Raw genomic sequence first — 72,089 nt, forward strand, 5'->3', positions numbered from 1 at the left:
TGGACAGGAAGGTTTATTCCTAATCAGAAGAATATTTATTGTATTGTATAGTGTATTTATTTACTTCAGTTTCAGAAGGACTGCTCTAAATATTCTCCTCCTGATCCGAATGGTTTCCATTTGGAGCCACGATTGCAGTGTTTTCAAACCAATCATTTTATCTCTGCTTGCTCTCTTGCCATCACAGTTTAGCTTGTGACTCATGAACATGGTTAGGTAGCAGGCTGATATTGAAACAAATAAATGACAGGAAATGCTTGTTTTAAATTACATTTCATGGAACTTAAGCGTTTCTTTTTAAATGTTGTAGTGTTTTGATAGTATTATATTTATTTAGTAATTAATGTTTCCTTTTGTTATTTAGGTATCACCAGAGAGAGCTTGACCACAGTTTTAAAACCAGTGAACTAGATGAAAGATCACTGACATCTTAAAGTCATGTTTAGTCCTCCCTGGTAACCCTCCAACAACGCAGCTCCTGTTCCATTGCGCATGTGCCATACCCTAAAGTGCAGACTTTTTTTGTGAGTGTGTCCCAGCCTCCTTCCATTATCCTTGTGGTTCAGTCAGAGGGAGAGAGAGGAGCGAGAGGGGGGAAGCACCAGAATGGCGACCGTGCAGTGCTCCAAATGCACGGCCGAAAGGAAGGGGTTTCGGCGGGAACTTGATTCTTGGAGACACAAACTGATACACTGCGTTGGTATGATCCATTTGCAGTTTCATATTTTGTATTTTTTCTTTTAAAAAAAGGGCTTCAGGGTGATGTCGCCCGGTAGCTGACCCCCCGTTAGCTGCGTTAGCTAACGCTCAGCACCATAGATGAAGTGAAGCTGGCATGCTAATATTCACCAGCTGGCTCCTTTTTCTTTGTCCTTCTGAGCTAGCTCGCTACCCGCCGGTGCTAGCTCTGTCAGTTTGTGCTACATGACTGAGATGACATATCGTTCTTGAATCATTAAAGGCGTATCATATGCTGTGTTGCTAACCGAGAGTTACGACGTTAACTAAATGAGTTTATTGACGAGTATGTCGGCTATGCTAATTCGCTGCTAATATGCTATGTTAACACGAACGCCGTTGTTGTTTGGGGGAGGGGGTTGTTGCTACGTTATGGCAGCTAATGTCAGTGCAACGTGAGAAAAGCATACATCCAGTAGTGTTGAGTGACGTTAATGGGCTTTCCTCGGTACCGTTTGCTGTTTTGAATACAGTTATTAATGCTACAGAAGCCGGTAACCGATTAGGCTAACGCTAGCTCAACCTAAGCCAACTGGATTTCCTGCTTTGTAACGTTAAATCTTAGTGACATTAAAACCAGAGTGCACAAAAACAAATTCAAGTATCACTAATGTTACTCGTCGCGAACCACATTCATTGTCTGCTGTTGTTTACCAAGTGATTATATAAACTCTGTATTAAACAGTTGTTGGTGACAGCTGGCAGTGCGGTTACCTGCCAGAATCCCTTGTTGCCATCCCAACTGGTTTCATTAGTTATATAACGTTACATGCATATACCAGGGTTGATCATAGCCTACCTCACCCAAATGTCAAGCTCGTCAAACAATGCATATCTTGTTCACATCAGTACTGAAAGATTGTTTCTGTTTGTTTTTCTTGCAGGCTTTGAAAGCATTTTGAAGGGAATCTATGGCCCACTCCTGGCGAGGGACCTCGATTTATTTGATGGTGGGTTTTGTGTATACATAAAAAAAAATGTCAATCACTTTATTTAATGGGGTGCGTTTTTTATATTTTTTTCAACAAAATATGGGGCACTGAAATGGGCGCTGAAGTGTTTGGGAAATATTACTCAGGACAGGAGTAAATTTGGTGTTTGTTGTGACATATAAATTTGGTTCTCTAGTGAGTATTTATGGCAGCAGGGTAGCATATGTGGGATTGAGTCACTGTGAACATGTATTCAATATTGGGTGTGACATTTACTTGTTTCCTGTTTGACATGTATATAATATTACCCTTGTTATTTTTTTTACATATATTCTTATGTACAGTGATTTTTTTATCTATAACATCTATAGAATCATTGATCGATACCCCCACACCAGCCACCCCCGTCCCTTGTGTGCCTCTCTAAGTGAAAACAAATAACATGGATTATTATATTACAAAGCAGCCGTTATTACATAGATGATGACCTCACAGTCCACCTGACTCTATGGCAATAACAGAAACTACTGGTTAAAAAATGGTTATCTGGCATGTAGCTGAAAATCTATTTTGGATCAAAGATATGCCTGCATATCCTCTAATCTAGTCTCCTGTGCATGTGTCTCTGTGTCACCCACTCCTCACCTGCTAAGTCCTGTAGTCACATATCAACTTCACATAACCCCCACAGTAGAAAATGTCAGACTCTACTCTGTACAATGTGCTGCTAGCCAACCTGATGTCCAATCTTCTAAGTACTTAAGGGCGCATTCACACGGTCCACTCGTACAGTGCCCAAGCACGCTTCAACTAAACTCAAAAGTTGAACAACAAAGGAAATCTTTATAATGCACCTGCAGTATACAAAACATGCAGTCATATCATGAAATATATAAAATACACCAGTGGCATCACTCATTTAAGAAGGCAGCATGGTATCAAACTTATGGCAAACTCTAACACTAGCGGCACACTGGCCCCTAATTGCTACTGGTTAAAAATAATATAAGGTATTTTATTTGCAAGGATATAAGCCTGCATAGCCTTGATAAAAAATACTTGATTTAGATGGATAAAACTGACCAGAGGTGCACACCGAGTCAACCGTTTTGGAGAGCCCAAAATGTTGCCATAATTGCCCACACAGAAAACATGAATTGGGGTTTGGAGTCATTCTTCTTGTTACTCCTTATTACCATGATGGAGCTGGACCACTCTCGCTCAGGTGCAGATAATGTTAATTAGTTGTAATGAATATAAAATCAGAAATGAACTTCCAATTAAATCATAAATCATTTGGTTTTTGTGAAGTCCACTTTGAAATGTAATAAATGGATTATTGTGTCTTTATTACACCTTGAATATTAATCACTATTAACTCATGGTAGCCACTTGCACTAGCAGCCAAAAGACACAGCTTGCTTGATACAGTCTGTTGTCTCAGTGCAGCTAGCAGTGCCATCTGGAGTTTGAGTGAGGCTAGACAGAAACATAAGCACATGATGTGAGATAGGGACCTGGCAGCCATGATGCCTGATGGTAAAATCAAAACGTTTTAGTGACTTTCATTTATTTGCCTGTATTTTTCTGATTTTCGAAATTTAGTAAATATAAGCCAGTTTCCCTTGTGTGTTTGTAACTGTTAATTGATGACAGCTTGGTGTGGGCATTATACATCAAATCATATATTTATTTGTCATTGTTTAGGCATTTTTTATATCTCAATAAGGATGTGTGTTTATATCATAATACATTTTATGACATTTTATTTATTGTCATAACACACTCCTGCAAGTTTAAGAGCTTTGTAGTGTGTAGTGTTACCTGCTCGCAATAGTATCATCAAATCTTGGCTGAAATGTATCTGTTGTCATATATGGCTGGGCATAGAAGCATGTATTTTTTCTTGGCATAAAATGTGTGTGATGATACAGTTGATTCCGAAACCACTACTACCTCATGTCATTTTCTGTAGTGTGACCACAGTAGACATCTGTTTGTTCATTGATGTACCCTTATTTGTTAAAAGCCTGGTTATGTGTTATTGTGTCTTTCAGACTGTGAACCTGAAGAGGTGGATGACTGGTCCCCAGAGACAAGTTGCGCTCAATGTTCATTCTGCAATCTTTCCCTGGACAAACTCAGCAGTGTAAGGATTGGTCCAGTCAAGATAATCCACAAATAGTGTTTGTATTTTGCCTTTAGACAAGCCAAATTAAGTTATCCTAAGGTGTTGACAGTTTTAATATTGATATTGTTTGATAAAACATATACAAAACCGTATGTGTGTGATAACAGTAAGTAAAGTAACTTTTCTCTGTTTTTCTTGTAGGATCAAGTACCTGCAGCCACGCCGCCCCTCTCCTCCCCCTCTGATTACTCTCCCTGTCAGGCTCCAACCATCTCTGAGAGCAACCAATCAGCACACAGGTTCCTCCAAGCTGTGTTTCACAAGAAAGGTGAGTCATGTGTCTTTTCACCTTGTAGGGCATGGCACGAATATGTCAACTTATGATACACTGAAGCTCCTGTCAAAGGCACACAGCTATCAGCTTTTGTCTTGTAGTTATTGATTTGCCATCTAAACAGAAGAATTAGCAAGAATTAACACAACTCAAAATCACTGTGATTGAAAAACACTTCGACTTTTTTGCCTTGGAAGGCTCCAGATTGCTTTGGTATTATGGCATATGGACTTGACCAGTAGCGTTTTTTTGTACTGTCAATAGCTGTCTACAGACTTAAACAGGCATCAGGTCAGTGCTAACTTCCATATTTGCAACTTGTAGTTTACAAAGCTGTAGGTAGGAATGGATAATATGGACGAAGTCCTGTATCACGGTGCATGTATTGTATATCACTGTAGAGTGATTCAATAATATTATTTGGTACTATAATAATGAATGGAAAACTAGACAGGAACGTGGCTTTTGTAGAACAATGCCTTCTTAAAAAATCAAAGTACACCCACAAATCATTGGAGAACATATCCGAAAAACTTGTATTGACATAAACAGTCCTGATCATTAAATTACATCATTGCCATCATAGTGACCTAATCCAAGGTTCTGTTACCATGGTGAAAATGTTATGGCAAAATCTCTGCCCGTAAATAAAACCAATACATATGTGATCAATCGTCATATTGCCGATTGCTACCAGGGAGTAAAGGAAAACATTTTAAAGTTTGAAAGATGGATATTTCCCAACTATTGATACTTTACCTTCTAATAAATTTCCCAAAATCCTCTACCTTATGATAGATTTGAGACACTTGTTAGTTTTACTGCTAACGTGTTGGAACCAGGATATTTTTGTCACAGTGCATTTATATCAGAAAAACCTCTTTTTTTTTATTCTATGAGAATAACAGAAATCCTGCTTGTTAAGTCAAATCTAGTTTTTTTCTAACTTCCATTTCTACCTGTGCCTTCTTCATCAGATGTGCCTCTGGGCTGTGATACCAACATTCCTCTGATTGCCCAGGAGCTAATGAAGAAGATGATACATCAGTTTGCCTTGGAGTATGCATCTAAGTGCCTACTCCACACCAGTACAAATGGTGTTACAACAAGGACCTCATCACCTTTATCACAAACATCAGATGCCCCCCTGGACCTCACAGTGAGCCGCACTGGGGAGGAGAAAGAAAGTGAAAGTGACCCAGGTAGGGAAACCATCAAACATATTGTGAATCTATAGCCAGTAAATACATATTTCAGGCTTCCAAAGTGTTAAGAATATGATATTGCTGCTGGCTGAAGGTACCAACTCGCTGTAACTCAAACCCTAACCAGTTTAACTTCTTGTAACAGATGGCGTGCTCGACCTCTCCAACAGGAACTTTGCCTGCTCAGCAACTTCATCAACATCATCTAATCACAAAACATCAGGGTAAGAGTTTTTTCATGGATTATATATGCATTTTAGTGCTAATCAGCCCTGTGGCAATAATGCTCCTCTAGTAAGTCATATCATCACTATTAGTTGAAACTGGGGTTTGTCCTAAATGCAATAGTAGTTTTACATGACCTAGGCATTTATGTTCAAACAAGTATGATGAAAACATTACTTCTGCATGTGAGGAAATCCCAATTTTTAACCGAGTTCAGCACTATTGTCCACGGCATTATCTTTTAGGTATATAGCATTGCTAAGATTGGAAGGTTAACATCAATTTTGTGTTAACTGTTGATTTCACCAGCGCTGCTAAATTTAAATCAACTAATTAATTCCTCTCTGGCCTAAATGATATGCATTCTCCTTTGTCTGGTAGTGTGTTGGGTCAGTTCAGGGTTGGTCATTATCGAGAGCTAGCTTGTTTGGTGTTTTGGTTCTATGGGGTTGACTCTTTTATCTCTTGAGCGGTAACGTCACAGCAATCGCACCGTATTATATAACATTTGCCAACAGCTCAGGATTGTACAGTGAGAACACTGCAGTACCTCATAATGATTTTACTTTCCTTTTTACTGATCCACTTATGAGTTTGATTATTCAACCTTCAAGGATGTAGGGCTCTCACTGAAGGATATCACAAAACTACAGGGGTTGCGTGTGAATGCCAAAGTAACTCCAGCCATTCACAAACTGTCCCACCTGGACGTGAAGAGGCTTTGTGTGTGTGTGTGTGTGTGTAAGAGAGAGACACACACAACAGCAGTGTGTGAGAACAGACAGACATGAAACATAACAGTCGCAGTGATGTTACCAACACAAGGCATAAAGGAGTGGACCCCTCGCTCTGCACCCCCCCCTGTCCCCTGTCCCCTATGCCAAAATCAAACCCCCTCCATCACCTCCATCCTGACCCTGCTGTTTGGTCCTCCCATCCTTAGGAGGCAGCACAGGCAGAAGGAGGAGTTCATAAAGAGGAGCTTGGAGCTGTCTGAGGGGTTGCTGTCCAAGGCCTTGAAGGATATACGTTCAGGGAGGCTGCAGGAGCAGCGGGCTGCGTTGCTTTATGGAATACCCCTTCATACCCTGAGGCAAGGTCTGGACTGCTGGGCTGAAGGAAGACTTGGGATGCTTCATCAACTTGCACCAGGAAGCAGAGATTTCAGGGATGAAGGGACATCATACAATGTGATGTCTTCAATGTTGGGCGGTGAAGCCCGTCTCGTTCTTCAGAAGGTGGCGGCGTGGGCAGAGCGGGCAGAAATTGGAGGAGCTGCAGAGGAGAATGGAGACTTGAGTTTCCCTTCTTCCTCTCTTACCTTTTTTCAGCCAAGTGGTTTGCAGAAAACCCTCCCCCACTCTTTTCCCCAGCTCAGGGATGCTCTCCAGCCCCCACCAAGCCCAACTCCAAGTCTGGAGCCACCCACGTCCCTGCGTATTCCTCAGGTCCGTTCCATGTCAGACCATAACAGGTCGATCCCAGCTGAGAATGGCAGCATGGCAGAAAACTTACATCAACGTACCTCATCAACAGAGGGTACTGCTAGTTCGACAGCTACTGTGAGACCTTCGTCTCTCTTCAAACTCAGATCTCCTTTCTTATCACATGCCTGTCCAGGCAGTGCCAACCAGTCACCTCATCGCCTGGGACCACGCGGGTCTTCACTGGATGATTCAGAAGACGGGGCAGGTGGTAGAGATAAAGACAAGCAACCGAGAAAGAAACGTGGGAGATACCGCCAATACGACCACGATCTGTTGGAGGAGGCCATTACTATGGTGATGGCAGGTCGCATGAGTGTGTCCAAGGCCCAGGGGGTTTATGGAGTGCCCCATAGCACACTGGAATACAAAGTAAAAGAGCGTACTGGAACACTCAAGAATCCGCCCAAGAAGAAATCTGCCAACTTTTGTTCATCCAATTCCAACTCGTCTGGTTCTGGTACCATGACCAGTTCCACTAACTCAGGGACTCGTGCCTCAGCTGCTGACGCAAAGATGTTCTAGACCACAAAAGGCCTCTAGAACTCCTCAACACTTGAACTCATCACCTCTGACAAGATACATGTTTTCTGGAGACACTTGTTTAAACACAACACATGCCTTTAAAAAATATATGGATATTGATATTCAGGTCTTTTAATGATGTGTCTATAATGTGATAGTCATACTTTTAGCTGTAATTCTATAGCTTAGTCCTGGGCTGATTAAAGCAGCTACGAGGTACAGCATTTTTCAGGAGGCAGTGGTGCTCATTGCAGCTTTTGTTCACAGGGGCTGCAAAACTCAACAAACTCCTTGTAGCTTCAGTTTTTATTGCTACAGCTAAAATATCTTAAAGGATATGGCTTGCGTTATATTATCTGTTGATGGTTATCAACAAATCCCACAGAAAGACCAAAACTAAAACTGGATTTTTTTTCCTACTAACATGTACGTCTGTGTAGCCAACGCCTGATATATTAAAACTCTTTTTTTTTTTTACTGTTGTATGATGGAAAAGTGGCAGATGTGAACATTGTGTTGTTATGGTCTTAAACTTAACTTTCATCAGGTATGACTGGAACTTTGCTGCTTTTGTCCACTACATTTTCAATTGATCCTATTCTCCTGTGCCCCTGGTTTACAGGTGTGCATTTGATTGTACCTACATACAGTAATTTTTGGATTACAGTGGAGTCCTATAGCACAGAGGCATACGTTGTATCAGTCTGTGGCTACAAAGACAACACTTTTAAGGATTAATAGGTTGGTTTTGGTCTCGTAAGGGGATTTGTTGATAATAACAGGAGATGATACCTTCAGGAAGTTCCTAACTTTGTTTTCTTGCCTAAATGATTTGGGTTTTCTTTGAGAAGAAAACCTGACATTGATTGTTGTCTATTGCCCAGGATCAAGTATGAGAAACAGTTGTGGACCTCTTGGAGTTAAGACAGAAAGTGTGACTCTCATGTTTGCTAGCTATTAGTATATTAGGTTATTCAGGTTTGATTCAATTTTTAAAGCTCCTTCTTAACGGAGCGTTGATGATTGTCATTTGCAGCTTTCTATCTCTCTCTGGGTATTTCACCTAGGCTACTGAAGTGACTTAGAGCCATTATAACAGATTAAACTCATTGCTATTGTTAGACAGCTCTACAAACAGGGAGATTGTACAGTATAAACTGCTGTGGTGGCTACATCTTTATTATGAGTTTTTGTTGATGAGATTAGCTTAAAAAAGCCATTTTGTGTCCTCATAGTTCTCCTCTCTATTTGTTCAAGCTAGTCTGAACATTGTATTGAGTGTAGTTGGAATGCAACTGTGCAGCATGTTTTAAAATGTGCACTGATAAGCTTGGGAAATGTATGTTATTGTGTATGTGTACTGTTTGTAAAAGATTTTAAGACTTTTATTATCAAAGATATTTACTAATTCTGCTACTGTAGCTGTATTACTGTAAACCTCAAACATGACTGCTGCTTGAACCTTTACTTTACTGGATTGTTTCCCTGGCACAGCTACAACAAAGAAGCCTATTTCAACCTGCATTGTAATGTGTGAAGCTTACATGACCGATTAGGGTTTAGTGCATGAAATGGATACATGTTATTGAAGGTTGATTGTGTAGGCTACTGAAGGTTACAGTGTAAGGTTTACATGCTTCTTTGTTTGTGTCTGGGGGAAATGCTTAATATTTCATCTGCCTCTGAGATGGGCCTATTTCCATTAACAGTGCTACTACCAAATCAGCAGTTCAGGGTTTGAAGCTGCTTTGATTTGATTTGATTTGTTTTGCTGTGATGTCAGCCTGCCTGTCTTTCTCTCTCTCTAACCTCGTTGCCACATATACCTCTGAACGTTATCTGCCTATAGTGTCAGGTTTCACATTAAGGCCTCTTATGATACACACTTTTGAGTCGTTTGTCACTCAAGGAACAACACACAGGTATAAATGTATTGCCATCCACAACACTTAAGATACCGTTTTCAGGCTTCGATAACGCCGGCTGCATGTGGATGTTCGGCCAAAACGATACTAAAGTTGTGCGGTCACAAGAAATGGAGTCTTCGTGTGGATGGGCCCTTACACTTCTACAAGTAAATTATTATACAGTCAGTCAGCCGTTTGTTGTGAAATAATTTTTTTCTAAATAGTTTAAATTCTGCCCTGTGGCATTCATAGATCTGCCATGTTCTTATTTGTCCTTGTTGGTTATTTTTGTATGTGTTGTTTGTAATTTTTAATCTAATTGTAAAAGTATTTAATTTTTAAAAGCTTTTTTGGTCCGATTGTTTGGCATTACAACCTTTTGTAACTTTGGCAACATACAAATATTGATGTCTCCGCTCCTGAATGTCTCCGCTCTTAACAGTACACAGTGCCTGTGTCTGGGGCCACAGCATAGTGCATCAAGGTGTCTACTCTGGGAATGGTCTGTTATTTATATCAAAGGGCCAGTTTGTAAACAGGCCCTAACAAACACCTCATTAGAAATAGAAAAAGATAAGTTTTTAATTGTATAAGTATATTGCATCATATTCTGGGAACACACTGGAGCTTGTTTTTTGTTTTTTGGACTGAACTACTGGCAAATATTTGAAATTATTTCACAGAAACCTGCTGTTTATGCATAAATCAATGATTGCACTATGATTTGTAAGAAGCATTTTTATTGTAGAAACATTTTGTGTTGTTGCTGCATACTTATTTATTGATTGTGCTTCGGAACTGTGATTTTACTAGTTTGATTGTTGTATTTCTTGATTTGTAACGGGCACTTTGATTCAATCTGAAATGTGTATTTCTGCATGAAAGCTTTTAAATGTTGGCCCATATAATTTATGTAGTCCTAAAAAGACACCCTTGACTATTGTGGTTGTTTAGTGCTTATGTTAAGATAAAACTATGATTAAAAAAAAAAAAAAATGGTTATAACAAACACAACAGTAACACTACAGAATGTAACACTCTCAGGGTTTCCCCCAGAAAAGTTGATAGGTCTAGTGGCAAGTGTCCTTTTTGACAACGGCCCGGCACAAGCCATTGACAGACTGATGGCAGTATTAAGATGCGGCCCTGTAGTTTCTGTCATAGCAGAATCACAGACAAACACATACATTTGAGAATTGAGAAAAGCAATTAACAGATTCCACAGGGCCCTACGTTAAGTCAGTGCTTAAAACTGACTGAAGATTTGAAAATATGACCAAACGAGCCGTCCTACTGAGGCCCAATGGGCCACCGGGCTTACAATACACTGGGGGAAAACCCTGACCCTTATACTGCATCCAGTCCAGTTGAACTCTGACAAGGGCTGGACATGAACAGTTCATTATATTCATTATCAGATACGTAAGCAAATTAGTGATATTAAAATCTATTACTTGAATCACTCACATGACTTGATTTTACTGTTGGTTGATTTACACATTAGAGGGTTTTTTGAGCTGTTAGTGGTGGAAGTGCTGTTGGAAAAAAAACATTGGTTTAAGCGTTTTACAATCGTTCCTTCTGCTTTGAGCAGAATGTTATCGTTTGCCTTCAAACATCAACTCATCAATAAAACGGTTCTCTAATCAGTTGCCTGTCATAATTTTACTAACCTGATGGTCTTTTTCAGGGTCAGTTTACTAGGACAAATGCATTTTAAATTTTTTTTAAAAATCTTGCGGTTTTTAAAGGAATGTTTTTAATGCTGCTTTGACAGGAGCTGTCTTGACAAAACCTGACAATTGCATTCCTGCTAAAAAAGATAATTATCTTGTTCTGTCCACCCCAAACCTGTCTAGTCCACTTTAGACCAGACTTACATTAAAGTTGCTGTGAATGCAGCAAACGGCAATCACAATGTGTGGGTTTCAAAATATCTATTTCTTGTTTTCATTAATATATTATTTTAATGATGTTAGCAAATGCAGACAATGCAGTGGGCGGCAGTTGGCCAATGCCCACACAACTTTTATAAAAAAGCAATAATACAAACATGGACAATTATTTGATAGAAGGGTATTAACATTGTTCAACAGAGAATAGAGAAATGTGGGGTGATGTGAATGGCTGCCACAGTGTCTTTTTGGTTCTGCTGCTAAAATCTGAAAGTTAAAACACATTAAACAGGCCGTAGGATTAAAGACTATTCACATACAGGTTAAGTGGCAATTTTTTTATACCAGACCATAATGGAATAACCACAATATAACATGTATAATAGTGTTGCTTAAAACAATCAGACCTGTTAGTTAGTCTGTGAGTAGAATATGTATTTGTTGTTTTGCATTTTAAGCCAGGCTCAGCTATGAGTAAAACTCCAATCTTTTTATTTCTGCCTCTAGCTCCCTGCTGCAGTCATTTATGGAAGGACTGGGTGATCTGGGACTGCGAGGGACTAAGTGTCATCAAAGTTCTGCATTGGGTACTGTTCTCAGCTTGCTTTGCTCAGCACACCGTTCCTTACTCTACCAGATCCTGAAGCTGGCCCACCAGGAAAAATTGCTGTTGTTCCTTAATCACAGACCTGTAGGTCAAACTGAATCTCACTGCTGTCACTGTCGCGTAACGCCACAGGATATAGTGACCCCTAATGCAGTCCCATTTAGTGAATGTAAAGCCCATAATAGCAGCCTGTGCTGCCCTTTAATTGATTGTGATCATCAAGGTCATGGCAACACAATGTATCATCCAGGAGATACCAAGTCCAATTGTAGTATCAATCATTACCCTTTAACAGACTGTAAAATTGACGCTCCTCTGGGCTCAAGAGACTGTTATGTGCAGAGGTGCAGGATGGAAACCTACTCTGTTATGTGCCCCAAGAAGCTGCACTGCATTTCCTGCCAAAGCCTGGCTGTAGGTCGTATCAACAACATAGTATCTTCATTTGCATCCTCTCCGTCATTATCCAAATCCCCTTCACTGTGCACTCCCTCCGCTAGTTTATGTCCCTCCTCATCGATCTGCTGTAACCAACACAACCCCCACTCATTTCCCTATTATTCCAATCATGCGGCTCTGATGCAGGTCTGTAACACAATAGAAAGAGGGGTTGGAGATTGGGATCCTCCTTGTCCTGTCCTGAAGATAGAGCAGAGCCCCTCTCCCCCTCCTCTGTCCCCTATCCCCTCAGACATCAGTAAGAAAAATGATGAAAAGCCACCCTCCCTTCTACACCACAGACAAGAGGAGAAAGCTGACCTAATGGATAAAAATGGTCTTACGAATGCTAGTTACCAGGAAGCAGATGTGGACACAACTGCAGAGGAGGAACAATACTGTTGGACCCCAACAAGTAACCAGGCTGAGCAAAACCCAAGTGGGACTTCACTGCAAGATGTTGTGACTCGCTTCAGTGAGAAACTGGAGACAATCAGACCTACAGAGAAAGACCCACCTTCGGTTTCAACAACTGTTAATGTCTCTGAAAAAGAGCAGCCGCATTGTCCCTCAGCCAGTCAGAACCTGCAGTTTCAAGCGGATGCCCATTTAACTGAAATCATCACCACAGTGCTTCACACAGGCAGTGCTAGTGACTACAATCTCAGTGAGCTGTTCAATCGCCATGATAGCAAAGAGCCCAAGTCACCTAACACTCGCTCCCGACGTCGCCAAGAAGTCCTTGCTGCTATAGCAACACCTGCTGATGATGCTTCAACCAGAAGGCAAACCTTACAAATTAAACGAGAGCTTGCCATGTTTGACCCATCTTACAGTAGAAGAAAGGTACCCCTAGCAAAGAGGGCAAGATTAAAAGATGGAAAGTTTGCTGCATCACCTACTTCATCAGATTCAAACCTGGTTAAAGGGGAGCCTAAAAGAGAATTGGAGTTAGGTGTTGAACCTGTAGAGAATCATAGAGTTAGGGAGGGACCACTGATTATTCTCACTGCAGCAACTGACAGGGATGAAGCAAAAGAGGAGATACAGAGAGTAATAGTAACAGAAGAAGTTTGGGTTATTAAAGAAGAGGAGAAAGAAAGGGAAATATCCAGTAAGGAAAAATATCTTACCCTTTCAGGCACTCAAACACTGACCCCTGAGCTGCAGAACAAGTTAGGCAAACAAGGCTCAAAGTGTGATAGTGTACAAACAAAGATAACAGTAGCTGCAGCCTCAGCAAGTCAGTGTAGCAGGCCCTGTAAAGAAGATGGTATGGGTAGTAGTGATGGTAGTGATAGGAACCATGAAGAAGCCCCATCAGGTCAAAGCTCTGACAGTGACAATAGATCAGGTAAAGATTGCCATAGTCCTATTAGAGATGGGCAAAAATATCAATCATGCCACTCTAACGACACAAGGAGATCTAAGCGAAATATAGTGCGTCCACAGCGGTTCTCCTCCTTTGTCACAGAGCCCAGGAAGATGTTCTATGTTGCATGTTTCTCTGAAAGCATCTTTAACCAGGAAACACAAAACCACAAGGTTTTGACATCTAGCACCCTGGATGCCTTACCCAAAAATACAAATGCTGAGGAAACCCAGCTTGAATCGAGTAGTGAAGCTCCTCTGTCCTCACCTGAGCACACATGGAAGCTCGACTTCAAATCAACGCATGGAGAACAATGTGAACCATCCCACACAGAGTCAAAAATTATTTCTACAAACCAGGTCTTTCCACAAACTGTGGCTGCCAAAGAGAAGAGTCCTACAAAACACAGCTTGGACAACGGAACAGATGGCAACGACTGTGCTGCAGAGCCATTTAGAAGATTGCGATCATCTCCAAAAAGACTACAGTACTCAAAGACAGCTTCAGGTACTCTCCAGAACCCATTAAATGTGGATGTCACCATGAAGTCTCCTACCTGTGTCGAAAGCTCACAAGTCCAGTACACTAGCCCAATAAAGCTCATGTTTGTGTCAGCAGTACAGGATAAGGAAGGGGTCAGATATAGTCTCAAATCAGCATATTCTGGTTCTAGTGTAGAGGAATCATTTGACCCATGTGTAGAGTCTTCATGGTCAGGGACACTTAAGAAACACAAAAGCCCAAGAACTGAGTCTGCTACTGCACAAGTAAAATCAGTTTCCTCACCACTAAAGTCTGCTACCTCACCTGCAAGATCTGCTTCTTCACTGCCCAAGTCAGCCTCTTCACCAGTCAAGTCAGCCTCTTCACCAGTCAAGTCAGCCTCTTCACCAGTCAAGTCAGCCTCTTCACCAGTCAAGTCAGCCTCTTCACCAGTCAAGTCAGCCTCTTCCCCAGTCAAGTCAGCCTCTTCCCCAGTCAAGTCAGCCTCTTCACCAGTCAAGTCTGCTTCTTCATCACCCAAGTCTGCTTCTTCATCACCCAAGTCAGTGTCTTCCCCAGCTAGGTCTCCTTCTTCACCCAAGTCATTTTCATCACCTAAACTAGGTTCCAGAAGATCAGTTGAAGGTACTCCAACTAAGCGTGTAGCTGGAGCTGAGAGCCAGAGATCACCAGGCGACTCAATATTTTTCCATGAAACCACTCCAAAAAGGCGTCCGGGCCGGCCCAAGAAGCTGGGACCACAGCTTGAACAGAAGGCAAAGCGGCCAATTGGTCGACCACGCAAGGAGAAGGTTATGGATTCAGCAATTGGGTCAAAAACAGTAAATGGAAAATCTGTTATAGCATCAGATGTTGAGGAGAATGTTAACAAGAACCTTAAAATAACAGTTGTGTATGGCCGTTCTAGGAGAAACAAACGAATGGTGTCTGAGGGCTTTGACCAGCTGCAGACAGAATTCCATGATGCTTGTCAAGCAGTGGGCCTTAAAAGTGACTTGGGCATCTTAATGCACAACTCTACGATCAGCTCTGGTAGTATCAAAACTGCCTCAACAGAATTGTCAGAGGATTTAAATTTTGTTAGCCCTGTAAAAGAGTCTGCCCCTCAATCTAGTAGTAACATCAAATGTCAGAAGAGGGATGATTCTGCACCCTCAAGGAAACCAGGTAGACCTGCAAAAGTTAAAATATCTGGGATCTCAGTTACAGTCACCACAGTGTCACCTCGGCAACGTAAAATTCAGATAAATAAGGATACTCGGCAGTCTCCTGGAGCACTGATTCGTAAAAAGGTACTCCTACAAGAATTCAAATCTGCCAAAGAGCCCCGGACAATCAGTTGTCAGTCAACAAGCAAAAGCAGTCAAAGGGAAGAAGTGGTGGAAACAAAGGATGAAGGCGAAGTGCCAAATCAGTCTGTAGCGGTGCGTCACTCAATGCGAGTGAGAAAGCCCTCGATCCACTTTCTGCACGCTGTGGCCACCTCCACCGCTAGATCATACAGCCACAGTAATGCTCTGCTCCGGCGCTCCAAACAACTTCTTCTTAACAAGGCCAGCAATGAAAGGAGACTGGAGGAGAGACAGAGTAGTGTAGAAACTACGAGGGAGAAAAGACGGCTCTGTGGACAAGAGAACATCTCTCAAGACCTAAGCAGAGTGGCAGAGGTGTCTGTAGACTCAATCTTTACCCCTAAAGAGACGCTAAGGTGGTGGGCAGCATCAGCTGAGGAACAGACTTTGAATCAGGAGCTTGCCAGGCGTATACGACTCATCTCTGACACTTGGGTCTCAAACACTGTGGAGAACCAAGAAAAAGAAACTTCCTCTAATTCAAAACTAGGCACTAAAAATGACAGTTCATTTACCAGGAAGCCAAAGAATGTGTCTGTGGTCCGAACGCTTTTCGACTGTCCTTCGAACAAACCAGGGTCTTGTAGCACACAGCAGCTCGGCTCCTGGTTTATGCAAACCACAGAGACACAGTCTCTGGCTATTGTCAAGAAGGCAAGCTCCCGTAATCCTTACGAACTTATGCACTTCCCTCGTACTGTCAATAAAAAGGGTTTTTGCCACAGTCCTCAGGCAGAGCGACTGCGCAAACACGTCAAGAAATTTGCCACAACTGTGCCAAAAAGTCCATTGCAACATCAACAGGCTCAAAGAAGGTTGAGAAAGAGAAAGCAAGCACCTTTATCAACACAAATGATTAGACGACAACTTTTTACTCCCAGGTTCACAACGGACAGGCTCAATCAAGGGCACGCATGGAGGTGGAGAAGCAGAGCATTTGGCAAATATCTGACTACTCTATTCAGAGCAAGGACAAGGTTCCTAACACGAAAAGAAAGGGAGAGGTGGCTAAAGAGGCAGAGGAATAAGAACAAAGTAAAAGTAGCTACAAGTTGTTCAAATGGACATGTAGTGACTGGACTACAACCAAAATGTAAAGCACTACGCAGATCAGCGGAAGTTCAGTTATCTGACTGTTTGGAGAACAGCTCTGCCACTAGTTCTGTTGACCAAACTCAGGAGCCTGTGGATGTACCCAAAGAGCAGAACCTCTGCTCTAAAGCCTGGAGTCCTGAGAAACTGAAGGAATGTCGGGTGTTTCTGAGGAAGATAAACTCTCCAGACAATGAATCAACTGAGGAAGAGTGGGACTCATGTACTGTGACACTGGATGATGGGTCACCTTCTGCATACCTCTTTGCAGGAAGGGAGAGAGAACTAGTAGGAGTTGTTAAAGCTGTGAAAACTGAAAGAAAAAGGAGCACTGCCTCAAGAGAGCTAGAAAGTTCTGTGCCTAAATCAGTCCAGGAGCAGGATGAGATGCCAGTCGGGAGGCAGAAAGTCAAATACAAAAGTCCTGGGGTTGTGTCTACTGAAGAATCGCAGCCGCCACCAGCAAAGATGTTGAGACAATCGCGAATGAGGGGCTTAACCGGGCCAAGATGGTGCGACTTTGTGTTTGGTAACTACCTTTTGCTTTTAAAAAAATTGAATATCACCTTTTATCAAACCTCAATTTCAAATCCTCACATAATCCATTTGTGCTCTTTTTCTTTTCTGACAGAAACCTAGATGAAGCACGAAACATCCACCTATACCTTGGAAAGGGACTGTGGTTTAACGTGGTGCCTTTGGACATTGAGCTGACCACGAGGACTGATCATCCCACTATGGTTCAGTCTTACACTCAGCAATTATGTAGCAGTCTAACTTAACAAAAGCTTGATGTTGCACTATTTTTATCCATGGATATGTATGTACAGAAATGTTTGATTTTTATTTTATTGCCTTTGTCTTTCTGAACGCGTATAGTAGATCAAATCATTACGTCAAACAGAGTTTTATTGGGATATGTGCTTAAACAGTGAGGCCTGTCAGTGGCTGTATTGGAAGGAAAGGCAAAGCTTGGCTGCATCAAGACAGTGCCATCTCTCCTAAAACATACCTCATTATCAAGGCCACCGATTCTTTTAAACAGTGACCTTTTATTGTAAATGTTAACTTGAAACCATAAAAATCTTTTGATTTAGTCACCCCTTACTTTCACACTGTCTAAATTCCAAATTGCTAATTCGGTGGGGTTTTTTATTTGACAAAAGTATATTAAAATGTAACGACATTTTCTCAATCTGAGCCTTGTTTGTAATATTTTTCTTTGGCACTTCAGTCACTGATGTATTGCAAACCAGTAGCCAAAAACATGGTGCGAATGAAGGACCTTTTGTATCAACCAAGCCCTGTCTTTAACCTAATCACTACCTGTGAATGGGCCCCAGCTATAAAACAATGTATTGAACTACAGTAATTGGCCATCTGTTTGTACTAAAACCAAATATTTTGTCATTTCTTACAATCTTAGCACCAAACTGCAATTAACCCAACAGACATGTTCTGAGTGACTACATATTCAGCCCCACACATGTAGAGGTACATGTGAAGTTATATATTAAATGGCATTATGCAGTTGTAGAAGGTAGATAGTGATTAATTTGTTGGTTTGTGGGATCTTTCTTTCTGTCTTTCTTTTAATTCACTTATCTTTGTGATTGTCGTCTTGTTTCCACCCAAAGCAGATACTGTATGTTGGTGTTGGATCTTCTTCTTGCACTACTCCATCTGAGATTAATCCCACTACAGATTCCTCCCCCATATTTTGCACAACCCATGTCCCACTACCAAACCTACTGTAAAACTAGAGAATCTATTTGGTGCAATACAAACCCAGATGATTTATCAGTATGTAGTAATTATTTTATTGTTGACAGACGAATGGATGTACACAAGTACGTATGGCCTGGGATGTTACTTCAGGTCTTCCCATCCATGTAATGTGATCTTAAAGGATATTGCTATTCAAACTTTGTGCCCCCCCCCCCCCCCATCTGCTTTATTCCCCTCAATGAAGCATTAAAATAACAGATCCTTAATTGTTATAACATTTAATTGTTTTTATCGTAAATGTACTAGCATTATTTGCAGTTTAAATGCAGGTGGGAAATGTGATGCTGTTGAGTTTTCCCTAGAAGTCCTGTTTTTGCAGCGAGAGACGCCTACCTCCACTGGGGCTCAGCGAGGTCTACTGCTCTTGCTTATCAACCATGTAATAGATGAGGCCAGAGAGATGATCGGTTAACACTAATCTTGGGTCAGTATCATGTTAGAAGGCTGTAGGTCAAAACTTGTAGTGTGTACTGTGTGTCTGACTACCCTTGTATGTATGTCACTATGGTTGCCCTTTCAACGCGAGGGATGTGGGGTGGCCCAGTCTTGTTATCAGCTCTGTTGGAAGAACCTGGTGCTAAACATCTGTTGTATATTTCGTCATGTGTTTTTATACTGTCCATTACAGATGCAACAAAGAGGTGTCTGATTGGAACAATAAAGATTCTTTTGAAATAACCAGCGAGCAATATTATTTACTATTTATATATTGACCACTGGTCTGGTTTTCATGATAATGAGAAGAGACAAGTTTTATTGACATTTTTCACTTTAATGATTAAGATGACAAAACTTAAAACATACGAAAATAAGAGGCAAAGTGACAATATAAAGATGTGACCCCTTTGGTAAGGGCTCTATGTCAGAAGATACAGTTACATTTACTGGCTTCCTCTTTTGCTATAGAAGAGTAGGTAAATAGCTCCATTACAAACCTATTTGTGAAAATATATAATACCAGAGTCATTAAACAAGTTAAAAGTAACCAATTCACTTTTTTTTTTTGAAATGTTGATAACCTGGTTTTTACGACACATTGGCTTCCTGGTTGATGAGGGTGTTGAGGTCCAGCTTTGTCTTCTCTAGAGCTATAGTCTTGGCCCTCCGTGAAGGACGCACCACCGAAACTGGCTCTGGAACATTTTCTCCATCACTGTGGCCAAAACAAAAAGTAGCAGATGAATATCAGAATGTGATGGTATGAAATCATGCGTACATCATAGATATATGTAAGGGACGTCGTCTTGTTTCCATATGTGCTGACTGAGTTCAACTGAAAACTCACCTCTCTTCTGATGACTCTGCCCTCCTGCTCGGTTTTCTGCCCCCTTTGGCTGTGCAGACTTTCCTCTGACCTATGCACACAAACACTCAGGTTACTTCACAGTGCTGAGTCAACTCCTTGACTCAGGTATACAAGAGCTCTAAAAATATAATGGCATGATGAACAACTGCAGTTTCAGATGAGTATACAGAACCTGTGTTACCTCTTTTGCCTCTCTTGGCAGATTTAGATGAATCGTCTGGTGCCGCCTCTGTCGAGAGAGGCAGAAAATTCACATTTTTGCAGTTCCTGTGTGCAGCTGTATTCTTGCCTTGACAGACACTCAATGGGATGTACAGGCATTTTAATCCACTTAGCAAAATTCTGGTAATAAGACATAATCCTTTTACAGGAAGAGTCACAAACGTGTGGTTTAAATCTACTTAGGCACAGAGAAGGCTACATTTGTTAGGGATGCTCAATGGGATGTCAGGTTGTGTTTTCTACAGACTGTCACTGTGTGCATTCTTACCATCTGCATTGACATCCAACGGCTGTAGTGCACTGGCGCTGAGCAGCTCGGCCTGTTCTTTTGAGTCCACTAGCTGATAAATCATTTTCTCCAGAGCACGAAGACAAATGCGATCCTTCACCCCCTGAAGAAAATAAGTTTAGAAAGAGGAGAAATGAAACATCAAGCCTTTCAAGAGGCAGATATATAGATACATGAAACATGCTGTGTTCTTAGCCTCACTAGCAGCACCCTTGTCAACGCACAATCTGAGGCACCTGCGCAATCTGAGGTGCGTATGTACAGCAAGCTATGGCTACACCACTTTTAACAAACCACATAGGACCTGGTATTTCAAGTATAATGGACAAATTCAATTTTTATTTTCTTAACTGAAACAATACCTGGAGGTGAGAACCTTTGACGCCAGTTGGGCGGAAAAAAAGGTTGATGACAGCTCGTTCGGCGAGTAACTACATCCTGAATGGTAACATAATACGTTATCTAACTTAAATTCATCATTCGAAAAGTACTTCTGTCTTGGAGTTAACGTAGCACGTTATGTCATATCCATGAAGACGTTTATATTTAAGACAACTAATAGATGACTGAAACATAAAAGGGAGGTAGATTGAAAAAATAATAATAAATTGAGTAAATAAAATCAACATTTTATCAGATGTGTATATAGAAATTGAAACCAAAACTAATTTAATTAAAACTAGTTCAAAATAAAGTGTAATAAAATGGTAGAAAGGTAATTTTGTTGATTTTAAATGGGAATAAATACATCAAGACTGAAATGAGCCTAAATAAATGTGTATATGGATAGACCAAATCAAATTTCATTAAAACTGGCTCAAAATGTAATTTGAGTGTCCCTCATGACGTTAAGTCAGCATTTCTCACATACCGACCTTAGGCACATGCGCGCCTCAGATCATAAATTGACAAACCTAACCCAATTAGGCTAACATAGTACACATTAAAAACCTGCTTAACATCAGCATGTTAGCATTGATGTGTCAAAGTACAACCTGTACTTGCTACCTGCTGTAGACTCTTCTGTGTCACTGTGTCTGTATGTACCTGTACAAGCTCCTGCAGCAGGGTCTGCAGGTCTTTCCTCACGGTCTCATCTCTGCTGAGCTCCAGGTTGCTCAGAGTCTTGGCATAGAGACGCACCTCAGGGGCTGTTGGGTCCTTCAACATCTCCCCACACAAACGCACCGCCAAGTAGTCATGGACGCACACCTAAAGACAAATGCATTCAGGAAAATCAACTCACTCAAACGATAGTGACTCAAAGCTCTGCATGCTCTAATGTGAACTGAAGCATACAAGATAAAAAACTGCAGACTGTTACACCGTGTTGAAGTTTAATATGTATTTGAGCTTTTCAGCATATTGCCCTCAACCCACAGCCAATAGAAAGAAACCATAATAGACAGATGTTTCTTACCTCGGTGTTAGTTGAGGGCTTAATAAGTGCACTTGAACGGGTCAGCTCGACAAGTAGCTCGACCACATTGTTCATATCCACCTCAGCTAGTGGAGAGGTGGCTGGAGCATTCACCAGAGTCCGAACAGTCGGCAGGAAGCCCTCCTCCACGACCTCCTGGTGAGCCCTAATAAACACGAAGACACACTCCATATTTGTTTATTTTGCATAACTAATAACTTCACCAAGAAAAGTTGTCATACTAATAATAGGAAGGATTGGGAAAAAACAGGTGTAATAAACTAAATAACCACATGTCTCATTGCTTGTGTATGTGTGCATGTGTGACCTGCTCTCGCGGGCGTAGAGCTGGAAGAAGATGCCGAGGCAGTGCCGTAACCGGGTGTCGTCCTCAGTGACAGGATTGTACCACAACAATACCAGACGGGAGAACATCTTGGCACTAGAGATACGACCAGTGTACATTAGTTTGGCCAGGCCCTCTGCCGTCTCTGTACGCAGGTCAGACACCTGAAAATGTTGAACAGACACATCATTTAATAGAACAGTCTTTGGTTGTATACAAGAAAACTAAAACACATGCTCCTGTTTTTTTTAAGTAACCATTTCACCCTCAACCTCACCTCACTGTCCAGCAACTCTGAAAGCATCACAAGTATACTCTGTGCGGTGTCCTCTGGTACATCTCCCTTCTCCTCGGTCACTGATGCGTCTTCCTGTCTGTCTGGTGATTGGGTGTGCGGGGCTGTCTGAGTGGCAGCTGTTTCAGAGAGCAGCTGGAAGCCAAACAGCAGCAGCAGGTCGATGATCGCCCGCAGAGCACTGATACGGATCTTTACCTCGTCCAGCTGGGCAATCTAAAAACACACACAATTCAGTACTGGCAGTACGTAATTCATGTCTGCATTTTTGGTTTGCTTATTTTTTCCCTTTACACAGGTGGATATCTCCACAGTTTTCAATGTGATTTTTTTTTTTTTTTTGAGTGAAAGGATGTTGAAAGACAAAAGGTATAACATTACCTGCAGCAGCAGGACCATATGGGTTTTGGCCAGATCCTTGCTGTGCAGAGTACATGTTCCCAGACACACCACGGCCATGTTACGGACAGCAGGGTGAGCATTTGCTATACTGGGTAGGACCTGACAGAGATGGAGAAAATAGCAACATCAACCAACTTTACTTCACTCTATACCGCAATTTTTTCAAGCAAATAATTAAAGCAATTCAAAGGTTTCCTCAAGAGGCTTTTAAAAACCTGTAAAATAAATAACTTCAATTTTAACAAGATAAAAAGCTAAGCAACAACATAAGACATAAGATTTTTTTTTAACAGAAACTTTTTTAGAAATGGTTGCAGTCAGAGACGAGGTGGTCCAAAGTTAGCAGCATTGAAACAACATTGGATAATTTTACACTAGTATGCAGCTGATAGTCATAATATGCATCCATGTGTGTGTCTGTATAAAGATGAATTATATATGGTTTGGTGTACATAAACCAATTACCCTTACTGACAACTAAAAATATACATTTGAATGATAAATGCAGCATATTTCAACTTTGAGGTATGGTACTGAAAATTCATGCCGTCCAATCAGATGAGGGAACATAGACATGTCAATAAAAATATGGGTGAACCAAAACTATAGCAGGTAACCTGGTTCTGATACTCCTCATTTGTAAAGATCCAGTTGGAGCTCGTATTCTGTACATTAACTGTAACGCTGAAGTGAAAAATATGATAATGTGTGTAGTGTTCATACCAGTGAGGACATTAAGGCGCTTATAGTTGGACCAATTCGTGTCTTGATGCTCATCTGCTTCAGCAGTTCTGCGCACATTGTTAGACACCTCAGTAGAGTCTCCGGGTCATTCTGAAAAAGAAAACCAAAAGGCATCAATACCTTTCCTCACTTTAATCTGGATGGAAAGTTTCCTAAACTACACAGGGTAACTGATATTGAATGACATGTAAAGACACAGAGGCGGTGCTTCCTGTGTGGTCATGTACCTTCTCAGTGGGGATCTCCTTGTCGGTCAGCTGGTTGCTCTCGGTTTCCTGAATGATCTGGTTCCTGCGATTCTCGTACTCAGTGATAGAGTCCTTCAGCTCTGCAGCACGGCTGAAATCCTGGGCAGTGATGCAGTCCTCCAGGGTTTGTTTAGCCTCCAAGATAAGCACCTTCACCTCTGCTAGCTGGAGGGGAGGAGATGGGGACATAAACAGAAGAGGGGTGAGTCATTCCATGGCTGAAATACACTCCAGAGGTTGACTTGACTGTTGAGATGGGCAACTGCACCTCCATTTACAGGAATAACAACAACACTTGGGGCTCTGGGCCAGATGACAAACCTCTAGAGCCTACTTTGCCTTTACTGACTGAAGGAAGGAGAATGTAGGTGCACTGAAGGGATGGAAGTTATAAACCTGGGTAAAGACTGACTTCCTCTGCAGCCGTTTAGTCTTCAAGTAGGAATGTCAGTTTTGGTCAATTTTGATATTGAAAGTGAGACATCCATTAACCGGTAACTAACTAATTTAAAACTAAAATGTAACGTTAGCTTTACGTTGGTTAAAGTTGTCTAGTGGTCGGAGCTGCAGGGTTTCTGCCAGTGTATTGCAAGCTCGGTCCCCACCAGGTCTAAGCATCTGAAGCTTTTTAAAATGTATTTTTATGTTGTACAAGTAGCAGACCTCTTTAAAAAGTAACTGGTTCTGTGCATCGATTAAGTGGGCAGAAAACGAGCAAGCATTCATGTGACGGTGAGTATGTAGTCAAGCAGTGGGTGAATCATTTTTAAAAGACCCAAATTCCTGTGTCTTGATAGCAACCTGATTTAAGTGAATGGTTGGCCCCAAAGGTGGTGACAATTAAGGCACAGGCTCACTGGATTGACCTTAAAAGGTGGACCAGTTTATTTTAGTGACAGGCCGCTCCTCTGAAAGTTTGCTCAGCAACTATTACCTCTGACTGCTAGCCAAAGAAGCCGTTATCGGAGTGTGACCTTATATGCAAATTAACCTATAGACTGGCATGGGTAACCAGTGAAAAATATTCTCTGTGGTTCTGCTGACATATACGTAGATATAGACGTAACATTTCATACTTTCAGTGCTTGTTTAAAGATTGAGAATAAACTAAGTTGAGAGCAATCCCTCTGTGCCTATTTGTGTTCCTACTGTAGGAAACACTGAGTCTCACTGAGGTTAAATAGGGAAAACTACTGGACCTGGATACACCCGGCAAAGACCAGATTGGCATACATGATGTGTACCTTCCACCACACTTAAAACACGGTCTGCCTCCAAATACAAATCATGTGCCAGCTGGAGGCACAGAGGGATGCACAAACAGAAACAGAGGCAATTTATATAGAACACTAAAAACACAAAAAAAAAAAAGGATGGTTTGTTATCTCAATTTTATAATATGTAAACCTTTGATATATTTAGTTATTGGGTTCATTCATAATAAAGGAAACCTAAATATCTGTTTGTAGCAATCAGTCTTTCTGTAGCTTTGTAATAATTCAAACTAGAAGTGAACCAGTAAGAGGTGTTTCCAATCATCCAAGAAAAAGAAAAAAACACAGTAGGGTATTTTGAAAGGATGACTGAATCTAATTTGTTTCTGGGAGCTGTCAGTTGGCAGAGTGTTGCCCACCTGGATCTGCTGCCGGCGGCTCATGTTCTCATTCATTGGCTGACTGGCCTCCATGATGGGCTCCCTCACATCTGAGATGAGTTCTGCCATCTGTGTAATACAAAGCCAGATAATTTAGACATCAATCTCAATGGAAAATCAGTTTTATTTGGTGACATCTCAAACAAAAGACCATTAGTAGCGTAAGACACTGAATTTACAGCAGTGACAAGTCCAGATTTAAGTGTAAACTGTAACTTACAGTCTGTATGCGTCTGTGGTCATCAGAAATGAGGGTGAGGAGTTTCTCAGTGAGAAGGGAGACCAAGGAGGAGGGAGTCTGGGGAAGAGCCAACATCTCCTGCAGGACAGCCAACACACGCTTCCTACAAACAGACAATGTAACAAGTCTAACTATAAACACCTCAACAACAGACAATAATATTTGGCAAACTGGAAGAAATTAAGGAGATTGACGAGCAAAGCAAAACAGGCCTGGGCAAAAAAATAAGACACTATTTATGTCTATCCAGACTAAATGAACTCATGTTATGGATTTTAATACATCCTTCCCTCAACATCATCTTACCAGATATTTACTTTAACCAACTAATCAGCTTGCACTATAAAGAAGTCGATTACGATACCTGAGCTTTCAAAGCTTTCAGTGGATGAGTTTATTAGTCCATTATAGAACATTAATCAGCAACTATTTTAATTATAAATTTATCATTTCATCATTGTTCAATCCTCATTTAAAGCTGGCTTCTGTCCATCTTTCCCTCTGTCTCCCTCAGTACTTTCCCACTCCTTGCCTACTGGGTGATGTTCACGTGTGTGTTAAGGGGAATTTGTTAATGCCTCTTTCCCTCCATCAATATAGGTTAATCATTTTACCAACTCAACTCAGTTCTTCATCTTACCTGCCGCCCTCCTCATTGGTGTCCAGACATCCGATGAGATGGATGAGCTGCTGGGAGATGAACTCCTTGGTCATGACCAGCTCCAGCTGATTGAAGTCAGCCCGCTGTTCCTCTGACAGCAAAGGGACTGCCTTCAGATATCTGCAACAGGCAGAGCCAAGAGTCATAAAACACATATAATACAACAGCTCTTAGGGAGAGTCAGATGATGCTGTCTTCAGGTACCAGTACCGCAGTGGTACATCTCAGAAAAAATAGCAATAATAATAAATGTAATACTGCAACACTGTAGGTAACTAAACACTGCGCCAGCGCTACCTACAAGCCGCAGCTACACCCGCCATTTCAGCTATCAGCAAGCCACTGAGTGATCTATACCAACCTGCAACTGGTCAATTATTTAAAACATTCACATTAATGTTAAGTGTATTTTATGAGCAGATAAATGTGAAGCATGCCACTTAAAGTATTATCAAGTTTGATTAAGCAGCATTTCACACTACAGGCACTGAGCATTAACAGAAATTGTTGGCCTTGTTTTTCTGGGATTGTCCTTTTTTTATAAACGCCACGTCATGGATCATGGCAACTGTGTTAGGCATCTGCTGGAGCATCACAAAGAAATAACATTAACTAGTTAATATGGGTCCACAATTTTCATGTATGTCTTAAAACAGTAGTCAGGTGCCCATATGAACAACATGAAGTTTTTTTTGTAATAATTCCTCCTTTTCAAAGATCCAAAAGCACTTTCAATATAAGTGATGGGGACAATCAAAAATATATCAAAACTTTATCTGACTTTGATATGAGGCTTCGGTGGACTGAGTTAGACAAATCAAAGTAAATATCTTTTAAAGTCACAGCCTTTAGTTAGTCAGGAATCCGTCTTTGAGCCAGCTCATACTGTGTCTCCACTCTGAGCTGCTGGAGGAGCTGTAACAAAAAGAGGGAATTTGGTACAAAGGTTGTAACTTTGAAAGATAGCTACTTGATTTGTCTAAATTTTGTGGGTCATAAGTGATGATTGAGAGGGAATACTTTTGTATTAGTTTATATGTTGTTTTATTGCATAATACTTTATATTATACCTTTAACTTTTGATAAACTTTTAATAGTTTTGGACGAAGGACAGGATTTTTGAAAACGTGTGAAACCCTCTTCAACTTCAAGAATCAATCAATCTGTAGAGTATGTTGCTACTGATCTGGAGTGACAGCAAGAAAACAAATGTAATCCAGGTAAGATTCTCTTACTCGCAGAGGTAGTCGGCATAAGTGGCAGCATCTGGTAATACTTGCTCCAGCATTTCATCAGCATCGTCTCCTTTAGCTTTAATGAACTCACACAGAGCTCTCCAGTAAAGCACATTCTCACAAGACAGAGTCTCCACTGGGATCAGCTTCCTGTTGAAAACACACATAATCTCTGACTTCAGACAATTGATTTATTATGTGACAGGGTGTGAGAACCAGAGAGAAGGAGTTTGAAGTGTACCTGTTGTCGAGCTGTGCTCTGTTCTGAAGCAAATCTTCAGTCGATGTACTGTTGAAGATGGCTTTCAGTGTGTCCAGAGCTGTTTGGGCACAGTTTTCTACATCCAGCCTGTGGAGCAGGTCTATGAAGTTACCGTCCAGCCGAAGCATCCAGGACGGCAGGAGGCGAGTACAAACCACCTCCCTCACCGTTTCTACAACACACACACAGCCAGACATATTAAAATGGACACAATGGAATTTAGAGCTTTAACAATCATTTGATGGACAGAAAATGTATTCAAGATTAATAGCTGCAAGATTAACAGTTGCCAGATTGCAATTTGCAACCAGAAATTGGCAACCAATTTTTTCCCTTTGCCATCAGTATTAACCATTTTTTAACATATGAAATAGGGACAGCGAAACTCAAATTTTTTGTTTGAATATTTGTTGCATTAGTGATTTAAATATTGCTGTAACAGTCAGAACCAGAACCTGGCAACAGGATGTGCGTTACTTTAGTGCATGCAGGCATTTGTTTTAGAGACAGCGGTGAAGCAAATTACGTTGACTGCGGATGTGCAAAGTTGATACAACAGACAAAGAACCAGAACGAAAACTTTAATATCACATATAATTATTAGGCTGATATGTAGCTGCATAGTATTTTAACTACTCCAAATATAATTTGACTAAAAAGGGCAACCATATCTTCAGTTTCAGCAATCAAAGCCGATGCCTGGTTACCAGCCTGGCTACCACTTTTAAAAGTTAGTGTTGAACCCTGATTTGCTTTAGCCAGCCGTAAATTCCTTTTTGTATTACCCCAGTGTGACAATGTGCACTTCTCTCTGCTCTATCATTGTAAAAAAAAATAATAATAAATCTGAGTTTTGAACTGCTGGTTGGACAAAACAAAATATTTAAAGGCCTCAACACAGGCACTGAAAAGCATTTCTTCTTTCTTCATAATTGTTTGACATGTCATAGACTAAACAGTTAATACAATAAATGCACAGATAACTGACATAAAAATAATTTTTTTGCAGCTTTAATTGAAATATTTTGCTTTCTGAAAGTTCAAGTAGAGCCAGGCAATATGGTTAAAATCTTACATGCCAATAAATAAATATATATATATATATATATATTGCATCAAATAAATAGTAGATATGAAATAACCACATGGTAAACCCTACTTTTGCAAGGATCAGAACATCTCAATAGAAATCACATAGAAAAAATATAGCCTGTAAGAGACATTGGTTTAACGATTTATATTGTTTTATCGCCCAGCCCTAACCGCATGTACTTGTTTTGAGAAGTAATGCCACACATACACATTAGGGGTGGAACGGTTTATTGAAATGCCCTCTACTTGTCGTACATTAACAAATTAACATCTACTATTTCAGCATCAAAGCCCTCTACTTGTCTCCTAGACTCTATTCCAACTAGGTTACTTAAAGAAGTGTTACCTTTAGTTAGCACTCCTGTATTAGATATGATTAACAAGTCTTTATCAGCAGGTTATGTACCAGTCTTTTAAAGTAGCTGTAATTAAACCTCTTCTTAAAAAGCCCAGTCTTGATCCTGAGGTACAAGCCAACTATAGACCTATATCTAACCTTCCTTTTCTCTCTCATATCCTCGAGAAATGAGTCGCCTATCATCAATTTCCCCAACCGGGCAAGACAGGTGGCCGTCCTCCACAGAGCTGGGTCTGTCTGACGTTCCTGCCTGTAATAGGGAAGGTTTTGGGGGAATTGTTGGGTCTATGTTTATCATAAATAAGTCATAGAGTGTGGTCTTTACCTAGTTTGTAAAGTGTCCTGAGATAACTTTTGTTATGATTTGGCACTATAAATAAAATTGAATTGAAAAAATCTGTCCCGTTCGGTACGCATGTCATGGTTCGGTTTATGAGGTGCAACGTAGCGCAAGTCTTCATGACCGCTGTCCTCTCTCTTGTCCATCCCAGCGCTACGTCTCAGCGCATCAAATCCCAGCATGCTAGGAGACTTGCTCCCCGCGCTCCCTGTAGGCACACGGCCACAACGCTTCGCACGCCCTCGCTACGCAGGCTCATTCTACACTCTTCTTCGTAGGTTTCTGAATCCTTTTGGCAGCAGCTCGCTAAGCTCCGCTCTGTTGTTGTTCTCAATCGTTTCTGTCTGGTTAAATCTGTGGTTAAATCACCACATCAATGTCTCTTTCTACTCTGAAAAAAAGAAAAGTTGACTCAGAAAACCGTCAGGTAACCAGAGAAGTTTTTGTTTCTGTCTCTGTGAAGCCTGTGTTTACTCTGCAGCCATATCTGAGTGGAAAGAGGATACGTTGAGATGGCAATTTCATAAAAATCCTGCTACTCAGCATTTATGTTAGGTTACTTTTTGTCAGTCCAGTTTTTGATGAATAAACTAATGTTTCATATGTGCTTGAAAGCCTTGTAAAGTAACTAGTTACTAAAGTAATCAGATAAATGTAGTGCAGTAAAAAGTCGAATATTTCCACTGATTTGTAGTGGAGCAGAAGAATAAAGTAGCATGTAAATAAAATACTCATGTAAAGGACAAGAGCCTCAAACTTTACTTTAGTCCATTAATTGAGTGTAAACCTCTGGTTAACAGGATTGTTCCTTTAGCAAGGATTGTTTTTGACAAGCTTGTTGCACTTTGAGGCCTATGACTACTATTTACATTGATAAAATAAAGACAATATACTGTATGCACTCCTATGTCACTGTATTTCCGGTCTCATTATTTCAGTTTTTTTCATGATTGCATGACATTTCCTTAAGAATATCAGATTAAAAAATAATCTAATTATTAGGCTACAGATCTGATAAATGGTATTTTTAGAATCTAAAAGAAAAAAAAACAACCGAACCGGAAAACCGCGACCCCAAAACCACGATATGAACCGACAGTGGATTTTGTGAACCGTTCCACCCCTAATACACATGCACATAAATCATTATTACCTGAGGCGTCATGGAGTCCCTGCTGCAGTAGACTAACTCTCTGTGCGATAGTCAAAGCTTTAATGTGAACTTTGTCAGCCAGAACCTTAAGACAAAAAACAATGATAGAAAGTTTAAACCACAATTCACAATGGTTAACAAGAATGAGCGTAAAGTCAGATCAAGACAAAAACTTTAGCATGTTTTAGATGTACTTTTGCATGTGTGTGCATACATTTATACCGGATCATTTGATTGGATTTGTGACTACCTGGTAGGCTAGCTTGCGGACGTTCTCTTTGATGTCCCGGGTGCGTTTGAGTACTTTGGGGAGGGTGCGAGGGGACATTGCAATGCAGGAAAGAACTGCACGTCGCACCTCAGCATTAGTATCGTTTTCCAGAATCAACATGTACGCTGAACAGTGGTAAGAAACAGAGCATTAAACAGTTAGAGAGCCAATGACAATGAGAAAGATATAAAAACATGCATATCAAATCACACAAAACAAAAACTTCTTTTAAGAGTGGTGGTTAAAGAATAATAAGAATAAAAGGCCATGAAGTGAGCGGGGAACACCCACTCATATCGATGAAGGGTTATCAAAGAAATGTACTATAAGCGGCACATTTTACAGTCGAACACTGATAAACATGTCGTTCTAAAAGGACAAAAGCATTCAAAATCTAGTCGACAACTTGTGTAATTAGAATATTTTCTGCATTTTCTCGAGTGTGTTCTATCAAATCAAAAATAAAGTAGGTAGGGATAGAAAAAGCATCCACACCGTTGATGGTTGGACAGTCAGGATCCTTTGGCTGTTGTAGACGCGTCATGGCCAAAGCAGCCTGAATCCTCACATTTGGGAACTTGTCAGTGACACGGACCAGCATAGCTTGGTGGATGCGATCAAAAAGGTCGTCATCTATCTGGGCATTCTCTGCCATACTGCCCAGCAACTTGTTGATCAGCTGGCACACACGGAAACGCACCGCATGGCTACTGACTTTATGAGACTGAGAGAAAGGAAAGCAAAAAATGCAACGGTCCAATAGAGGATTGGGGCCGAAAAGAGTGGACACAAATCAAAGGAAGGAGGACAAGTGTGAAAGAGGAAAGGGGGGTTGCACACCAAAGGAAAGTGTAGATGTGACAAACAGATGTCCAACAGGAGGAGAGTGGAGACAGAAGGGACAGGACAAAAATCTGATTAAGAGACAGCAGACAAATAAATCACAAAGTCAGAAAGGTTATTGTTATCAATGTATGAAAAGTAGAGAGCATTAAAAAAAACTTTAAGGTTGCTACAAATGATAAACATCACACAAAGTCTTTCACAAAGTTGATCTCCAACAGTGTGCATGCACTCAATGTTTATACCTCCAACAGGAAGTTGAAGATGAAACTCAAAAATGGATGATCATCCTCAACATCTTCTTCCTCCTCCTCATCTTCCTGCTGCTGTTCTGCCTCCTCTGTTTTAGCTGGAGACTGGAAACTAGCGGCAAACCTCGCAACAAACTCCATGACATTTTCAACTGCAGGTTCACGCTTGTAGACAATCATTGCGTACTTCAGGTAGTGGACAAACTCCTCATGGAACAGTGTCTTGTCCTCAAGCTGGTTGAGGAGATGGAGGATGTAAGCAATAACAGGTGACAAGGGATTAAAAACCAGGAGATAGTCAATATGTGAAAACCAAATAATGAGTTTTGACAATATTCTTTCAAAACAGAAACGATAACCTAACAAAGCACCTGCCACTTCTTTTTATGAAGTTATATTTGGGGCTATTTATTTAAATCAATCCTTGCATCATACCGCATTTCTTATTCTTCTGTTTTTTTCCAATTTAGATTTTTTAAATCCTATTTATGTCTTTTCATATTGCCTTGTGTTTCTTATAGGCCTATACCATGTCTTAAAACAGGGGTGTCCAATCCTGCGCCTGGAGGGCCACTGTCCTGCATGTTTTAGGTTTCTCCTTGCTCTAACACACCTCAGTATAATGATTATCAAACCTGTGACAAGTTTCAGCAGCTTGATAACAACCACATCATTAGAATCAGGTGTTTTGGAGCAGAGAGAAACCTAAAACACGCAGGACAGTACCTCTCCATGGACTGGACACCTCTGTCTTAAAGTAATGTACTTTGAATTGCGCTGTGGTTGAAAGACACCCTTCTACTATAAATTATTTTGCATTTCCTTCTTCTTCTTCTTTTTAAACTTGAAGTGCATTTGTGCGTGAAGGACGAATTATGAACACTCACTCTAAATATTTGTGAGTGATCATGTTTTTTACATGTCAAAAACATTGTGATGGTGTCACTTTGGGCTCTGGCATTTCTCAATACATATATAGATAGTCTTTATATTCCAAACAATCAATCAATAATGGAGACAATCAGTAGATTAATCCATAATGAAAATTATAATTAGTCGCAACAACAAGCCACAGGGGACATGTTTCTGCATAGAGTACTTTAATATTTCTCACAAAGTACAATTTTCAACGCATGTCTTTTACTTTTGTTACAGTATTTTTTACGGTGTGGTATAAGAGTAGTATTTGTACTTAATTAAATAATCGGACTGCTTCCTTAAATAGTGGTAGGGAGTACAACAGCTTCACATAATATCACCACAACAGCTTCACATAATATCACCACAGCAGCACCCACCTTGTTGTAGCGGCTGTTTAGGCTCGCAACCAGCTTCGCCTTGTTATTGTGGCCCTTCTGCGCGCGCTGAAACGCCTCTTTTATGTCCATTTCATTGTCTGCAGTCATCTTTCCTTCACAGAAATCCAATTGAAAAGGCAGAATGGGTCAAACAGCCGCAATCTTTGCTCGCAGTAACGAATAAGTTACCTCCAGTAAGGTTTTAACCGTTTTAACTCTCATTAAATTTAGCTAAAAGCGCCACCTCGAGCCAACCGACTCCCACTGAAACAAGGGCAGGAAAAACAACGTAACCTAGCAATGTCGTACGGGATAAAATTCCCCTAGAGACACATAACATCACACTTTATCGGAACATTAAAGCGGATATTATATTATACGACGTAATTTAACTAATTCTGAATCATAGAAATACCTTCACGTCCGTTTTCTTCCCGCAATACTGCCGCTCAGGCTACCGCCTGTTTTTAAATTCAACTGTCGTATGTTCTCGCGAGACCTGCGTTGTGATTACAATGTAGGTTGATTTTAGCTGCCCTGAGTTTAGCCTGTCAGGCTCAGTAATGAATTATACAAAAATTACCCGAGCTGAAAACATAACAATTCATTGACGGATTCAGTTATCGAAAATTGATCGACAACAATTTTTTACAACTTATTAATCGTTTTAGTATTTTTTCAAGCAAAAACTATAAAACATTCCGTCGTAACAGCCTCTCAAATGTGAAGATTTGCTGTCTGTCTCTGCTCTCATTGTAAACTCTGGGTTTTTGGACTCTTGGTCGCACAAAACCAGAAAACATAGATGGACTTTTTTTTTTTTTTTTTACTGTTTTCTGGCATTTTACAGATCAAATCGTGTTTTGATTAATTGAGATGATAAATGACAGAATAATCAGACTTGCATTCCTAAATGCCAAATCCTATTTTTTTTAAAGGTACAAATATTTTCTTAGCTTTTTATTTCTGGTGTACTGTAACTAATATATTCATATACAAACACACACACACACACACATATATATATATACTGGAGCTAAACTAATAAATACTTGATTTTTTTCTTAAATACTGTTTTTTAATGTCCATAATTTGATAGAATATCCGCAGTGGCTATACCGCTGCTGTCCTAGCATGTTTTTTAAATAACCATGGCACTTCACCAAAACTTTTATTTTGTGAAAAAGGGACTTAAATGACTCTGTGTCCATGTAAAGTTTCGATATTCTTGAAATCAGACCTGGAACGCCCAACCTCTCTCTGAAGGCTGAGAGAGTCGTCCCTTTGGTCTTCATCTGGACAACCTGCTGTCTCGTTGTATCAGTCACCTTAGTGGCTCACCATCTTGCAAAGGAACCAGGAGAGCTGCCAGATGAATAGGGTCTTTTCAACAATTAAGTAAATAGTCACCAGGTGCCAGATTAACACCAATAACTGGCAGGGATCTGAACGTGTTCTCTAATTTTGCTCACTGTTTTTTTTTTTACAAAATAAAGGTTTTTGTTGAAGTGCCTTGGTTATTTAAAAAAAAAAAACCATGCTAGTACAGCAGTGGTATAGCCACAGAGGATATTCTATCAAATTATGGACAATGAAAAATAACAGTATTTAAGAATAAATCAAGCATTTATTAGTTTTTCTCTCATGTTGTTCTCCACTGTATACTGTCTACATTTTATTTTATTTTTATTTTACAGTTTGTTATAGTTTGCTTGCTGTACACAGCTTAGGTATTCACATTGTCTATAACAACATAGTCAGGAGAAAAGTCCTTGGCATTGAAGGCACTCAGACAGAAGGGACTGTTGCATAAACTACAATTGGTTTTCAAATTCCTATTCCTTAGGCTACTGTATGCTGGCTTTGGTTGGATTTGTTAAAGCATACAAAAAGCCAGGCAATTATGTGGCTTAATTTTAGTTGAATGAAAAGAATCAGCAATCACTAATCTGCAAATATTTTTGTCCCACATTTGTGCCATATAAGATATTATTTGTGCCATATAAGATATGATTTGTGCGCAGCTCCTCTGTTGGTGTTGTGATGTCCAAGGCCGCAGCTGCTGGGCAGATGTGGAGGGGTCAGCAGTCAGCTCACCCGTGGGGATGGCAGGAACAAGCATCTCCACAGGCAGACAGGGGGGCTCGTAAGGCAACAACACAGCCATATAGCTCTTGAAATCAATTTAATTTAAACGGTACTCTGCCAGGCTTCTGCTTTAGACATGTGTGCGTAGGATTATCTGAGAGGTGTATTATCATATCAAATATTTATGCTGTTGGATTCAGAGGCTAAAAGTCTCTCCATTAGTCCATACACCTGCTAGGCCGGTTTCATGTGAAAAAACAGCTTCTAGTTTCTCTGTAAATCAATGGGCACATACAGTCGGGGAACTTAAGACGTCCAGATGCTTTCCAGAGAGATACACCCCTTGTGTAAGCTGCTTCAAACATTAAATCAATCTTAATTGCTCATGAAGTCATTACCTTGCATTTCCATTTCCATGTACAAAGCACAGTCCAGTATTGGTCTTGCATTATTATCTATTCTTGTGTGCGTGTCTTTAGATGTGCTTTCAAACTACTTCTAAAGATAAAACTGTTTATAGCCGCTCCAAACGGCCACCCTCAAAGCTTTCTCCTGACTGCATCCCTGTGCTTACTCCCTCCCAAATGTCTCTCCCAGAGCTCTGTCTTTTGCATGTCTTTGTACGCTCAAATGCAATGAACCATACTAATGGGTATAACACACACACACACACACACACACACACACACACACACACACACACACACACACACACACACACACACACACACTTTCAGACAGTCTCTCCTCAAAGGCATTAATGGTGTTGCACTCAGTTGGATAGATCAAAACTGATGGAAGAAAAATAGAGAGCTTGATATGTGGTTTTGAAAAGTTTGTTGGATACAAGACCCAAAATGTTGCAAAGTGCATAATCGAGATTCTTGTGTCATGAAATAAACACAGACTAATTGACAGTGAAACCATGACACAATCTATTGTTTCCAGCCAGAGACACAGACTTGAGACTCATCCTCAAAAGACCTGAGACTCGACTCTGCTTCGAAATTTAGAACCATCTTTATTTTATTTTTTTATCATTATATTTTTCACACATTAACATTAAGAAGTTGTCCAACATGTTGAATATCATTCCCTCCCTTACCTTAACCTTACGCATCTGGTGCGCGTGGCTACAGATGACTGCACGCTGCAGCAACAATGCCATGGTCGAGCACCTGCAGCTGCTGTGTCGTTTGTCAGCTGGCTACGATAACTTCACACAAGCCCCAAACTAAATAGCCTCTTCAACGTCTTTGGTATCAAATAAAAGGATGCTGGATCAACCACATCAAACTTTAGCAGATGACATGACGCTTACATTGCATTACAACCAAGAGACTTGAGACTTGACTTGGACTTGCATCTCTGTCTCCAGAAAGCATTTGAGGGTTTTAACTTTGAAGACTTGGGCATGTCAGTGATGATCTGATGAAAAGATGCTACTGAGTTGCAACATAGGAAGTGTTTTGTGGAGCTTTAGCTGGCCTATGTTAGGGACTCATGTGGATAAAGCTTTGCCTCTGCATGCTGCATTGATTTTGGTTAAAGATGGACAATATTGGATTTTTTTCAGGTATCTGATATGCCGATATTCCGATATTTTAACAACTCATTTGGCCGATAACCGATAATTATACATATATGTATATAAATATATACTCCCCCGCCTAATTGCAGGGATCATCAAGTCTCTTCTTTAGTGGAATTACCATATTATTATGCATACCGGTAAATGTGGACATAAAATACAAAGCTAAAAATTACAAACAGAAAAAAAATCGTTTGGAGACCATCTATTTTGTTGCTATGGCAGTTCAACCAATAGGCTACTTTTACTGGTAGTAGTGGCAGTAGGCAGGTTAATAACCTGATACAAGATGTTGCCTACTTTTCCAATAAAATGAGCTTCCCTTTAATAATAATATTAATAATAAAGCAGTCACACATTTCTGCTAATCGGACTGATGGAGTAAAATCACTCAACCAGACCCCGGAGACCCCCTTCTCCCCACCGCACGGTGATTGATACAGCAACGCCGGTAGGGGCGGGGCAGCACTGCAGCAGTGCGCCTCTCGAGCTGTCTCCGGTAATGTTCCATAGGATACACACGCCCCTCTCCGCCCCTGCCGCGAGACAGGTGGTTGGACGATATGCCTTCATCCTCGAGCGCTCCCTCTTAGAATAAAAAAATCTGTTGACAGCAGGGAAGGGTCGGTTGGCGCGAGCGCGTCCCCGATGGACTTCCAGCGTGTGACCTCCGCGATCACCGGGCGGACAGCAGGAGAGGGGGGCAGCAACCGGAACGCACGAGGAGAGCCCCGCCGATCTACAACCAAATGTTTTCCAGCGAATAGCTCGAGCTGCTGTTCACGGGAGGGGGTCTACCGACAGAGGGATGAGATGCACGAGTAAAAAGTTGACGCGATTTAGGTGGGATTTTTCATCTGAGAGGCGGCAGGATCTTTTCTGACTATCCTCCGGTCTGAGAAGTTCCCTAGGGAGGGTTCATTATGGCTTCAGGCGCTGGTAAGGCTGCACAGCCCCCCGGGCCGGGCTCCGCCGTTAACGGGACTGCGGCAGACTTCCCGAACATCGAACAGGAGCTGTACGACTACCAGATGCACAGCAAGATGTGCAAGAAGATCGCTCAGCTCACCAAGGTAAGACCTGCCGGTGACACCGAGAGAGGCGCGCCGCCGGACGCGCTGTCACTGAATGTGTCAGGCTGATTGGATGATCTGATGGCTGCCTCACTATCATATCATACATATAAGAGGGACACCAACAGCAAAGACGTAATGTAAATGCATATAGAAATATAGCCGTACATTGATCAATAGGAGATTAAAAATAATACATATTGAGACATTATTGTAAAAATAGACACTGTTAACCCATAGGCGTAGCCTACTTAAAAACCATCATGAATGTGCACTATTTTACAAATCATCGTTACCTCTTGAATAATTATGAGAAAACTTAGATCAGGGTTCATCCGTCTTCGTGACTGACAGTAATCAGACAATAGCATCACTGAGAGCTTTAGGTGTAGACTACAGATCTTCAGCTGTTTGCGGGCCAAACGGCAGCAATTAAGAGCGATGTCGTCTAATTAACGGTTCATTTCTGGATTATCTTGCATCGACTAAGACGGTTAAATGTGAACATGCTGTACATTAATTAATTAATTAAAAAAAATTGCACATCTCAAATATTTCATAAATAAAAGAGCCCAATATGGTTTATTTGTCTCACCAACGGTTTCAAATGTATCCAAAGGTATAAAGGCAGCAAAACCAAACCATATCGAAGAATCTGGATCCACCAATTTGTTAAAGGGATATTTGTAATAAAAATGCATTCATTGAGTAATCAATATTTTGGACATGATTCAAATCCTTTCGCTGTGTATCTTCCACATATCATGTGCAGGGATGTGACAGCAGCAGTGATATCTGCTCTGGCTTTTCATACAGTAAGCATTGCTTTATGGGGATTCTACTCTCCCCGGTGTACAATAATGCTTACAGAAGCAGGGCATGACCCATGCTTGTTGAGCTATGACAATTACTGATGACTGTGCAGTTCCCATCTTCCCTTATGGGTTCACCCCCCTGTAGCCTGTAGGTGTGTGTGTGTGTCCAGGAGAACATGAGTGCAAATACATGCTGCAGTTGTATTTACAGTGTGTTGTTCACAAAGCTTCTCCTCCTGCGCACAGATACGCACAAACAAAGATGAGACAGATGAGGGGTCAGCACTTGTGTCTGTGCTTGTTAGGGGGATTGGCCAACCGAGTCCTTCTACCTCTCCTCCCTCTCTGCTCCTTCCATCCAAATAAAAAAGAAGCCGGGACTTGTTTCTCTCTCTTGAAACTTTATGCAAGTCCTGCCAGCTCATTTTAGCTCTTTAATGACGGCAGTAAATAAATCTGAAACCCAGAGCACTGATGAAATATAAGAATCATCGAATCTGATATTTGGTGTAAGCAGAGCTCAGAGCTTTGGGATGCTGGGCATGTGACACATGGTTTATTTGGGTGTTTTGGGGCAGGGTGAGGAAGCGGGAAATGGGTCAGCTGTGGTAACCTTATATATTTATTAACCTTGGATCTCTGTGTGCATGGAGGAGGCTGACACACTCACACAAACATAGTCATGCGCTTGTACTTAACACACCTCCTCACGTCGGCCACTCACCCATCCACACTTATGCTTGATTTACACAGCTCCCCCCTCCCTCTTCGTCGACCTCCCTCGCTTTGCCACTGAGAGTGGTCTTCCCTGGTTGAATGGGTGCTGCTAAAGATAAACCAGTAGCATGTCGGAGTGTGTTTACATGGCCGAGCAAGCCAATGGAAAGGAAGCAAGAGCTGACCATGTCAAGCCAGCTGTTGTGAATGTTCACATAAGCTTGTGCGTGAACAGACATGCACACACCCACATGAATACACAGGACAAAGTAGTATCTTTACTAGACTCAGAGATCAACAGTAGTGTATTAAAATATGTGTTTGTGTGCACATATACACCAACACGTTTGATTGACAGCTCTAATTCTGTCTATGTGATTTCCTGTACTTATCTAGCTTACACTGTCACAATGTTCCCTTCTTTGTAATCCAGCACACCCGGTACCCTCTTTGATATGTGTAGAGGTATGTGTGTGGGTGAGTGGTTGGGGAGGGCTGATGTAAGAGAAAGAGTGTATGCATGCTTGCTTGTCTCTTTGCCTAACCTCTCCTCTGTGCAGCAACCGCTCACTCCACATCCCACTCCAGCTTCAAAAAGCCTCATCCCGGCTCTCCTTTACACTGTAGACAGAATATTAATTTCATGCTTTGCTGACTATGAAGTTATTGTCAATAAGCACAGGCACTGACTTGTGAGGCTACATGAATAACATTATCGACTGGCAGGATCAATATGGGGATCTCGAGACGGGATTTACAGTAGCAAGAGGCTCTCGCCACTCTTTGACCGAGCTGCCACGCCAAGCATCAAAGTCTGAACATGGGCTTTAAACAACGTTAAGGCGATGTCCAATACTTATAATTTTGTTCTTTTTGTTTTGTTTATTTTACTTCTTAAACATTGGGGGACGCTGTGACTCAAAAGCTACTTCAGTAATGCTGCTTATGCTAACAAGTGACAATTAGCAGATAATGGTAAATGCTAGAACTTGCAACAGTATTACCAGTAGAGAAGAGTCATAAAGTCAGGGCAGTGACATCCATGTCAGATGCACATAGGGCTTGGTATTGTTAAAAAAATTACAACACCAGTACCAGTACTAGAAGGGCGCTTGGAGAGATAGACCTCTGGCAAGGCATGCCCTATCTCACAATGTTAATGCAGTGGGAATTTTCGCAGTCCAAAACTAAGTTTTCAGATAATTCTGACACCACATGAATGCAGCACAAATACAGGATAGAGATCTGCTCCAGAATGTAGTGGTTTCCTTCTTGGCCGATGCATCCACCAAGTTTCATGAAAATCGGAACAGTAGTTTTTCCGTAATCCTGATGGCAGACGAACTGAGCCGAAAACATACAGCAACCTCCTTGGCGGATGTTACCAATAGGTTACCTTTAAAGTGATACTGATACAAAAATAGTAGTATTTAACAATTCTTTTACATTTTAAGCATTTATTCAGATTAATATTATTAGTTTATCAGACGCCACAGTTGTTGAATATAGCCATACTTTGAACGTTTTAGTGGCACAATGAACTGCCAACTTCATCAAATACACAGAAGTCAGCTTCACCACACCACAGACTGTAAGGGTCGTAGCTGCTGCGGCGGTGGCTGAATCATATGTTGCATTAATTTGGAGAAAGCAATACCACAGAAACTGTCATTTTTACAATGTAGGTTTCACCGCAAAAGTTTCTTGGTACTGGGTTATTTTGTTCGATACCTTAAATATATTGATACCCAGCCCTATTTTCACAGCAATATGTAAAGTTTGCTAACTTGAGCTATTATTAGCCATCATTAACTGGTTAAAATCAAATAACAAAAGTGAATTTTGTTGCTTACAATTGAAACTTTTTATTTGTAAGAGCGTTGTTTATTCTTTCAAATGTAACATAGTCTCCTGTTAAGTTTTGACCAGTGACCCCTTAAGATGAAGTAATGACTTGTCAGGACTTTGAAGTGATGATTTTATTCTCTCATTGGGAGGATTAGCCGAGAGAGAAAAAAATGAAAAAATAGATAATAGATCATGATAGACAATGATAGCAAAGGAGCCACTTCTAGGGGAGCGGTTATTACAAACGGGCAAAGAAGAAGAAGTCAGACTTGTTTATGGTTAAAGGCCCCCAGATATGAAATAAAATTTTAACTTTTAAAGATTTAAATATGAAACAAATATGAACTATAGATCAAACAAAAGAAAATCTGTGAGCACTGAGAGATTTATATAACATACATACTGTCTTTCCCTTTTGTTGTTCTTAAGTGTTGTTTTCAGTCACTGTTTCGAATACTGTCGCAAGTGGTTCTTTGTCTTAGTTGGTATCATTGTTCACCTCTGTGCTTTTATTAAAGTGTGTTTTATGTGTCATATCCCTTAAAGCCTAACCAGGAAGAGTGACTGCAAATAAGCTACAGATACGAGTCGCATATACATTTCATCAGTTGCATTTTAGTAACAGTGCCATATACAGTGTATGTGCTGTTCCTGTCAAATAAATCGATACAAATAAAATAAAAATTCTAGCAGATTTTTTTTGTTCTCTCATCGTGGGGGTCATCTGAGGGATCATGCAGTGAAATGATTTTCAGAGTTTGGTGTGTTTTGTAGTTCAGAGGACTGGTTCTGCACAGAGCCCTGACCTCAACCTTATCCAACACCTCTGGGACAAACAGGAACAACGACGAGCATCACTGATGCTCTTGTGCCTGAATGGGAGCACATTTCTGCAGCCAGGTTACAAAGTCTTGTGGCAAGCATACCCAGAAGCGAATTAGATGTTCAACAATCACATATGGGTGTAATGTTTGGGTGTTCATGTCATTTTGGACATGTAGTGTATCCCCAAGTTTGAAAACGCTTGTTAAATCGCCACCTGTTCCTCTCTCCTGCTTTTTCTCTTACCCTAATGTACGTGCTCTCAAATTGGCCAAAGATGACAGCCAAGAATAGCACACACACACACACAGACACACACACACACACACAGACACACACACACACACACACACACACACACACACACACACACACACACACACACACACACACACACACACACACACACACACACACACACACACACACACACTCAGAGCATGCCCTTGATTCAGAGTCCCCTTCAGTCCTCTCAGTCATAAGTCATAGTTCATGAGGCAAAGTTCATGCACAGTAACGTTATTGAATAGCCAGTGTGATATACTGTCTAAGTGTTTGACTGGCAAGACAGAGAATGAGGCGGGTTTGTGGTTAGGATTTGGGAGGATGTCACATCCATCATCGATATTCGTCACTGAATTATAGGAAATATATCGTAGGGAAATGGAGATTGACAACTACATGTGCAAGAGAGATGATAACACACACACACACACACACACACACACACACACACACACACACACACACAGGGAATGTCCGGCAGTGCTGTGCCAGCTGTGTGCTGCAGACAGAGAGGCGTCTGGGTAAAATATGAGCCTATGAGTCCCCTGCATACACTCCTGCACATGCACACACACACACACACACACACACACACACACCTCTGTGGGTGGGTAAGTGAGCCATCAGGGTCAGTAGGAGCAGATGATGACACTGTAGACATGGCGTAGAGGGTAAAGTGAATAGTGGGGAGAAACAGGCCATATTTCAGGTGTTAGTCACAGACTATATCGGGAGGAGAAGAGAGACTCCATGCTGGCAGGAAGGAGAGTCACTGCATGAAATCTGCAGTGCCTGGACTATATTAACTCACAGGACTTTGGTTACAGTAGATGCACACTGTTTGTCAGAGTTGGTGTTTAACCTCTATTATTTGTGTTTGGGGATTATTATGTTCCAGTGTCAGTCCTTGTAATATTTGTTTTCATAAAGCTGCCAGCTCTAAATATTGGCTCCATAATGGCAGTATGTGTTTGTGGACCAGTGTTGGTGTCAGTTTTCATGCTGCTTGTGATGCATTCCCACTAAATGAACATAGAGGAAACAACCTCACAGAGTGAATAATCTAAATTCATGAGGATGGAGGTCAAATTAAACTGACGATTGTTTTCCAAAGATGACTCGGTCAAAGAAAACAGCGTTGAAAACCTTCAACAAACAATAATATATACATTTAAATCCTGTGAGTCATATAAAAAAAAAATGAATTTAAAACAGTGAATAAATCTTTCAATGTCAGCTTAAACTTAACAATGGCTGGCTGTTTCAGCTTTAAATTATTCTGCAGTCAGTCCCAAAAATAGGGGGAAATGCTACAAAACAAACTTATCTCTTGAGGGAAAGAAAACCCTAATTTAACTACTGTAAGAAAAAAAAATCGTCATGAAGAATGCCCCGAATGGCTTTATAAAACATACACTAATTATTATCCAAGAACACCAAACACAATGATGAAACGTCAGTATGAGATATGACCATGTAACATGTGTGTCGAGCGGAGTGGAGATGATCACTTCCTGTTTCACTGCGGAAAAAAGCGCCCCTATCCCTAAAAGAGATGATAAACAGATACAGTTCAAAACATTTAGGGCAGAAATATAAAACTATTTTTAAATCTCTCCTTGTCTGTCGTTTATTCTGTGCAGGTGATTTATAGTCTGAACATGAAGAATGAGGAGCAGGAGGCGGCCCTGCAGGCCTTGGGCCACGCCCACCACGAGGAGCTGCACCGCATCCTGGTGGAGACGTGTCATGAAGGGGAGGGGTCTCTGCTGAGGACACGCCTCCTCGGGCTGCAGGATTCTCTGGATGAGCAGCAGAGAGTTGGAGCCCAGGTGTGTGTGTGTGTGTCTGCATTCTGGCTTCTGTCATATCTTATTTCAAGGACTGCTAGCATTAGCTGAGTACATTCACTTTCTTAAACAGGCATTCTCTGCTTAAATGTGCTCTGTCCGCTGTAGGTTTAACAGTTTGTCCTTCTGTGCGCTGCCTTTTTAGACTAAGGGTGAGTCCACACATGGGTACACATCCCAGGTGGGACATTTTAGATTCATATCTAAAAATAAATGACTTAAATGGTGGAAAAAATGATTGACAAATATATTTCTGACTCCACATTCCATCTCTGCTCTCCTCCGCTACAGTGAACGGGTAGTTTCTAACACAAACACAGATGATTTTGATATTCATCTATTTAAATCAATCATGGATAATGTAGACCCATACACTGGGAGAAAAGGACGATGGTGAGAAGAACTGGGGGTGAGAAGACATTACATGCCCAAGACACTTATGATTGTGATTTATTCATATAACAGTTAAGTTATGAAGTGATACGTTCTGTTGGCCGTTTAGGGAAAAATAAACAAGAAAGGTAAGCACAGTAAATTATTCCATGTGCAGTACTTTTTCAATGATATGGCGAGCCCTTACGAAGTTGTGATTTATGGTGGCATGGTATAAGTTGCATACAGGCAAAAAAAAAATCATTCTTGCCCGTCATTCTTAAAAAGCTTTCCGTCCACGCGGCCTAAGCTGAAAAAATATCTGCGTCCACACAAAACCATGGAACTGTCTCAAAACGCTGTAGTACACATGCCCGGCCTGTATGTGGCGCTGTAACTCTGCCACAGAAATACACCAACAACAGAGAAGAAGAGATGGAGAGACGCTGTACACAAACAATGGCGACTTTCTTGCTAAATCTGGCGACTTTACAAATCCAGCTGGCAACTTTTTTGTCAAAGGCGCCTAGATGCAAATCTAGAGACTTTTTCTGGTGTTATTTGAGACTTTTGTGGTGTTTTGGACTTTGATGTGGAAGCATGTATCACTCTGCAGTAACTGTCACATTTTTCAGACCTTCTCAGCAACTTTATTTATAAAAAGCGACTAGCTACAAGTTAAGCGACTTATTCAGACCATCAGGAAAAAGGGAGAAATATATGGTTGGCCCAATTCATTCCCATGCATGGCGCTCAGAGTAATCCATCTCTACGGCGGCTGAGGTATGCCTGTCCCCATCTGTCCTCAGACTCTGTTCTTGCTGTTATGGTTAGAGGTCAAAGGCGGGTTGAGAGGTGGTGGCGATGACGTCATCGTTTAACAAAGTATGCGGCTTCGCCATACAGAGGACAATGCAAGGGGTGCGTTTTCAGATCTACCCACTCTGGGACCCGGTTTCAGAAGATAGCCTTCTCAGGCTCCGATAATGCCGCTTCTGTGTGGATGGTCGGCCAAAACGATACAAAAGTTGTGTGGTAAATTGTGCCCTTAATCTAACTTGAGTTTCTGTTTTGATTTAGGATGAATTTTTGAACATTTGGTCATCTTCACTGACTGAGGTGAAGTTTCTACTGCTCTGCCATCAGGTTCTTTGAATCACTTATTAACTGCTGGGGCTTGGTTAGCACTTCTGTGGCTTATTTGGCAATCAGCACTTGTTTAGAAAAATCACCAGTTGTTGGCAGCTTCAGCCTCATCATACGAAGACTCATTCATACTAAGACAAGTTGTCCTTCGAGGGAGAACAAGTGGGTCGATTCAACTTTAGGGTCAAGTAGCTTTTCACTTTGTTGGATCTTCTTCTCATTAAATATGTGTATACTTTCCATTCCTGTACATCACTCTTCTCATAGATACTTTAGACCATGTAGCCGCACGCAACTTCATTTTTACAAACGTACCTACCCCTCCCGCTCCACACAGACCCAACACCTTGTCTCAGGGGGCCTGTGGAACTGCCACTCTGCTACCTGCAAGACTCAGTCTGGTACACCTCCATGTGGTCCCTGGACTTCCTTGCGCTCTCTCTCTGAAACTTGGATCCCACCAGACAACACTTCCACCCCTGATGCCCTCTCCTCAGCCTACTCCTTCACCCACACACCCAGACAGAGCAGGAGGCACTGGTTTGCTAATCTCTCCTAAATGGAAATTTTCTCTTTACTCCCTTCTGAACTTTACAATGTTTGTTTAAAATTAAACATTGTTGCCCTCTACCGCCCACCAGGTCCTCTCTGGGATTTCTTGAATGACTTAAATGTCCTCCTAGCTAACATCCCAGAAGATGCCACCCTCGCTAGTACTTCTCTGTAACTTCAATGTTCTGACAGAGAAGTTTGCATCTCACTTGTTATTTTTACTATCCGTTTTTTGCTTTCTCTCCACGGCAACCTTTGCTCCCTGACTCCCTCCTCTCTTGCCTTATCGGCCCCGTCAGCTCACCCCTCACCTGACTCCTTCTCACTCTTGACTCTTGACTGGGCCACAGACACTCTTCTCTGTACCTTGTCCTCTTCCCCGGACTCTCTCTGTCCATTCCCCTCTTGGCAAGCTCGGCCAAACCTGCCCAGCTCCATGGTTGTTTGACTCAGTACGTGCTGACAGAACGATCCTGCAGCTGGCTGAAAGACAATGGTGCAAATCCAAGTACCCCGAGGACCTTCTTGCCTACGAATCTCTTCACTCCTTGGTCTCTGCATCTTTATCTGCTGCTAAAAGTTTGAATCTAAAATTCCAACCCCCAAAATGTTTTCCATCTTCTCGACCCCCCGCCCCCACCTCCCTCCTTTCAAGCAACTTTGTTAACTACTTTGTAAAAAAAAGATAGATGACATTCACTAATCATTTCTCTACTGACACTACCTATCCCATATACTCCTCCTCATCTCCTTCCCTATCTTCCTTTTCACCACTCTTTCCCAGTGAGGTACTTTACTCACTTCCCAACACCCCACCAGCTGCCCTCTTGACCCTCTCATCTTCTTTCAGTTTGCTCCTGACCTGCTTCTTTTCCTCACCCACTTCATCATGACAACTGCTTGTTTTTGCTAACACTCTTTAAGCAGCAAGAGTGAAACCTCTTTGAAAGAAACCCTCCCTTCTGATGTGAAAAATTACAAACCGGTCTCTCTTCTGCCATTTCTTTCCAAAACACTTCCAAAACATGCTGTTGTCACTCAACAACCTCCTCGACCCTCACCAGTCTGGATTCAAGGCAGGGCACTCAACAGGGACTGCTCTTCTTGCTGTCACAGAGCAGCCTCCATCTCTTCCGTTGTCAGCCTTTCACACAGTGAACCACCAGATCCTCCTCTCCAACCATCCAAGAACTGGGAATCTCAGGCTCCGCACTCACCCTGTTCACATCCTACCACAAAGACTGCACTCACAGGGTTACTTGGACTGCAACCTGCCGACTGGGGTCCCTCAAGGCTCTGTTCTAGGCCCCATCCTCTTCCCACCCTAACACTGGTGTCGTGACGTGTGTCCTTCGCTGCAAACATTGCAACGACAACCCACTCCTTTAGATTCATGATCCACAACATCAAAAGAATACATTCGACCGTCCAGCTCATCCAGAATGCAGCGGCCCGGGTGGTCTTCGATCCGCCCAAGTTCTCCCATACTAAGCCACTCCTCCGCACACTGCACTCGCTCCTGGTGGTAGGTCGAATGAGATTCAAGGCACTGGTGCTTGCCTACAAAGTCAAGTATGTTTGCTGTCCTGGTTTGATCGTTTTTATGTACTTGCATGATTTTTGCACTTATTGGGTAGAATCTCCATGATTGATTGGACTTATTTTAAGTCGCTTTGGATATTGATGCTGCCCCCATCAACAGCAGTACTTTGCTAAGTTTCCATGACAGTACTCTAAATTGGGGGCGTGCTCACAGCCATATACTGTAGATAACACACTGACTACCTCACTTTTTCAAACTATCCCTTTAACCACCACTCTGGATTAATGTTAGAACATAACATCATACATATAACTGCCATTGCATTTGAATTACAGACTTTATTCTGTCACAAATGGCCATGGTATAAGCACAGTAATGTACTCAGAGCCATCAGATGAATGAAGTAATTAGAGATGCACCTATTCGAGACCCGGATCAGATATCGGCTCCGATATTGCTCGGCTGAATGAGGCCAATCCAGCATTCCGATCCAGTCATTTCTTTTTTTTAATATCATATACAGCAAGTTAATTAAGCCATTGTTTTTTGGGTTTCTGGCAGGTGCTATATTTTATATTACATTTTAAGATAGGTAGTGTTATTCATTTCTTTTTGCTGCTAATGTACACTTTGTTATTTGTTAATAAATAATATTAAGTACAGTTATATCTGTGTTAATTTGTCATCTTTTTTTTAACAAGGCCAAATGTTTATTTAAAGCCGGATGCCTTAACTCACATGGCAAGGCACATGGTTCATTCTTTCAACAGTAGTATGGGATATTGGCCAATACGCTCAGCCAAGGTATCAGTATCGAATTGGATCAGAAAAAAATGGATCGGTGCATCTCTAGAAGTAATGTACTTATTACAGAGCTGAAAATAATATGGTGTCTCCTTCTAAACAGTTATGTCTCCTCCTTGTCTTTTCTTTTCAGGACTCCTCACTGCATATTATGACTTACTTATGCATGCTGGATAAGTGACAAGCTGAATAATGGTTTACAACCTGACCTGCCTGATCTCAACAGTGCAAGCTGGCAATGTTGTTTTGCCACATACAGAGAGCATTGTTTGAATGTCACAACACTGTAGATAATTGGCTTTTATTGCCGTAGTCTTGCCCTTTTCCAATGTTCTGTATAGACAATGTCTATTTCAACGCACTGAGCACTAAAATCACCTTTGAGATTACACGGTATGGCAGATTTGCAGTGTGAATGTCCCACTCACAAAATATTTGAACTGTGGATGTTATTATGTTGAGCAGAGAGTCTGAAAGCTTTTAGAGGGTTGTTAAGAGTAAACACATAATTTCTTTGAATCAATGCTTTTTGTAATTTAGGCAGTTCTAAAGCAAAAGGTTGTCTTAACCATGAATTAGGATGCTCACACAGTGGGCAGTGACTTTAAATGTTAGTGCAGTGTGTAAAATGTTATCCTCTGTCTCCAGGTGCAGGCAGACTTTGAGTGCTTCCGCATCCAAGCAGAGGAGAGGGAGCGTGAAACTGAGGCGGAGCTGAGAAAAGAGTTTGAGGAGAGGCTTCAGGCTGCGGAGGGAGAGCTCCAGGAGGCCAAGGCCCAGATCAGTGATGCCCAGGAGGAGAGACTGCGGTTGAGCAAAGAACTGGAAAAGGCCGGGGAGCAGATCCAGGAGCTGGACGCCAAATGTGAGGAGCTACAGAAAGCAGCTGATGAGGGGAGACAGCTGAAAGAGGAGCAGAGGCAGAAAGAAGACAAGGAGAATAAGAAAGAGGAAGAGGAAAGACAAACAGAGGTGCGGGAGGACTCAGAAAAAGTGGAAGCCCTCTTGGAGGAGGTAAAGGCGCTGAAGGGGAAGAGGGATCGAGCAGGGGAGGAGAAGAGGCGGGCGGTGAAAGAGGAGCGGGAGAAATGGGAGCTAAAGATGAATGACCTAAATGAAGAGCAAGATGAAATGAGGAAGAAGATGGAGGCAGAATGGAGGGAGGAGCGGCAGAGATGGGAAGAGAGGGAAGAAGAGGAGAAGAAAGGAATGCACAGCGCCCTGCGAGAGAGAGTGAAGAGGGCTGAAGCGGAGGTGGAAAGTCAACTGGAGAGGTTGGCTGAGAGCAAGAGAAACACAGTTAAACTGCAAGAGCGAATACAGGTACACGCATGCACGCATGCACACACACACACACACACACACACACACACACACACACACACACACACACACACACACACACACACACACACACACACACACACACACACACACACACACACACACACACACACACACACACACATACACAAATCTTTTTACTCAGAACTAGAATGCTGTGAAAATGGAGGATGACAGGAAATTGAAATGTTGCAGCTTCCTGTCTCTGATGCTACCGGGTAATGAGGATGTTGATGTGAAAGGGAGCGAGATGGGAGGGAGGGGGGTGTTGCTTGTCTAACCACTGGCTGCCCTCCCTGAGTGCTATTCCCACTGCCAACTTTCTGCTAATGAGTAGTTTGAGCAGGATAAATTTGCTGCACCACCATTACCACCTCATGGATGAGCATTAAGAAGCCCTATGCAAGCTGGCACAGAGCTGACATAAGCCCTCACAGCAGACCATTAAAGGCTCAGCTAGGCCAGAGAGCTCCCTGACTCACCGCATTTCCTCCTTTAATTTTTTTCCTATCGCTCTGGCTGTGTCTCTGACTTGTGTTCTTTCTCTCCTTCTTCCTTATCTGTGTCAAAGTTGCTTTCAGCTTCACTCTCTCTCCCTCATCTGTCTTCTCTTTTTTGTCTTTTCTATTCCCCCGAACTCTTTGTCAACCCACAATACTTCTTTGCATCGCCATCCTCTGCCCTTGTGCCAAACTCCCTCCGTGCCTCCCTCTCCTCCAGGACCTGGAGGAGGAGCTGGAGCTGGATCGGAGGCGCGTGTCAGAGGCCGAGGGCGTGGCAAAACGGGCGGAGGAGGAGCTTGCGGTCGCCAAGGAAAGGCTGCTGCTGCAGGAAGACGAGCTGCAGAGCAGAGCAGGTAGTCGTTCAGTCTGTGTCTGTCTGTTCTCTTACCTGTCTTCTTACTGAGCTGCTGGAGAAAGCTGACATGGGTGAAAATCTTCTGAGCTCAGTGCATTTCCATTATTTATTCTGACTCAGTGTTAATTAAGTTTTTACCTCACGCCATTTTAATATATACAGAAAATGCAACAAACATTATTCATTCTCCATAAAGGCAAACACTTTCATCAAAGTGTCATCATACCCAGTCAGCAAAAACGCCCTGAATTTTATTTATAGCATGAGAATGATTTTAGTTTTGGGGTAGTGGTCTGTTTCTATTATGCATAATCAATCAATCAAATGTGCGTGTGCTTGCGCGTGTGTGTGTGTGCTTGCGTGTGCATGTGTATATCAGAGGAGCTGCTAAACCGCGGCAGCTGTGAGGTGTGTGTGTGTGCTGAAGTGGAGGAACTGAGGAGTCAGGTGAGCCGCCTGCAGAGCAGGAATAGAGAGCTGGAGCTGCAGAGCAGCGGCAGAAACAACGACCACGCCCGGCAGATCCGCCAGGTAAAAAGTACAGAGACACACAATGAAGTTCAATTGCACAAGTGTACTTTATAAAGTGTATGTGCGTATGAGCGTATGTTGTGTGTTCATAGCATGCTGAGGCCCTGTCCAGTCTGCGTTCTGAGATGGTGAGAGCCCAGACAGAGGAGCTGCGTCGCATCCAAAAACATGCAGACGATGAGAGGGACAAGCTGCAGAGGGAGATAGAAAAGGAGAGAGAAAGGTTACAGAAGGAGAGAGAAAAAGAGAAGGATAAGTTTGAGAGGGACAGAAACAGACTACAAAGAGAGAGAGAGGAGGAGAGGGAAGAAGTGGAAGGGGTCAAAGAACGTCTAAGGAGAGAAAAGGAGGAAGAACTAGACCGGCAGAGGAAGGAGCTGGAGGTTGAGAGGGTTCGCATTCACTCGCAGTTGGACAAGAACATTGAACAGGTAGAGGCGGAGAGAGCCAGTGTGCAGCAGAAGCTGGAAGAGGAGAAGAAAAGACTGTTGGAGAAGGCTGAGGAGGACAGGAAACGGTTAAAGGAGCAGGTGCGGAAGGCGATAGAGGAGGTGATGAGGAGGCACGCAGCCGAGCTTCACAGCGTCCAAGAAGCTCTGAGCTCAGAGAGGAAGACCAACCAAGAGGTCAGCATCAGTCTGCTCAACACAAGGGGGTTATTCTTTTGTCAGCACATTTGGACTGTGGTGCATAAAGAGGACAGGCTCTATAATAAAAGAGGCCACCGTTTTTCCATAATGTTCACTTGTATCAGAATTTTAAAAATAGCCTGGTGTTCTACTGTGTCAGCCAGCTCATATAGACTTAATTATTTTAGTTTCAGTCAGACTTTGGTTTTAATTATTTTGGCTCTGAGTCTGTGATGCACGTGTGCTCTTTAAAAAAACAACAACAACCTCAGAAACTCTGAACAGAATAAGAACTTACACAGCAATCCTGATTCTGCAGCCAAGATCAAGGTTGGTCTTAAAATTATATAAAATTCAAGAAATCAAGAAGGTAAGAGGTGAACATATTAAGTGATTTTTCATTTAAAAAAAAAAGCAAAGATCTGAAAAATGTCTTAAAAATCAAAACAATTTGTTTAGGGTAAATGTTTTTTTGTCTGATCAACTCTTCTATTAATCATTTTGCATCATTTCGTTCTATATTGTAAAAAGAGATACTGCATGTCTTTTTTTATTATAAAGCCGGTTGAGGTGCTATATTAATACTGTGAAAATTTCAAAACGCGCAATTCACACAGAGATACACACAGCCAATATTCAGAAATTATGCCTTTAATCGAGCCAGTACAGTACGGTTGCTATGTCACTATACTATATATCGGTAGGTAGAAAGTTCCACTACTGTGCATTTACAGCCATACTCTAGCTGCAATGAGGGTGCAGAGAGCATCGATGTGGAGGACATGGCGATGCTGACCAATCAGAGCAGACTGGGCTTTCATCCCTTTATCCTGACAGTATTACATGAGAACTTAGATAATGTGTAAAAAAACGTGTTCCTCTGCCTCCAACTGGTGCTGCTAGGCCCATACACATGCTATGCGGTACAAAAAAAACCGATTTGCGCCAGCGGTTCCATTCATTTCCTATGGGGGAGGCGCCCAATGTAGCGCTGAAAGTTCGAAATCCGTTGGACTTTGACCTTGTTGCTGCTGACTTTTCAAAAGCACAACCAATGAGATAGAAGCTTTGAGTGTGACGTTTACATTTCCTAGGCAACCAGAGAACGATATCAAGCCGGTTAGAAAGATGGAGGAAAAACTTGTGTCCGAGATTCCCGAACTATGTAATGTTACATAAAAAGTTATATCACGATCTGGGAAGAAAACTTGCTTGGAGGTTTATAACCAGGTTTGTGAATAGGCAGTTTACGAGCTAACGTTGTTTTAATAGTAACTTTACTTTAGCCGTTTACTTGGTCCCTGCGCACAACCTCGCGGTGAGCCCAGTGCAAAAAGCTTATCATGTGAATCAGAGCAGCAGTTTCTGACACAGCATCAATAACTGCTCATGAACTCCAACAGACTGTGAAACAAGGCAGCGCTGATCAAATATAAATAAAAATTGTAATACCTATTTTTTGCACGAAGTAAACATATTTTAGTGTACTGTTTAGCGTCTATCCCATGTAATATCTAATCACCACCTATGTTGGTGAGAGACAGGCCAAATCAACCTGTCAGATCAACGAAGCAGATGACGTACTAACAGAGCATCGAGGCAAAGTAAACAACATGTCGGTAAAGGATATTTGTCGTTTATGTAACGTGAATTTACGGATACAAGGCATTTCAGGTGCCCGGTCCATATTCCAACAGAAGGATACAAGAGAAGCAGCTTGCGCGATAGCTCATCCACGGAAGCCACAATGACATTTTTTTTCAAATATGACAAAACACTTTTTTTTTTAATAAAAGTTACCTTGTTCAGCTTTAAAGAGACAGGCACTCAAATGGATAGTTTCAGTCAGAGGGTGAATACGAGTTTATTCAGACGGACGGTATGAGAAAAATAAAAAAGCACATAAACATTAAAGCACATAAACATGCTGTAGTAGAAACCCATAACATTCAACCTTTTAGAGAACATTTTTAATGAATATTTTTAAAATAACTACATGTAGAAATAGGAGATTTTATCACAAAATTGCCTGCCCTTCGAGCCTTCCTATAAGCTGCACTTCATTGTGCCTAACTATTAATTAGGTTTAGTAATAAGGAGATGATATTATGGCCGGGTTTAAGTGCTAAAAAGAATGATAAGTATGTTAATGAGGATGAATTTTCTTGGAAGGTGTGTGCACGTTTGGATGAAGAGAGAAGGACGGCTGAGGAGCTACGCAGCGAGCTGGAGAGAGAAAGAGAGGAACTGAGGTCAAAACTGAAAGATGCCACCAATGAGGTTAGAGGTCAAATTAAACTAGTTGAATGTGCGTCTTTATCAGATGGAATACATCAAATAATAGTATTCGGAATATCAGTTGTAACATGTGAACGTTCCTGTGCTCTTAGATCTGCAGACTGCAGTCAGTGATCCAACAGCAAGACAAGAAGGAAAAGGCGGCCCCTGAAGCTGCAGCCTCATGTGGACCGCAGTGCTCTCGTCTGGAGGAAGAGCTTCATCAGACTCGGAGTCGACTGACTCGGCTGCAGGAGGAAACGGAAAGGCAGCGGGACAGGCAGCAGAGAGAGGCGGCGTCCCTGAGAGCTGACAAACACCGGCTGGAGGAGAAAGTTCTGGAACAGAGCCGACTGAACACGGAGAGGAGTCTTCTAGACCAGAGCCAGCGGCACACTGAGGACCGGATCAGGTAGCAGAACAAACACCAAGCTGCCAGATCTGCTTAGGCTTACATTACAAAGCCTCCACTCTGCTTCGAAACACCCCCTGCCACCCTGTTAAAAGATCACTCGGGGGAGAAAAGTTGAGACACAAATCATTCAAATTGTGAATACCACCTACCTGTAGCATCTTTTCCTCTCTTACATTCACTTGTTTGATTTGAATGAGCTTTATTGACGTGTGATGTATTTTAGGAGAAAAACAGCAATAGATTAGCTGCAGCAGTAAAAACGATACACGGTGATACAAACATGTCAGTACATCAATGAAAATTAAATCAATATCACAATCCAAATAAACATAAGCTATAATGGTTTTCAGAAAAAAACCCTGTCTATATCATGATTCTGCATATCTTTTTTGTTTATTACTGTACACACAAACTACTTTTATTTAAAGTGTGTAAGATTACTCTAAAATAACACTTTGCATGCAAGTTTCTCCTCTTGCAAAGGTGTGAAATCATTATTGTTGGCTATTCTTTGAAAAATAGTATCATGATCTTAATGTTTTGGAGTCTTTTCCATGCAAAGACACACATTTACAAAACTGTTAGAGGTTCGGCTCCAGAAATACAGCCAGAGAATTCCTAATCTCTTAGAGGCATTTTTTTTGCAGTGTGGTTGTATGAGATACTTATCTTTAGTCAGGGTACACAGCAGACCGACACAGAAGCTAAGCGATTTTAGCCACTTAAAAAAGACTTCAATCCATGATGTCTAGAATATTTTCACAGCTTTACCTTGCTGACAGCCCTGTTTTAGTTCACATGGAGGGGAACTGAAGCTGTTTTATGCTCCTGTCAAAGCCACCAGACTTCACTGATCACATCCATCCATTCATCTTCAACCTCTTGTCCCTATCAGGGTTGCGGTGGTGGGGGGTGGGGGGGTTGGAGCCGATCCTAGCTGACATCGAGTGTGAGGCGGTTTACACCCTGGACAGGACGCCAGTCTATCACAGGGCACATAGAGACAAACAGAGACAGACAACCATTCACACTCACATTCACACCTACGGGCAATTTAGAGTCATCAATTACACGTGCATGTCTTTGGAGTGTTGGCGGAAGCTGGAGTAGCCTCTCCATCGGGGTCCTCTCTCTTAACTTGAGCATTGATGTGACGTTGGGGGGAGGGAGATACGTCCATCAAAATTTTTAGGCATTTCTGTATTGGATAAACTTGGAAGTAGCTGTGGTGGGGGCTTGGTTTACACTCATTTATTCATTCTTTTTTCTATGTCCATGGTTTCACTCAGCATTGAAAAACTGATGCTAATTATCTGGGCAACATTCTCTAACAGCAGTCAAGTTGTGAATTCGTGTAATAAAACATTAAAACAGGAAATTACTAACTCTGCTCAAAGTGATGCGGGGAGCTCCTCGAACACGTGAATAATACCAGGCTCACTTTGCTTTTTTTATTGGCTGTTTTGTTAAATCTTACCCAGATACAATAGTGCTATTTTCTGATTGGCTGTTGTGTAACCCTGTCCTTTTTTTTAGATTGGCTGGCCGCTGGTAAGTGGCAGCTCTTAATTCCTGCCGGTTCCATAGTGAGAGCAAAGCGAGCGGCGCTACTGCACGGTGGTCAGAGACATTATGGGCACTGTAGCATAGTGTACATTGTTTTTCCGCGTGAGAAAAACAATGTGTGGTTGGAGTGGGTGACCAAAGACCGAAAAGAGGCACTTAAGAAGCCTGGACTTTTAAATAAAAACAGTCGTGACTGTGTTCTTCTCATTGACTGTATAAAAAACATCATTGCCTGCCTATTGACATTGATACACTGCCCTCTGGTGGACAGAAGAACTACAACTTAATTTGATACAAATATAGGTCTTACTGAGGATATTTAATGGTCAAAATATTATTAACAAATACTTGAATATTAATATTAATAAACAAATTAACTTCAAATAGGATTTTTGGGCAAATGTCACAGCCCTATAGGGTGGCAAGCCTCTTTTTTAGATGGCAAAAATACATATTACTGCTGCCATCCACAGAAGTACATTACTTAACGTCTCCTCCTGCCTGTTTCTCCAAACTGGGGCGCGTTGACCGCCATCTACTGCCTCCAAATACAACTCCACTTGACACAGAAAACCAGATTTGCATTTATATGGTAATTTATGAAATAAAGTGAGAAATAATCAGGTTACCATGTCTATGAAACACCACTTAAAATAAGAAGTGCAAGACACTATAAATGAGTACACACTGGGATGTAGCAAGGAGAAATAAATAGTACATTTGCATGTAGGTTAACTCTGCCTCACTTCTTGTTCTGATGCATGCCTCCAGGGCAGAGTGTGAGGATCGTCTCAGAGCAGAGTTCAGGATAGAGATGAATGCCGCCGTTGCTGAGAGCGAACAGAGATGGCAGAACAGAGAGCAGGAGCTGCAGACCCAGATATCGGAGCTGCAGAGTGAACTGAGTGAGCTGCAGTCACAGGTGAGTCTCCTTCATAACCTACTTGTAAACGTCTGTGATCCTTGTACTCAGTACCTTCTGGTATGCTGATTTTCTCTATTAAAATCATCTAACTACATCCTGGTAATCAGACTAAATTGCTGTTTAGTTAATTGTTCAGATTTTTCTCAAATGTCTCCTTTGATCAGGATACCTTTCGTGGTTTGTTGTAGACTGCAGCTTAGATTGATTTTCTTAATGAATCTTTTTTTTCTGAATAATGTCAGAAAATAATTCATCAGAGCACAAGATGATGTCTTTGAAATGCTCATGTTGGCAAACCAACAGTCCAAAAGCAACAGATATTTATTTTACTGTTATATATGATAAAGTAAAGTAGCAAATCCTCACATTTAAGAAGCTGGAACAAGCAAATATTTGTCATCTTTGCCTGAAACAGACTAAAATAATTAATGGGCTATCAACAACAGTTGTCAATTACTTTTCTGGCAATTATTCCCAAAAGATGTTGAGGATCAGAGACGATTCATCACCTTCAGCTACCTTCAAAATTACGTTTAAACTGTTTTCTCAGGAGGCAGGTCATGATGCGGCATTCACTGCACCAATAGAGCCAGTTTGTAATTTGTTCATAAAAAAATCACCATCTTTGTGTTAATCACCCTTCTTCTTCACCCAGCTATGTTTGTTTTCGTTTGGTTTTGCACGATGAATATGATCAGGGATGTACTCGGGCAAAAATTCAGCCCGGGACTTTGGGATGGAGTGGCATTTAATGAAAGCGCACGTAGAACCTTTTTTTAAAGTAATTTTAATAGTAATAATAATACTACCTACTATCTTCTCTTAATTTCAGTTTTATATAGTTTAAAACATAGTCATACATCCCTCATATATTTGTATTTCTTTTCACAAGACAATTGCCTATTCAGCCCTGAACACTGCACTGTACCTTTCACTGTATCTGGTTCCTCCTGCTCCATACTCCTCCTGCCTGTCCTCCTCCTCTTCACCTTTTTCCTCCTCATCATCACCACCATGACTGGAGTCACTAAACTTTAATACACGATTGCATACTGTAGACCCATTTACATACAAAGACAATAACAAAATAAAAGACAAACAAATAAAATAAATTAGATTATAGGCCTATTTTAATGAGTTTAGGAAGTCATTGTTATAATAGCCTAACAAATGTGTTTTCATGTTTTTTCGAAAACCTGCTTTGACTTAATGCACACACATTATTGCCAAACATGCCTGATGCCATTTCTCAGCTGCTGGGTCTTGGTCCTGCCTCATCAGTGCTGCTGACAGTGCTAACGTTGGCCTTTACACTGAAGAAAAGGGGGGAAGTGACCCAGGAGAGGGCTAGGCTGAGCCCATCAGATTTAACAAAAAGCAGAGTAGTCCAATTTGGGAGGGGCCAGTCTGACGGCCTGGCCAGAGCTCCGTTTTGCACTGTCTGCGGGAATGCGAAAGCCAGGTCAGCCAATGTAATGGCTGAGGCCGTACCATCACCTGTTTTTATTACTTTCATGATTGTAACTGGCATCTGAAATTAAAATATGACCGCCAGCGGGCTCGGCCCGGGATGGACCGGCCATTCTCGAAACTTCCCGAACAACCTGATGGCCAGTGCATATGATCGAAGCGTCATCAACACTCCCACACGTTCGCTGTGCTGCTCTATCCACACATGGGCTCATTCGGACATTACACACACTTAAGAGCTAGTAGGGTAAAGTCTGTTTAATCTCCGCTCCAAGTGATTCGGACATTTGCGTTCTCGCATACAGCTCCTGTGGTTATTGTCTAGTATAAGTTCAGGGTTGCATGGCATGTGTGAAAATATGAAATTTGTCACATTTAATTTGGGATATAAAGTTATATCTGACTGTTCAAACTCCACATACTAGGATTAGTTTACTAGTCATGATAAATACTTCTCAGCCTGTGAAAGCAGTTGTATAATAATGACTTTTGTGGCTCTGAGTCAGAGGAAATAACCCTGATGATGTCACCTGGGTGTCTGAGCTTTGGCTTGTATACAGTTGAACAGAAAGATGTGGGTGTTTACCAGGCAAGAAATGTGTAATTCTTTTATCTGCATTATGTAGCATCCAGTGTCTTGAAGTTTGAGTCATACTAGAGAATAAAGTCTGGATATTTCAGTTGCATCGATTTGGAAGCACACTACTAAATCGCTGGAGTACACTTTTAATTAATTCCATAAGCTGGTTTTTAGTGCACAATGAAGCCTGTGTCGTATTAATTCATTTTAAGAAGGCTTGTCTGAGTCTGCAAATTCTTTAACAAAAGCGACATCTCACATTTAATTCAAATTCATTATCTCAGGATTAATACACACAGAGCCTTAAAAATCCTTTGCTCACGATTCTTTGACCAATGCAGATGGAAAAAAAGACGGAGGACCCAGGAGATGATTGCCATGGCAACCCCGAAATTGACAGGCTGAAGAAAGAGGTCCAAGACACCAAGGAGATAAACAAGAAACTGAGGGATCTGCTGCAGGTACACTGAAATCATATTTACTCTCTTTCATTGGTTTTCTCTGTGATGAATAATTGAGCAGCTTTGATGATAGTACTGCAGCAGAGAGGCACTGTAATGTGATCCTATGATTGTGTGCATTTAACGATGTTACATATACACAGTTAAGCGCTATTGTGAAAGGACAGCATGTGTGTTAATGTGTTGGAGGAGCCCCAAACCCAGTCTTTAGGAGAGGAGAGACACAGTCACGCGAAGGCTCTGCAGGCATTAGAGAGACAGGCGAAAGAAGATGTGCTGTCTGAGAGGAACAGACTACAGACAATGCACCACCTGGAGCTAGGTATCACACACACACATAGGCATGAGCATTAGCACACGCAAACACGGCACGTTCTGTATAACTCATACACAGCTGCATGGACAAATGAGCACACAAATACCCATTGAGATTATAAATTCAACAGTGAAGTTGCTATTGCCATGGATACACTTCACCATGGCAACAGCAGAAGGGTACCTGTAATAGTGGGCCAAATTGATTTTGTCTTCTGTATGTGCTTTTGTGTGTTTGTGTGTGTGTGTGTGTGTGTGTGTGTGTGTGTGTGTGTGTGTGTGTGTGTGTGTGTGTGTGTGTGTGTGTGTGTGTGTGTGTGTGTGTGTGTGTGTGTGTGTGTGTGATATCAGATAAGCAGCGTGCAGAGTTGACCCAGCAGCACACAGAGTGGAGCAGACAGATGACCCAGAGACACATGCAGCAGATAGAAGACCTGCAGGCTCAACTACAGGCACACACACAGATGATGGCTCTGCAACAGGTAAGACACACACACAAACACACACATACACACACACGCACGCAAACAAATCATAGCCATTTCATAACCGATATCTTTATTGTTCACATGAATAAAATCCTCCATGTCTCTGGAATTAAATCAACACAGCACATTATCCCCTGAGTCTTTGAATCAAGGCAGATATTGACAGTGTGTATCTAATGTGAGCATGCTTGCGCTTGTGAAGGATCTGAAGCAGCAGAACCAGTATCAGGTGTTTGAGCGACAGCTGGATGAGAGCCGCTGTGCCATGCTGGAGCTGCAGAGAGAAAATGCAGCATTGAAGAAGCAGTTAAAGGAAAGGTAAGGAAGGAAGGAAGTGGGCGTAGTTATTTTACCATTAATGATATTGACATTCAGGGCTGCAATTGTTCTCATTATTGGTTCAACTGCTGCTATTTTTTGGTTTCCCTAAACACAAGACGATGATTGATTATTTCATTATATCTGGTGTACTATCATAGAAGACGAAGAATCCTCACATTGCAGAAGGGGTGAAAAGTTAGTCAGTTTATTTGCTGTCGGGTCTTCAGTCCGATTTCAGCTTTACTTTAAAAATGTATTATACATGTGCACTTCTAATGTGTATATTTGAAATTAGTTTGAAAATTAGCAGATAGTGTACAGAAACCATAAATAGTACAGCAAAAAGTGGGCCAAATTAGCAGTGGTATTTCCGTCAGTGATGATTCAGCCATTTTTTAAGATCCCTTTTTATCATAATTGTTTTATTGAATGAAATAGGCCACTTCCTTTATTTCCATCTCTATCTTGTATCTTCTGTCCCTTATCAGGTCAGTGCAGGAGAATCCTGAAGCCGAGGAGAAAAAAGAAGAGGAGGTCGTAGATTTGCGGAAAAAGAGAGACGCCCAGCTTGAAGAAGAAGCACAACGCCTGAAGGAAGAAGTGGAGAAACTTAGGGTGGAGATGGAAAAACTGGAGGAGTCACAGAAACACTGGGAGGAGAGGAAAGAGGAGGACGTGAAAGAAGAGGAGGTGGACGAGGAGAAGAAGAAGGAAAGGGAGGAGGACAAACGGAGAGACGAGGTGGAGGAGATCAAGAGGGAGCACAAGAAGGAGATGCAGAGTTTGGTGTCCGAATACAGCAGCGCACAGACGCACCTGCAGGCTCGCATAGTGGCTTTGGAGAATGAGTGAGTAGAGGACAGACACGTGGAGATACAGCGTGCAGAGTTTAAAGTGAAGGACGGGTATGTGAGAAAGGTGTGTGTGTGTTTGTGTATATGATTTAACTGCAGACTACGTGAGCGGGAGGAACGGTGCAGGAGGAGGGAGCCTCGATGTGATGACCTGCATCTGGGGAGACTTCAGGAGAGACTGACTGAGAGAGACCAGCTCATTAAACGATTAGTGGTGAGACACGCGCTTTTGTTATCAAACAGCTGAAGCTTGTCACAGGTTTGATAATCGTTACACTCAGGTGTGTTAGAGCAGGGAGCAACCTAAAACATGCAGGGCAGTGGCCCTCCAGGAGCAGGATTGGACACCCCTGCCTTACAGGCTCACTTGTTCACCTGTGGAACTGCTCTCCTGTGATATTTTATTGTTTTTATTGTCAACAAAACCCTGAATTAATTGATCCCCCTAACTAGTGTTGTTTTCTTAAATGAACTCCAGACAATGTCCGACAGATCAGGTGTGGACATTATCAAAAGTTGACCTTACTTTTTGTCGAGGGGTGGTGCCAGGTAGAGTGTGCAGGAGGCAGGACATGACGCGGATTACACGGTAGCCACGCAGTTTGTAATTGTATATAAACAACCCAATCTCTTGTTTTTCCTTGAATTTGTCTGACAACGTCGGCATCGGGCCATCCTGACAGAACTTCCAGAATCTTATCGTCTTTTCAGTCACTTTTAATTGGCATCTTCATGAAAATCACCCTTTTTTTATAGTTTTTTTTTCTTCCGGTTTCGTGTGAGCCGCATGAAATATCATCACCTGCCCACTTGCTCTATTCACTCATGGGCTCAGTCAGACATTACACAGACTTTGCACGAGGGAGGTGGCAGAGTAAAGTCTGTTTAATGTAAAGCTGTCATGATACCAGAATTTTAAACTTTCATATGATACTATTTTAAAAAACAAAATAAACATTTCTCCATACCATGCTTAAACAAAACAAAACGTTATTGGCAAAAATCAATGGAATCATTTCAGGTCTGCAGTGCATGTGTAAAACTCCGTTCCTGGTTTTTTTATTTTAACTCAAGGGTCACTTCCTTGCTTGTTGTGCAGCTTTTGAACGCACCACACAGACAGTCCTCAGGAGCAGATCTAGTTTGCTCAGTTTCCATTAATCTGAGCACTTCTAGGTAGGTCTGGGGGTGTCCTGGTGGCATAGTTGTTAGGATTAGAGGAAATCATAACAAAAGTTATCTCAGGACACTTTACAGACTAGGTATAGAACACACTCTATGACTTATTTATGATATGAGTTGTTCTGATACCAATACCAGATTCGGAAAATACCTCAGATACTGCCCAAAATGTTGGTATTGGTAATCATAATTATCGGTATTATCAATATTATCAGTATTATCGGTATTATCGGTATCAGTGAGTACACTAGTATGCACTGATCTTTTACCAATGTAAAACTGGGGCATTTCAACCACTCAACCTAATTGAACATCTTCATTAATCATCAGTGGTCATGTATGCGTAAGAAAAAAAAATCTTAAAGTTTCCTCTGCCAGAGTGCTGTGTCCGCCATCTGCGTAGCATGAGGCAGAGTAGCAAACAAGTACACCCTCCAGACAGAACGCCAACACAACACCAACACCAACTGTGAATGAGGCCAATGAAAGTCCTTCCTCATCCTCCTTCCCTGCAGGAAGAGAGGCATCAGCTGCAGCTCCACCCTCCTGCTGCTGGGGACAACAGCACCCTCAGGCTTCGTGACAGCAAGTCCCGCCCCGGGAGCGGCACGCCAACCATGAGGGTGAGTCTGTTCTGCCCCTGCACATAATGTATTCATCATAATTAGCCTCCCTCCAGCCAGAAGGGTTCACTGGGCTGGAGCTTCTGACTGACATACTTCCCGCTCAAAAGACATTTCCCCTCTGTAAAGCATCCATTACACTGCCTTTAATTACTACTAATAATGTGAAAACATAAACTAATGACTTGGCCAGTAAAGATACAGCCTTGTGTGATTTGTTTCTAAGAATGAAAATCTGGCTCCTTTAAAATAATTTTAATGATTTAATATTGAACTATGTGTTTGACTTTGGACATATATATAAATTGTGCTGTAAAAAAGTATTTGCCCCCTTACAGATTTTTTCTGTTCTTTCCTTTTTTGTCACACTTACGTTTCAGATCATCAAACAAATTGTAATATCAGACAAAGATAACCTGAGAATATACAAAATGTAGGTTTTAAATGATTTCATTTATTTAGGGAAAAAAGCTAAACCAACCTGGCCCTATGTGAAAAAAGAATTGCCCCCTAAACCTAATAATTGGTTGTGCCACCCTTGGCGGCAACAACTACGATCAAGGGTTTGGCAATGAGTCTTTCACATCGCTGTGGAGGAATTTTAGCCCACTCTTCTTTGCAGAATTGTTTGAATTCAGCCACGTTGGAGGGTTTTCGAGCATGAACAGCCTGTTTAAGGTCATGTCATAGCATCTCAATCAGATTTAAGTCCAGACTTTGACTAAGCCACTTCAAAACCTTCAGTTGGGGTTTTTTGAGCCATTCAGAGGTGGACTTGCTGGTGTGCTTCGGAATATGTCCTGCTGCATAACCCACTCTATATACGTACCACAGTATACTATTTTAGCACATTTACTAACTCCACCCAAAATCTCGTGGATGCTGTGTTCAGCTCGGATCTCACTGGTAACAAAGTACAGGATATCTGCAACCTTCTGTGTTTGTTAGTGTTTTGTTAGCAGTTAGAGAACATATCAAATTTGGAGCATTATCTGCCAACCTGACTCTAAGTGAGAAAATAAAAGTAGTTTCATCGTGTGGATATGATCATTAAATAAAATGGACAAACTTGAATAATGACCAAACTCCATTTTGAATATAATTATTACACAAACATATCTATGCTGGTTCTTAAACATATGCACAACTTTGTCCTCCCGACAGAGGAAGCATGAGGAGTCTCCTACTCGTGTCACCAGCAACCCCAGCGCCGGTACTTACGACAGGAGCATTTTCATACCCCCCTCTTCCTCATCGTCTTCCTCCTCCTCCTCCGTCCATCAGCACTCCTCCTCAACCCTCCCCCACCAGTCCACCTCCCAACCTCAAACCTCCCAACACTACTCCACTTCCTCTCTTCCACACAAGCACACCTCCCTCTCCTTGAGCCAACATTCCTCCCCCTCCATCCCTCGCTCCACCAGATCCCGGACCTCATGCATCCCTCCCACCCCGGCGCCCACTGCCCCGCTCCCCGTCTGTCCCTCGCCACAGACGGGCATCCGCTACGTGTCGCCCTCCTGCCAGGACCCACATGCACACCTGCAAGCCCAATCAATCAGGTACGAACATTTTAAAATCTTGGCTGTGATGTTCTAAAAAGGAAAAGCCACACACTCATAACTCCAATAAAAGATCGATATTTAGGCAAAATGCCTCCTTCATGATGAGATATATGAACCTAAGGGCGCACTCACACTGTCCATCCGTACCGTGCCCCGTGCTTTAGGGTACTTGCCCCCCCCCCCTCTCCCACCGCAGGCCCGTTTGTACTCACACTACCCGGCCTTGGCAGAATGCTTCTTGCTGCCTATACGTCATCACGCCGTAACACGCCAGACGCATTGATTGACGTCATTGCGATGCGTCGCTTTGTTTACAAATCTTTCCATAGACCTCAGAGTTTTTGTGCGTCTTGTCCAACTGTTTTTGAATGTTTTCATCCGACCAAATCTGCAGTAAACACTTAAACACTCCACCTCCGCATCACACCATCGTGAATCTTTCGCAGCCATTATTTTAAATGTCCGCGCATGGTCTGTCCTTCTTTTTTTCTATGTCTAAACAGGCGCACATAAAATGACGTCAGAACCGGCGTAAGCCTCGTGCTCGTGCTCGTACACGTGCACACGCTCCTGCTCGACACTGTTCAAACGAACTAGACTTTAGCCGTGAAGCGTGCTTAGGCACGGTAAGGATGGACAGTGTGAGTGCGCCCTAAGACACATGAAACCAAAAACATGTCCACATAATGTTTCAATTCAATATTAACGCTCAAATTAACATAATGATACTATGTATTCTAAACATATTCCAAATTACTCTGTGAAAACTAAATCTACATAAAATGGAAGGCGACAACTGCAAAATAAATAAAATACACAAAACCTCTATAAGTTTCTAAGAAACTTTTTTGCACACTTGTAACCTGGACGCATTATTGTCTTATCTTGATGACATACTGTATACAGTATGTATATGTGTACATATACTGTACATTGTTGAAGACGTTAGAAGCGCCCCCAATTTAACTCTTGCTCATACATATTCACACGCATGGTGATATACATTTAATTGGTTCCAGGCCTTCGATCGGCCTGATCTGTAACACCTGTCTTCCAATCAGGTGACTGCAGTGTCTTGTCCAGAAGAAAATGAACTGAAATAAATGCATCAGAGTTAAGAGTGTGCAGCTTTCCCTTTGTCTATTTATCTACCTAATTTTTAAAATAACCACAATGCACGGAGCAATAGCATAATGATATATAAATTATGATTTTAAAAAAAGTCAATGTATGTGTTTCTTCTGTGTTTTGTAGGGGCCCATATCTGGAGCAGAGGGGGACAGAGGGGCTCAAACAGGAGTGGTTCACCAAATACTTCTCGTTCTAAGCACAAAAACAAACAAACACACACACACACACACAGCAGCTGTACATTTCTTCATATACAGTTCATTGCTTCTTATACACATCTGTTTGCTTCCCCCACACACAAACACAAACACACACACACACACACACACACACACAGACATAACCACATCAACACACAAATGGGCTCATCACCAGCAAGGCCATCTCAAACATTGCCTCAAAGCTCAACCAAAAAGTGCTTCTCAAACACATGCCTGACCTCTTCTCAGAACATAGGTCTGCCGGATCTTGTTTGTATAGTTTGGAATGATTCTGTTTCTTTTTTTAAAGCAGTCTTCCTTTTTTAAAATGCAGCCTTTGCTCTAATCTCATCACACGGTTATTCCCGGCAAACATACATTTCTTGATATCAAAAACCAAGTGTCTCTTCGAGAATGGAAGCATTCAACGTATTCAATCAAGATCCTCGTCAAAACAGACACACACGACTCACCATACCAAAATGAAGCTTGTTTCAATGCAAAAATGTATGATAATCTTAATGAACAAAATTGAATAAAATATTTTGTTTTTGTAACCGCTTCTTCGTGTGCACTGGTGTAACAAAGAAAAGACCAAGATTATATGCACATTTTTTTATCAGAAGTATGTGATTATAGGTGGCACCTGCTCGAGATGGACTTCCTGTATATGACGTATGCGGTTTGTGTCATTTTATATCGCATAGTAAAAATTCTTTAAAATTGATGAAATATCCAGTTGGGAAAGTCTGTTCTGGGCTAATTCAAAAAAACAAAATACCTGACCATTCAAACTATTTCATCACATCTATGCAAAGGTTATGTTAAAATTACCCAAATTACCATTATAGCGCCCGTCAAAAGTAACAGAGTAATCTGAAAGGGTTCCCTAACTTTGTACGGGCCATTCCCTTTTTGTTTTTTTTAAATAATTTGGAAACTGTAAATGTATTTATTTTTATTAAGTAGTCTTGCTTTGAAATTTAAAGAAATGCGTTCAACTTACCTCTCTGTACCATGCAGAGGCCAGGTTAGGTGATTTTCTCTTGGATAATCATTTTGATTAGGGGGAACCACTTTTTTGCACACCAGTGTATTTTGTGGACTTTAGTTTTACACACCAAAACAGAAGGTTTGCCCGTAAACTGTAAAGAAATGATCAGAATTGTGTATTACACTACAATTTTGATATTTTGAGATGTCTACAAATTATCTGGAATTCCACAGGTCCCCATATTGTGTCTGATTAGGACAGCAATTGCGGATTATTTTCATTATCATTCATTAGTAATCTGTGAAAATTGAAAAACATTTTATTAATTAAATTAAATGTCTTCAAATTGCTTGTTCAACGAACAGAATAAACCCCCAATATATTCAGTTTATGATGATGCTGAATGAAAACAGAAAAGCAGCATCACTTCACATCTGAGAAGCTAGAACCAGAGACTTTGGCATTTTCGGCTAATAAATTAATTAGTTTATTTATAAAAAACAGTTGGAAACTAATTTCCTGTCATTCAACAAATCACTTAACGAATCTAAAACTTGTGATCACAATCCCACTTTCAGATAGTGTCACATTTATTAAGCATGGTTTGCATACATATTTACAGTATTTATGTATTCAGAATACACAAAAATGACAAGTGGACCTGATCAGTTAAAAAAAAAGGAATGAGGCACTGTGCTTAATATTCAGAGCATTAATACAGCAGCAAACAACTATTTGCTATGTAAAGATAAAGTGGAGTAACGGTGTCCTGAGAGGAAAATTAAGCCCTTCTACCTCTGTGTTGTAATCCGAGCTTCTGTTTGTTGTGATAATCGGTCCAGACGTGCATGCAAGTGCAGGTGGCTGTGAAAAACATTTTTTTTTAGTATTGGTGAGAGCCGTGTGGAGGCAAGCCCAGCCAACTTTGTTCTTCAGTATTTTGAGTAGAGCACCTTCAAGAACAGGCATAAATAAGCTTAAAAATGTAAAACACATGAATATGTTACTTTCAAATGGTCACTTTAATAACCTTTGTCACTTGACAGTTCTGTATAAACTGTACGTTAAGTGGCCTTCAGACCAATAACCGTCTTTGTCAGAGCTCATCAAGGATGACCTGAAGACTGAAGAGCCACATATTTTGAACCTTCTTCATACTAAAAAAACAAACAAACTGTGTGAACGTCCACACATACTACTGAAACATGGGGCAGTTTTGAAGCACATCACTGGCAGAATTGTACTGAAGGACGTTGTCATAGAAACGAGTGAGCTCCTCTCGCATGCCCTTGGCACCCCTCCGCCCTGAGCCCCGGTACTTCATGGAAAGCAGCTTGGAGCAGAGGTAGTGGAGCCACAGCACGTTGGTATGGGGATGGTAGTCACTCCAGTTGTTTCTGAGACAAAAAATGGTTGATATAATATAAAGATTATAAATCAGTAACACAATAACTCTGAGATGAATGAATGATAATGAAGACTGATAATGACAGTTGAGTTCAATGGCTCATTTTCGGGACTTCTGGTTTGGCTGAGATGGAGTAGACAAAGGTCAAGTCTTGCTTCCGCAATTCTGATCATTTTTACGTTTCAGGCCCCTGAAAGTCACTACAATAGTAATTAGTCTCGTTTGACAGATAAACCACCTAAATATATTGACGCATGCGACCAGAAAGATTGCAAAAGACGAGGGGGCGAAGGCTAGCCCAGCAGAGGAGGCAGGTGGCGAGATTTGCATGGCGGCCATTAACTTATTGGAGGAGCACTGTACAGCCCTCTCCGTTGATCTCAAAGCCTCCATTTCAACGCTCAAAGCAAAGCTGGACCACGTCCACGCCACAGTGTCCTATATACTTCTGATTGTAGCCCAAATACTGCAGCAACCCCTAATCCCTTAGATCGTTTACAAGCTGTTTGCATTTCTCAGTGGATTGAGCGTTTTGATACTTTCACAGTATCTATATAGCAGCTCAAATTACTTTATTCATTAAGAAAAGTTTGGAAGTTCTAAACCAATCATCTGACTTGTACTTCTGGACGAAGTACAAGTCAAAGCCGAATCAATAAGAAACCCAATTTTGTCCCTGTTATGCTGCACATTCATCTCTTATTATATGTTTTTAATAATAATAATATATAGTATAGTCCTAATATACTCCCTTATGGCACAGGGTAACATTGAACACATGTTTCTGAATTTGGCACAGACACATAAATGCACAGACTGACCCATTCTCCTGTCTCATTAGTCTGTAGATATCAAACTGGTAATCTCCCTGGCCCATGAAAAGCTCCTCGTCCTTGGAGATATCACAAGACACCGTCAGATCATCTGTAGAGAACAAGGCATAGGCTTTTTGTTACTTTTCGTGATTTAAACAGGGCTAAATATTGTGTCTACATAATATGACAAGAGGAAGATGTAAAAAACAAGAACTGCTGACCGATTTCTAGTCTGGAGAGAGAGTAATCAATGATGTGGACCAGCACCCCTTTAGTTTCTAGAGAGTGGGCTGTTCCGTTCAGGAGGAAGCTCCCTGTCTTCTGCTTGGTTGTTTTGACCAGCACATTGCCCCAGTGGAGATCTCTGCAGTAAAGAGCACAGGGGGATAAAGTTGCTGTTACAAGACACCAACAATTCCTCCGTCACACTGACACCACATACACACCCAACTGCGTCACTGGATTGGCTCACAACACGATTAAAAACAAATACGACATTTCCCACCTGATATAAAGTTCAAGTTGATCAAGCAACACATTTAATGTGTAGAAACTATACAAAAGTTTCAGTTTCTTTTCTAACATCACATCTGGTTGTGCACTGCAAGTTCAATTTTATTATAAATGTAGGTTATGGAAGCTGTTTTTGTGTCCTTATTCAATAATAGAACAATAATAATAATAATAATAATAATAAATCGAAGTTGTGGTGACACTATTTCATGAATTAGTCTGATTGCTCTATGGATCTAGAAAGGAAAACAGACAGATTTGCCAAACTCATATTTCATTTGTTCTGGCACATACCAACATATCTCATGTGGGACAGGTTTAAGTCTGCAGCTCGATTTATAATTTTTGTCATATTTGAAGCAAAAACTATTTAGTTCCAGCTTCTCAAATGTTAATGTATTCTGGTTTTCTAAGGCTTAACAATGGTAAATTAACTACCGGTATGCATTTCGGACTTTTGGTCAGAAAAAAAATTATGAATTTCAGTGTGCTCTTGGGAAATTGTGATGAATATTTTATAGGCTTTATATGTATGGGGTCTCATCCTGCTCGGTGTGCCCAAGGCTGGATGCACGCAGACAATTACAGCTGCTATGATTTGTGTGTGTGAGAGTGTGTGTGAAAGTACTCTACCTGTGTTCAAAGTGAAGCTCCTGCTCAGAAACAGCCAAGGCAGCTGTGACCTGATGAAGGATACTCTTTGCCACCCCCAAAGACATCAGCTTGACAACACAATAAAGGCTTGAATTAAAGACTGAATTTGTACTTTCACACCACAATAAAACAATTTATAGGCTATAGAAAACAAAAAATCTCTCCGACTTGTATCCAACACACATACTTCACTGACATTAAACTGTAATGACTCAATTCAAAAGACTACTATTTTTCATGCATGCAGTCTCTGGCTCGTGTGCGAGTGTAATGAGCTACATCTAGTGTATTGAGAGCAGAGTGTAGTGTTTTATTGTTCTGTTTGAGTACTTGAAACTCTGGCTAGAGTAGTGAAACTGTCAAGAACTTCATTTTGTGTCCCTAACCCTATTCGGACAGGATTAGTTTAATCTGGGGACATGGGGTAAGGTCATTTTTTTTAAGGTCAGTAAGGTCAGTTTTAGTCCCACCAAATTTTTACCTTCTGTTAAAAGGCAGAGAAAAAATAAATCAGGTAATACAAATCCCATCTGCATTCGACCCTCTGTAAAACATATGTTGATATTCCACTCATCCTTTTTTTTCTCAGTCCTTTAGTTTCGTGTTTAGTTAGTTTACTGATATCAGGAAGCTACGTGGCACATACATGGCGACATGGAGGTGACGTAAATCAAGTAACTCCTCCCACTCCTGGTAGAATGCAGGGATTTCTTAATCCTGTGCGAATTGGCCATTTGTATTACAGATTTCCTGAGGTAAAATTATTTTACCACACGTCCCCACATTAAGCTAATCCCACCCAAATAGGGCTTTAGAAGTTAAAAAGCAGACATACTTGACTGCAATGTATTTAGAAGAATTTTCAGGGCATACAAATAAAAGACCTGCGCTTGAAGTTGTAAACGGATAAACCAAGTGGGCTGAAGCTCTGCAGTGTGCTAGCTTCAGCCTTGTCCGAGCATGAGATGCTTTGAGCAGTCATTGATATGATCACTTTAAAAAAA

General features: G+C 41.4%; 3 protein-coding genes across 4 annotated transcripts; 2 read left to right on the plus strand and 1 right to left on the minus strand.

Annotated features, from left to right (window-relative positions):
* Positions 1 to 582: 582 nt before the first annotated feature.
* On the plus strand, positions 583 to 15,389 carry lcorl (ligand dependent nuclear receptor corepressor-like; the record flags this gene model as incomplete). Its single annotated transcript, XM_083937356.1, has 8 exons — positions 583 to 700; positions 1,623 to 1,688; positions 3,728 to 3,819; positions 4,003 to 4,129; positions 5,113 to 5,337; positions 5,486 to 5,564; positions 11,884 to 15,287; positions 15,382 to 15,389. The coding sequence occupies exons 1-8, from the start codon at positions 607 to 609 to the stop codon at positions 15,387 to 15,389; spliced, it is 4,095 nt and encodes a 1,364-aa protein (XP_083793482.1). The 5' UTR covers positions 583 to 606.
* A 4,068-nt stretch (positions 15,390 to 19,457) lies between these two features.
* ncapg (non-SMC condensin I complex, subunit G) lies at positions 19,458 to 33,573 on the minus strand. Its single transcript, XM_083924427.1, has 21 exons — positions 33,461 to 33,573; positions 32,157 to 32,396; positions 31,564 to 31,792; positions 31,048 to 31,193; positions 30,798 to 30,882; positions 27,834 to 28,026; positions 27,593 to 27,742; positions 26,337 to 26,477; positions 25,676 to 25,799; positions 25,435 to 25,524; positions 23,781 to 23,966; positions 23,533 to 23,643; positions 22,789 to 22,908; positions 22,390 to 22,623; positions 22,095 to 22,276; positions 21,767 to 21,932; positions 21,394 to 21,558; positions 20,326 to 20,449; positions 20,017 to 20,064; positions 19,815 to 19,884; positions 19,458 to 19,682 (listed from the first exon to the last, which is right to left on the minus strand). The coding sequence occupies exons 1-21, from the start codon at positions 33,566 to 33,568 to the stop codon at positions 19,556 to 19,558; spliced, it is 3,039 nt and encodes a 1,012-aa protein (XP_083780553.1). The 5' UTR covers positions 33,569 to 33,573; the 3' UTR covers positions 19,458 to 19,555.
* Positions 33,574 to 37,701: 4,128 nt separating this feature from the next.
* Positions 37,702 to 67,219, plus strand: fam184b (family with sequence similarity 184 member B). 2 transcript variants are annotated; one of them, XM_083927173.1, is made up of 18 exons: positions 37,702 to 38,212; positions 44,343 to 44,531; positions 49,615 to 50,289; positions 51,031 to 51,166; positions 51,548 to 51,699; positions 51,792 to 52,325; positions 54,501 to 54,608; positions 54,719 to 55,017; positions 57,358 to 57,508; positions 59,903 to 60,022; positions 60,212 to 60,344; positions 60,689 to 60,819; positions 61,028 to 61,143; positions 61,635 to 61,994; positions 62,088 to 62,214; positions 63,698 to 63,805; positions 64,970 to 65,367; positions 66,625 to 67,219. In XM_083927173.1, the coding sequence occupies exons 1-18, from the start codon at positions 38,063 to 38,065 to the stop codon at positions 66,695 to 66,697; spliced, it is 3,960 nt and encodes a 1,319-aa protein (XP_083783299.1). In that variant the 5' UTR covers positions 37,702 to 38,062; the 3' UTR covers positions 66,698 to 67,219. The 2 variants fall into 2 exon arrangements, with proteins under 2 accessions (XP_083783299.1, XP_083783300.1); XM_083927174.1 differs by having other exon boundaries at positions 62,100 to 62,214.
* Positions 67,220 to 72,089: the final 4,870 nt, after the last annotated feature.

The sequence above is a fragment of the Echiichthys vipera genome (genome assembly GCF_963691815.1).
Source record: "Echiichthys vipera genome assembly, chromosome: 2".
NCBI classification, from domain to species: Eukaryota; Metazoa; Chordata; class Actinopteri; order Perciformes; family Trachinidae; genus Echiichthys; species Echiichthys vipera.

Bases quoted from the DNA above. Each gene is read 5' to 3' on its own strand.
- ncapg (XM_083924427.1), bottom strand. From the start codon at position 33,568: ATGACTGCAGACAATGAAATGGACATAAAAGAGGCGTTTCAGCGCGCG. The intron at 31,194-31,563 runs GTGTGGATGCTT...ACCACTGTTCAG, and splicing joins TGACTGTCCAACCATCAACG to CGTACATGTTGATTCTGGAA. The intron at 25,525-25,675 runs GTAAGTTACAGT...TGTATTACACAG, and splicing joins ACCACAGACGCATACAGACT to ATGGCAGAACTCATCTCAGA.
- fam184b (XM_083927173.1), top strand. From the start codon at position 38,063: ATGGCTTCAGGCGCTGGTAAGGCTGCACAGCCCCCCGGGCCGGGCTCC. The intron at 38,213-44,342 runs GTAAGACCTGCC...TATTCTGTGCAG, and splicing joins AGATCGCTCAGCTCACCAAG to GTGATTTATAGTCTGAACAT. The intron at 60,023-60,211 runs GTACACTGAAAT...AATGTGTTGGAG, and splicing joins AACTGAGGGATCTGCTGCAG to GAGCCCCAAACCCAGTCTTT.